This window comes from Nymphaea colorata, chromosome 3 (genome assembly GCF_008831285.2).
Source record: "Nymphaea colorata isolate Beijing-Zhang1983 chromosome 3, ASM883128v2, whole genome shotgun sequence".
NCBI lineage: Eukaryota > Viridiplantae > Streptophyta > Magnoliopsida > Nymphaeales > Nymphaeaceae > Nymphaea > Nymphaea colorata.
This window is the reverse complement of record NC_045140.1, coordinates 3,421,787-3,493,102: the sequence shown is the minus strand read 5'-3', so window position 1 is coordinate 3,493,102 and position 71,316 is coordinate 3,421,787. Positions and strand designations below refer to the sequence as shown.

The 71,316-nt window shown below is 38.4% G+C and overlaps 6 protein-coding genes across 13 annotated transcripts in view; 3 read left to right on the top strand and 3 right to left on the bottom strand.

Annotated features, from left to right (window-relative positions):
- Positions 1 to 8,438, bottom strand: part of LOC116251305 (CRM-domain containing factor CFM9, mitochondrial) — an 11,150-nt gene extending 2,712 nt beyond the window's left edge. Inside the window, exons 1-3 of one of the 4 annotated variants that reach the window (XM_031625489.2) lie at positions 7,947 to 8,438; positions 6,882 to 7,094; positions 6,460 to 6,775 (exon numbers count right to left, since the gene is read on the bottom strand). In XM_031625489.2, coding sequence (XP_031481349.1) covers positions 6,460 to 6,775; positions 6,882 to 6,949 — 384 coding nt within the window. In that variant the 5' untranslated portion in view covers positions 6,950 to 7,094; positions 7,947 to 8,438. Of the gene's footprint in view, positions 1 to 6,459; positions 6,776 to 6,881; positions 7,915 to 7,946 lie in introns of those variants that run through there. The other 3 variants (XM_031625488.2, XM_031625490.2, XM_050077085.1) reach the window with 3 other exon arrangements.
- Positions 8,439 to 10,978: 2,540 nt separating this feature from the next.
- On the top strand, positions 10,979 to 17,437 carry LOC116250998 (SUPPRESSOR OF GAMMA RESPONSE 1-like). The gene is made up of 6 exons (XM_031625047.2): positions 10,979 to 11,399; positions 13,869 to 14,007; positions 15,684 to 15,870; positions 15,948 to 16,477; positions 16,774 to 17,034; positions 17,119 to 17,437. Exons 1-6 carry the CDS (start codon positions 11,392 to 11,394, stop codon positions 17,170 to 17,172), a joined length of 1,179 nt encoding a protein of 392 aa, XP_031480907.1. The 5' UTR covers positions 10,979 to 11,391; the 3' UTR covers positions 17,173 to 17,437.
- A 20,436-nt stretch (positions 17,438 to 37,873) lies between these two features.
- On the top strand, positions 37,874 to 43,288 carry LOC116250773 (BTB/POZ domain-containing protein At1g67900). 3 transcript variants are annotated; one of them, XM_031624702.2, is made up of 5 exons: positions 37,874 to 38,340; positions 39,604 to 39,737; positions 39,958 to 40,027; positions 40,268 to 41,500; positions 42,572 to 43,288. In XM_031624702.2, exons 2-5 carry the CDS (start codon positions 39,679 to 39,681, stop codon positions 43,091 to 43,093), a joined length of 1,884 nt encoding a protein of 627 aa, XP_031480562.1. In that variant the 5' UTR covers positions 37,874 to 38,340; positions 39,604 to 39,678; the 3' UTR covers positions 43,094 to 43,288. The 3 variants fall into 3 exon arrangements, with proteins under 3 accessions (XP_031480562.1, XP_031480565.1, XP_031480564.1); XM_031624705.2 differs by lacking the exon at positions 37,874 to 38,340 and adding an exon at positions 38,388 to 38,750; XM_031624704.2 differs by lacking the exon at positions 37,874 to 38,340 and adding an exon at positions 38,874 to 39,438.
- Positions 43,289 to 45,713: 2,425 nt separating this feature from the next.
- On the bottom strand, positions 45,714 to 50,969 carry LOC116250623 (uncharacterized). 3 transcript variants are annotated; one of them, XR_004171453.2, is made up of 3 exons: positions 50,478 to 50,969; positions 47,207 to 50,277; positions 45,714 to 45,875 (listed from the first exon to the last, which is right to left on the bottom strand). XR_004171453.2 is itself a non-coding variant. In XM_050076949.1 (2 exons), exons 1-2 carry the CDS (start codon positions 50,736 to 50,738, stop codon positions 49,970 to 49,972), a joined length of 450 nt encoding a protein of 149 aa, XP_049932906.1. In that variant the 5' UTR covers positions 50,739 to 50,964; the 3' UTR covers positions 49,291 to 49,969. The 3 variants fall into 3 exon arrangements, 1 of the variants encoding a protein (XP_049932906.1); XR_004171455.2 differs by having other exon boundaries at positions 50,655 to 50,969; XM_050076949.1 differs by lacking the exon at positions 45,714 to 45,875 and having other exon boundaries at positions 49,291 to 50,277; positions 50,597 to 50,964.
- A 618-nt stretch (positions 50,970 to 51,587) lies between these two features.
- LOC116250036 (uncharacterized) lies at positions 51,588 to 63,464 on the bottom strand. The gene is made up of 3 exons (XM_031623366.2): positions 61,334 to 63,464; positions 57,928 to 58,019; positions 51,588 to 52,141 (listed from the first exon to the last, which is right to left on the bottom strand). The coding sequence occupies exons 1-3, from the start codon at positions 63,326 to 63,328 to the stop codon at positions 51,922 to 51,924; spliced, it is 2,307 nt and encodes a 768-aa protein (XP_031479226.1). The 5' UTR covers positions 63,329 to 63,464; the 3' UTR covers positions 51,588 to 51,921.
- LOC116250037 (L-type lectin-domain containing receptor kinase S.1) lies at positions 52,915 to 55,823 on the top strand. The gene has a single exon (XM_031623367.2). The coding sequence runs from the start codon at positions 53,088 to 53,090 to the stop codon at positions 54,957 to 54,959; it is 1,872 nt and encodes a 623-aa protein (XP_031479227.1). The 5' UTR covers positions 52,915 to 53,087; the 3' UTR covers positions 54,960 to 55,823.
- Positions 63,465 to 71,316: the final 7,852 nt, after the last annotated feature.

Below are 71,316 nucleotides of genomic sequence, written 5' to 3'. Positions count from 1 at the left end.
ACAAGTGAGAAACATGAAGCGAGACATTACATAGAATAAAGGCAGAAAGGCAAAACCAATGATAACTGTTGAGGACGTCCCATCAACACTAGGACTAGGAAGGTTAAAGGTTAGGATACCATTTTGAAATTTCAATTCGTTCACCCATGCTGAATTTGATTAGTTCTGATTTGCAATGCTCACACACAGAGATATAGATTACCTTTATGGATGCAAAGGTTAGGACACTGTACTGAGATTTCAAATTCTTTGACATACTGAATTTCCCATGTTCACATCTGTGCATAGACACAACTGCACACATCACACACACTCGCACGCACATAAACATGCAGAACTAAAAAAAGCCCAAAAAATGGACATATTACATCAGTAACAAATCATAACAAAATTGCAATGTTTTCACATTTTTACATCCTTAGAAATGCAACTTTTCTTGGCTCCCTATCAATAGAGTATGTCTACAACCATGGAAAGTTCTGGTTAGCCATAAAGTAACATCAGTAAGAAAGCAGTAGAGTGTGTATCATATTGTATCTTAACATATACATCATGATTCTAAGCACAAGTAACCCAATATGCTAATACATCCAGTAGCATCCAAACTTAAACTGACAACCTAATCACATGGACAATGGATGTGGGGTGTGCATGCGGCGCATTTCAAAAAAAAAAACTTGCGTCTGGAAGCATAAATCTGTAACCCTTAACCTAGTTCAGCCGTGCATCACCCCTTCCTGCCACAGGGCAGGTACATCCTCCTCCTCCTCTTCCTCCTCTTCCTCCCAACCTTAAGCTTCCTCTTTCTCCTTTTCTTCTTCCTCCTTCCTCCTCCTCCTCCTTTACTTTTTCTTCTTTTCTGTTCTTCTTCCTCTTCCTTCCCCTCCTCCTCCATTTTCCTCCTTCCTTTTTCTTCTTTTTTATGGTGAAGACTGAGGATGCATCCAATGTGACTGATCTGACAACAATCAGATAACAAGACTGAAACAACTTTCTAAGCAGTACCATCTTTAATGGAACTGGAGGACTGGTTCTTGATTTTTCTTTTTTTGGGGTTTGAACTTCGAAATATGTTCGCAACACCAGTTGGTCCCATAACTTCTTTGTTAAATTGCAGGACAACAAATTATGGAGGCAGCTGTTCTGAAAATGAGAACCCTGTGCAAATCTATCTCTCTCAAAAGAAAAGAAAAAAATATGAAATCACTGTTGTTATTACCTATGGTGAGGACCAACATGAGATATCTTATAAGCATCACTAACAGATAGACAACAGGACTTGAGAGTTGAAAATAGCACCTAGTGAAGAACTTTTGCACGGAAATCTCCTAAACTTGAGCTTTTGACAGCTTCTTTATAACACACTATCCATGTTCTACAAGAATCGTGGACATGCTATACTAGAACAGGCATTGTGAACTTCATTCCAAATGTAGTAATTCCCATACCTCCTCTTTCAGGAGAAATTACATGGCACAAAATTTTAGTTGAGAAGATGACCTAACATGCACTTTCCTTTACCAGTGAAGAATTGAGGTTGCACTTAAAGTCTTAAACTATAGAATAATACACAAGCTAACAATAAGAGCTAAGAAAATTAGGTATAATACCTCACTTAAATGTGTGATTCAACACCTACATCATGTGGGTGCAGGTGGGGGCACGGGTGCAGATGCAAACACAAGAGTGAAAGCAACTTCAAAAAGCTGGGTGCAGGGACACCCCTATAGTCACAGATATCATTAGAGGGTTTTTGTTTGTGAGCTTTTTCCAGTTATTAATCGAAAAAACTGATTTTGTCAATATCAAGAACTCAAAAACTTAAATATATATATATATATATATTAATATATTTTTAAAAAATAATGACATTATAAAAATTTTCATAAAGGAAATCGTTAAAAATTCAAAATAATTAAAATGCTAACATAAACCTGTATTAACAAATGATTATTTGAAAATTTAAAAAAAAAAATTGTGATATTTTTGCAGTACTTACATTGTGCTGATATTTTCAAAGTTCCACAATATTTTATTTTTCCCTTTCTCATTTCCTTTGTTTTGAAGCTTTTATTATGGTATTTTGAAAATATTGCAGATACTTGTGACTATGATACATATTTACACACGCGCAAATGTTTGTGTATAGGGAAATTTTTAGATCTTGAGTAATACATGTTTGATACTAGCCAATTACTCTCAACATATCTCTTTTTCTACAGAATGCTTCCTCTTTAGCATCTAATGAAGAGTATATATACATACATATATCATATATGTAACTTAACAAATATTTGATATGTTGATAAAAACATGCATGTAAACATTCATATTAAGAGCTTTTAAGGGAAAACAAACAACATAATCCACCAAATAAAAAAAATGTCAAAAAAAAAAAAAAAAACAGGATTGGAAGAAGCAAAAGTTAATAGAGCCGAGAATGAAAAAGGTCACAAGGTAAAACGACTGCACTAAACCTGACTTTGACCATGTGACTCTGGTACTGGTGCAGCTATCCTTTAGACATGCCTATGTGTCACAGTAATACATAATTTATGCTCCTAAGTCCTAAGTTAAAGATATTTCCTTTCTTCAAGATAAATCAATTTTTTGCTAAACTTTAAAGTGAATATGTCCAGATCATTAGCAACATGTTCCGTTAATTCAAATTGACATTCCAGTCACAGACTCTGGATCTATAAATAGACCTGCAGATGCTATATGAGGGTGACACATGGCATGGGAAAATTGAAGTAACACGAACTCTTCAAAAAGGTTGCCGCACCTAAGTCGTGTTGGGTGCAGTTTGGTGCGGCTTGGATGCAGCTCGGGTGCGGCAATAAGCAATTTACTTTCTTTTCCATTGAATTATTGATAAAATCATAGTTTGTTAATCATTTTGTTATTTTTATTGGTTGTAAGTTGTAAACAATTTAGTTCTAGCTTTATTGTTTGTAGCCTTTTTAATATATATATATATATATATATATATTATTTTTATTTATTTATTTATTTATTATCTTCACGGCACCCTCACCCACGTTTTTTCAACCGTGCTGCACCTGCACCTGCACTCACACACCCACACCAGCACCCATGTAACATAGGAATTGAATTGCAACAGATAGGAACGCAGAAGACCATCTCCAAATTGATCCATGTCAAAAGTAGCTTTTGATTTGTGCTAGCAGGTGAGTTTTTCTTAGCCTACAGTGTACAACAAGCAAGTTTCAATCAGTGTACAACAAGATGCAGGCATGTGTAGTTCTCAAGTGGAGCTGCGGTTAGATTTTGTCCTCACAAATTTTGCTTTTCCCCTTTTTACAAAATATTAAACTCCTCTTTTCCTTGTTATCAAATATTTATTGATGTTAAAATTGCCAGCAATTCATTGCCTAATCATGATTTCCTAGTGCTTATAGGGAACTTGGCAAGAATTAAACACACCATCATGTTTCAGTTTTGCAGCTATGTCACATAGGTGATAGGTGAAGGTACGGGTGCCAACACCAGTGCACGTGTACACACTGGTGGACAACTTATAATGGTGTTTGTTCCGTGTGAGTGTGTGTGTGTGTTATTATTTCTATTCATAAAAATATAGATTACTCAACAAAAAATACCAAAATATACAAAAAATTACAAAAAAATGAGTCTGCTGTTACGATTTGAGTTTGCCAGCACACACAATGAACACAAGAACACAATAGAGAGAAGGGGAGGAGGAAAGCACATAATGTTTAACGTGGTTCAGTGAAACTTCACCTATGTCCATGATAATCTCATGCACTCTCACTCAACCAGCACCGAGAGTGGTGGTGTGCTTATTATAATCACTTAGGTTATTCTATTTTAGATATCCAAGACATCTATTTACGATTTTGTTCAAGCTAAATTTGTGGACGTTGCCGATTTTCTCAACTTCCTTATCTTCAACTTTCTTAATCTCAATCTTATAGCCAACCATTTTGGATTGACCTTTCTTTTGGCCATCTGCTGCCAAGGTGTTATGACTTCCACCAAGCTCTAATGTCACTTTCATTAATATCTGCCATGTCCCATCCCCACACCCTGCCCAGTTGGGCCAACATGGGTACGATGCCCTTCTATGAGTATCCAAGGGACATAAATTGGCAGTATATCTTGCATGGTTAGAATGCTTAAAATTCTTCTTAAGACCAAAGCTCTCACATCTACATTTTTTCCCTTACTCTGAAATGTGTCATCGCAACAAATAAGCCACATATATTTGTGTATTTGATTTCCAAAACAAAGATGGTTTGCTCTTTATTCAGATAATCAACTATAACTTAATCAATCTCTTAAATAAGTAATTTTACCAAACCCTGGACACAAAGATATACAACTGCAGTATGGAATCAAACCTGAAATGTCAGATTATGGTTCTAAAGTTGGAATGACAATACATGGGACAACTATGCACTCAAATGAAATAGCACCTGGGAAAGTAAAATCACTTCACAGGAGATAACAGGTTCACACAAACATAAAAGTAGTAAAAACTCATAGAGCATAAAACTTGCCCCTCAAATAGCTCACACAAGAAACCCGAAAAGAAATATGAGTGTTCGGATTTAAAAGAATAAAAAAGGCTACAAGAGCCTCTCAACAAGAGACAAGACCTCAATCTAAACAGATGAGAAAGAGCTACCTCACTCAGCCAGTTATTGACAGAGAAAAACAAGAAAAAATAAATAAAGGAAAAGAAAAAGCAGCTGAAAGAAGAACAAATAAATATACATACATATATGTCAATTACGGATACTACATATATATACAACATGTGCACACATATAGATATATATCTTAAAATACACACACTCAAACACGTGTATATACTCTTACAAGAGACTACACCAATTTAACATGCACACCAAAGTGAGAGAAAAAAGTGATGCAGCTTATGTAAAATAAATATCAAATGAACAGATTTTATAAGTATACAATATGCATCAAGCAACGGCCAAAAAACATCTGAAACATTTTGAAAATAGTCGTAGCATTGCCAATCTGAAGCTTATCTATAAATAACTGAGCATTATTGTAATAGTTTCAAATATCATATTCATAAAAGAATATATAACATAATATTTTTACGCAAATATTATGAAATCTACAAGACTATGTCAGACGTTTCTTAAAAAATATTTTTTACACATCATAAGTTCATAACCTTTCGCCGTGATTATCTGTTGTATCATGTATGTTTCAGAAACCTTTTAACCATTGTGTAGTTTTACAACAAAAGTACTATTGGACATATTATAAGCATACATTTTTTGAAAAAGTTTATACATTTATCATTTTTAATATTTTCCCACATTTTCATGAGATTTTAATAAGGAACCATTGTTTGGGGAAAAAAAAAAGCTCCAGATACAAAAACTTTAGAAGACTTCCGAGATTGATATTGATGCCTACTGATCAAACAATGAAAACAATGTGAAGAAGAGTAACTGCTAAATAAAATATTGTTAAATGGAATCTGAAAATGATCATTACCTAAGAACCCAAAAGTAGCACTTTCATGGAAAGCTGTCTTGATATAGAATCATCATTGTGTATATAAAAGCAATCACAACCTTTGGCAAAGGCATCAATTGCTGGAATTTCCTAGTCCCATATAACAGTAGAAGAATGGGGGTTGCTGACAACAAGTTTAATTAAGTTGGCCAATTATGGCAGCTGAAAATCTCAAACAAGAACAAGATGTACTATCTAGGTGCCATAAGTGACTACCACAACATTATTTTATCACTTTCTAAAGTCCCACTAGGCAATTCAGCCCTTCTAATATGTTCCTTAAAGAGTTTTCAGAAATTGACCTTGGATCAGATGTTTCTTTATGTGCAAATGTCATTTATCTAAGTAAAAATCCTCCACGACCACGTTGTGAGACCAAAATCACGATGTAACAAATTATAGATCTTTCTATACCGAATCAAACATAAAGATAGACACTTTACCAGCAGAAACACTCGCAATAATCTCATCACAGAAATAATTGCAGAAACTAAGCTATATGACCAAAACAATCAAAATATGTGGAACTGAAGCTAGACTGATTGACGAAAAAAGAAACCTTGAAGCAAATTCAATGCCAATTTCTAATCCATTCAACCCCAAAACCACATTTTGACAATATACAAAAACAGTGAACCTAAAACTATACAATCTATTTATATTTCAATTCTAATACAAAAAATAAAAAAGGAACTTAGCACTCCACAAATGGTTCATATTTCAATCTGTTTAGCTATGTCAATCTGTCTAGCTATGTCAATAATACATGTATTTGTTTCATTCACGGGGAGCAGAAGAAACTAAAAGGAATGCCTGCAATGCATAAACTACGAAATCCTATTTATAACCAAAGATAACCAGAAAAAAGAAAAGGGTAAAGGGGGATGCAGGCAAACAGAGATGGAAGAGTCTTACTCTCCGGAGGTTATAAATGAGCCTCTCCTCATCGGTCATCAGCTTCTTTCGGAGTTTCTTGGCACGCCTGATCTCCCGAAGAGTTTTTCCCGTCTCCCTCCTCATCCTCTTCTCCACTTTGCTCCTCATGCTCCGTCCCTTCGTCGACATCAGCCGACCCTGAAGAAACCATGGATGAAGCCTCAAATGCCCAGTTGAAGCAGAACCAGCAGGATGTGGAGGTGGAGGACACCCATCATCACCACCCACCATTCGTATCGAGCGGCCGCCGCAACCATTCACTTGTGCAGCAACAACACTGTTCGCTACCCAACTCCTAAATGACAACCAGCAATACAGAAAACAGGAAGATCAGAATAAACGGAGAAGGAACAAAACAATTCCCTATTTTTTCTTCAAAGAGCTCACGGATGAAACGTCACCTGCTACTGTTGAGAGAAGAGATGCTTATAATACGGCGGAGAGCGTGGATGCTCCTGAGCACACACATGCTCTTTCTTCTTCTTCTTCTCAACTTTGGTCTTAAAACGCCTTCTACGCTTTCGACAGAAAGAGGGCACGCATTGCGCGGTGGAATGCGTCAACAACGAAGATTAGAGAACGCTCTTTCGTATCCCATGCGATCTCCTCTGTCACTGAGAGCAAGCACCTCAAACGTTAAATATCGACACCCCAAAATAACGTGATACATTGGAGAAACAATCTTTTTTAGTTAATTTCTTTTTCTTGCAATATCATTAGAAAGCATAAAAGCTTAATTAGCACTTTCATATTTTAAAAAAATAAATAAATGACCTCATAGATGTGCCAAAGTCAAACCCAGTTCTCACAAAAATCCCCCCAGGGCTCTCTGCTCCTGATGTGCCAACAACGTTTGTGTTACCCTCCAAGTTATGTTAAACAAAAAGACAATTCGGTTCAAAACGTTTCTATAACTGAATTATGAATTAATGTCTGATTCCGGGGCCTGACTTGATTAGCGAAAGTGAAAATCAAGTTTTCATTTGGCATTCAGACATTATAAATCAAATTTTGAGCTACGCACCTAGATATAAAACTTGATTTCGAAAGAATTCAGCTTCATCATCCAAACGAGAATGTGTCATTACCTTAGCATGCCAAACATATATATATATATATATATATATATATATATACCTCTTCAAAGGTGACTAGTAGAGGCATTTGCAATTTGGACAACAAGTAAAAAGATACACATGAATTTGGTAAACAATATTAAATAAATTTTAGAAATAACAATAATAATAAAACGAAACAAACGACACTTAAAAATGTAAAAGCTTCAATATCAAGGAAAATACACGCAAGTTTTTTCTAAAAGCATATTACTTACCGTGCTGTAAGCCAGATGTAAGTTAGTAAGCCCAAAAAACTAAAATATGTCTTCAAGTAAGGTTTCATCCATTGCATTGGCTATACTAACCTCTGGTCCTTTTCCAAGTCCTGTAATAGTTCAACAAAATTACCTTTGAAATGGAAACTAAGAGGACAAGGCACTGACCCTTCCTTTTTTGTCGCTCGTAAGAATTTTCCCAACTTTGTAAGCTGAGGGTTATGGATACACCGTGGAGTCGATAGAGAGAAATGAGCATGATGAGAGGCGAAACATAAGCGAGAACCTTAGCTGGAGAAGAAATAGATTCTCTGGCGGCGGAGGAGAGCATAAGGAAGAACCATCACGATTCGCAGCCCATGTTGAGGGAAAGCAGATTTTCTAGTGGTGGAGAAGAGCTCACGATTCCCAACCGTGAAGAGAGAAAACTGATTTCTCATCAAAGGAAGAGCAAATAGCATACCGGCAATGAGTCATCCGACGCCAATTGACGAGCAGCGGCTGATGACAGTGGGGATGGAAGGACAGAGGCGGCTGCCGTTGCTCCGCCGCTGCGAACGAAGGGGGCGACCCGAGTTACCTTCGAAACTGAAAGGCGAGTATCTGACCGGAAGCGCGATGGAAGGGCATCGCGTCATTTTTCAATTTTCATGGGGCAAAATCGGGCGATTTTCGACCCGAGTCTAAACCCAGTGGGATTCTGCTCGATGGATCAAATCTCCCACAATGCAGATCTGGATCTACAAAAGGGCCAAAAATAGAAAAAATGCATTGACTGTATCAATATATATATATATATATATATATATATATATATATATATATATATATTTAAAGAGGTGGTTTGACAGAAAAAAACACTTTGCATTTATCTTATTATTAAGTAAGATTCATGAAATAGTGTTTTATAAATATGTCTTATATGAAATAATACAATATGTTCTTGTTGTCAAAGGACCCCAAAGATGGTTTGATGGCCACAAGTCGTTGGACAAAGTTTTTTTCATGTGTGTGACTGCAACTTTGCCAAAGTGGAACATGTAGACAGCTTAATAATATGAAAAAATCGCATGATCTAACCTCTTTAATGGTTACATAGGAGGGATTTGAAAAGGCTATTATCTATAGTTTAAATCTCACATCAAAACAAAGAATCTCTTTATTTATAAGTTACAAATGTTACATAGGCTGCAAGAGGTAATGATTTTGAGTTCAAAGAAAATTTGAACCTATTCAGGCAAATGAAAACGAGCTTGGAAAATACACTCCAAAACTGAGAGTCTGGGCATCGTTTATATTATCCAAGTTGATAAAAAATTTCACTTCAGAATGAAAATAGACACCCAATTACACAAAGGTGTTGATGGTATCGTCTTTACATAAAATTTATAGTTCACTTATTCAAAGATTGACTTTTCAATATCAGACTAAACTTTTTAGGTGTTATATTCCAACTCACCTCCCCTGTTAAGGCACACATGTCTCCACATATTAGACCCCAGGTCCAAATGTTGAATCGTGCTCTGATACTATTGTAACAACCCAACTTACTCTCAAACTCAAAAATGTGCCCCTACTAGTTCCAGTTCAAGCCCAAAAAGAGCTAGGATATGAATCAAGACAATTAACTACTTTAACAACTCTCTTTATAAACCCTTCATGATATTTTACAATCTTGAGTGTAAGCTTAAACTTTTAGGGTATTGCGATTCACCTTCTTAGGGCACGAGTCCGTGCATGTGAGACTTATGTCTAAGTGTTAAACCGTGCTCTCTGAAACCATTGTAATGATCCAACCTACTCTTGAACTCAGACTCTTGATCCGACAAATCCCAATCAATCCATAATTTTGGTTCCAGCCAGGAAAAAAAAACTATGAACAAATACAACTAACTACTTTAACAACCCCCTTAATAAGCACTTGAAGAAGATTTCTCACGGTCTTCAATACAAAACTAAACTTTTAAAATATTATAGTTAATTACCGATCTACCGCTATAGATAGGGTGTTTTTTGCACAATCTACCAAGGCGAAAATTTCAAGTTTTGCAAACTCAAGCTGGGTTTGTTTGGAATGAACTGTGATAGAGCCAGTGTTTTGTTTCTTAATAAGTATTAGATTAAAAACCTTGTATGGTTTTGAGTATAAAACTTAAAGCTTCGTTAATCAGACATAAGTATCCATCGTCCACATTCAATTTAACAAAAAGAGTGTATTGCCGTTTTTTCGCATTCTAATCTTCCATCCATCAAAAGCAACATGTTCGAGAATACACTGTGAACCAACCAACAATGCTATCAAATGAAAACCATATTAAATCAAACTGAAGCAACGAACTACAAACACCATCCATTCCAGAAGACCAAACAACCATCACATTCAAGAGAGAGAAATGCAATAGGGCTTCCCCTTTATGGTGAAACGAAAACCACAAACACCCAACTACATTGGAAATAATGTTCGTAGATTCAAAATCGCCTGGGTTGAGGAAGACGAGGGCGGTGACCTTTTGTTTGGAACAAAAGAAAGGGGACCTGAGTGGGTAGGAAAGAGAGAAAGAGAGAATTTGAAGTGCATATATATAGAAGGAGAGCTGAGGTGCAAGTAGAGGAGGCAAAAGGTGGAACTACACAATGTTAGCAGTAGTGAGGAAACCACTATGGCGACATTCCTTGATAACAGTTCACATTCAAATTGAGTAGACCCTTAAACATATCTAGTTTTTGGAATATTCAGATATTCAGATTCGATTTCGTATTTGAATATGAATAAAGAAAAGTAATATCTGAATATGAATTTGAAATCTGACTTCACAAACTGAGTCCAATCTGAATCTAATTTTTACATTCATGTCTGAATTCATATCCAAAATTCATTGATGAATGAACTTAAGACGCCACTCAACCTGATCAGTTGCATTACCCATCACTTGGAGAGAGAAAAAGAAAGCTTCAACAAAATGAAAATTTGTTGATGAAAAACAAGTTCTGGCGAGAGGATGTCACCAAAGAAAACAAAGGGAGAGAGAGGATAAAGCATCCATTCAAATATGATCAGATTGGGGGGAAACTTGTGTCCGAAGAGAGAGTGAGAGAAAAGGTTTCATGATTGAGAAAAAGGTCAGAAACCCGAACCAAGCGGTCGGGGGAAGAAGCTTGTTTTGGAAGAAAGGGACGGCGCGGGGGAGGGAGAGAGAGTGTGGGAGAAGTTGTTTCCCTCCATTTTTCTCAGAAGCAGTGGGGCATGAGGCTGCCCCAGCTGACCCCACAGTGGTTTGGAGTAAGAGGTTCGGCCAGAGGGGTCTGAACACGTCACCCCCGACGTCCCGCCGAGCCTCTCCCCCCCAACGGCTACCCCTTACTGCCACAGACCACGAAGCCGTGCCGGCACCTCTCCCATCGCCCCTCCTGGCTTCGACTCAGACACTTTGATTGGCGAGTACAACCCCCTACGCGCACTATAAAAGGAAGCAACACATCTGGGCATTCGTTCATTCATTTCATTTCATTTATTCCCGGGTAGCTCGCTGTCTATTTTTACCGCATTGGACTCGTGAAGTTTTCTTCCAGATGAAGAAATGGCAAGGTATCTATCTATGTATTTCTCAGTGGGAAGTTCCTCTTCCTCTTCTTCATGCTGTTACTGTTCTTGTTATTTTTTCCTTTTCGGATGTTCTGGTAACTCCTGAGGTTGCTTTCCTTCGTGTTTTGGTGCTTTTCTCTGCCCGATTTGTCGGTGGAGGAAAACGTTTACCTGGTAGTGGGGTTTGCGTTTTTCTGGGTGGTCTCCGAAATGTGAAATAATGAAGTACCATGGTCCGTAGACCTGCGAAATCGTTAAGCTGGCGCTACTTTTTATTGGTAGGTTGTTTGAATGATAATGAGGTGTTCTGTTGTTCACAAGGTGTTTTTGGCGGTTGCTTTGGATAGGGAAACATGTGTTGGGCCGTGGTTGCGTTTTAGCTGTATTCTCATTTCACTCGGATGTAGCCACTGGGACAGAAGGGTGGGGTTGCTTGGTTTGTTTGCGCGTCGGGTCGTAGTGCCCATCTCGTCGCGTTCATCCTGGGATGTGGGTGTTAATGAGTTAATCGTGATAAAAAATGTGGAATGGTGAAACGACAAGAATTCCTTGTGAAATAGGCATGGTTTCCTCGATGTCTTTGGTTTTTATTGGCTGGTATTTTGTTGTATTTTGCCGGGAGCAAGAACTTTTGATCGGCTCTGTGTCGTGGCCGAGTCATGATTCGTTGGTTGATTCTGGATGGTTGCAGAGGAAATCACAGTGGGAAGATTTTTGGATGCTTCCGTCTACCTATGGTAGTTTTTCCACCAGATTACGTGTTTTTTTCTTTTCTCAGTCTACCTATTTCCTGCACACTTTGTTTTTATAGGCATTACAATCTCTGTGGCTTATCCATTTTTATGGAGGAATTTGTAGCTGGGATGAACGTAATTTTGAGCTGATGAACTCAGTTGGCAGCTGCAGTCGATGGTTCAGCACATGTTGATGATACTAGTTTTCATGCTTCGTATTTCGCAAAGCCACGCCTATATGAATATGCTTGTGTTGAGACGGCTCAATGGATGAATATTTTCTCGATGTTGGCATTAGGCCACTTCTCTCGATGTTGGCTTTAGAGCACACTTCCCGGTGGGGATAGAAGACCAATGATTGAATGCATGTTTTATGATTTACGTTTATCCTCAGTCCTCACTGTATTTATATTTCCTTGACGAACAGATGAAGTACTAATGATTAAATGTACCTCTTATCCTTAGGCCTTGCTCTATTTATATTTTCATGATTCATCATCTTTATGAAATTATGTGTCGAAGTCCATATAGATGCACTTGTTAAACATGTAAGATAATAACCTGTAGCTGCTTCCTCTTATGAGTTTCCATTGAAGGAAGCATCCAAACATGCATCCGACAAAAGCAGAACAAATTACTATTAGCTGTCTGAAAGTTCACCTAGTGAAACTATTATCCTTTTTTTTTACACCCTATATCATTGGAGTTGTTTCCATGGGGAGGCATTTGAGTGCTGGTTTATTTGAGGTGTACACTCATTCAAACACTGAGAGACAACCGCCATTATTTAACATGTACAATGTATGGATTTCTGACAAAATCTTTCACACCTCCATGGGTGTGCCAGAAGCAGATGATGGAAAGGTTTTGAGGCCTGGTGTGACAGCTTTTCCACAATGATTTAGACATGCCTTAAGTTACATTTTCCATGCAAACTTTCTGCAAGAGATTGTTTTTTCCTTTTAGTTGCCATCTGTTCTATCTGTATTGATTGCCATTTCCAGATTTTGGCCTTTCTTACAACTGGCGGTCATTTGAGATATTACCACCTGGTCATGATTCATGGCTATTAGCTGCCCTTGTTTTTTGCATTCCGCTGCTTCCTTCAAAGTCATATGGTCATGACAATTAAGGACATGCGTTATGCCTATCCTTGCACCCTATTGTTATGAACCAGTTAGCACTAGGAATCTGGAATCTCATTCAGAAACCATCATTGCAAATGATGAATATCACATTCTTCCTATTAGAAATGAAATATCATGTATGAGCTAAAAATTAATAACTTAATACCTTGAGACTCTGGGCATTCTGCAAATGCAGTGTTTCGTTATTGATATTGAAACTAGTTATGGGTCGTTGATATTGAAACTATTTATGGGTTGCTGCGATAACTTACAGATAATTCCTCTTCTTTTTTGAGGGACTTGATTAAAAATATTTCTATATTTCTAACTTATACCTATTCTGGAAGTAAAGCTTACAAGCCACACACATTTTGTCCATACTTATCTAATTGCTAGGTGGTAATGTGCTGCCTTTGTTGTGCATTCGTTTTATTCTCAAATCAAATTACTGGTCTTTTGATTTTTCAGCTATATTTTCATCTCTAGCATGATTGGGATGCATAAAAAATGGCCCAAGTCTGGTTTTCTGTGTTTGCTACTTATTATGCTTATTCTCATATTCTCTCTTCCACTAAAAGTCTTCATTTTCTAAGCAAAGATTTCAATGCTAGGACATGGCTGATTGATAGTAGAGGGATCGCAAGAAAAGTTAAGAATGCTACTCAACTTTCTAGCTGTCAAATAGCTGAATGGAGTACTGAAGCAAAGAGGCAATGCCCCAATTGCAATTATGAAATTGATAACAGTGATGTATGATAAACTGTAACTTGCTTCTTTTTTTTTTTTGAACTTTTTATTCTGAGGACTTCCATATTTGCTAGTGCATTTTTCATTTCATGGCTTACTTATCTTCTTGAAAATGATAAAAGTGCTCCAAATTCTTTCTATAGTTTTTGGTTCTTAATTTTGTTTGATGCATTCATCTATATATTTTTGATGATCAGCTCATTACTGGATATATGATGAATTTCCTTGAGCTTGTATAACCTTTGGAAGATTATGGTAATTAGTTATGGTGTTTACATGATTGTTTTGAAAGACTACCTTTAGCATGTTTGTCATGGTCAATATTAAGTCTGTGGCTAATTTCTTAGGCCCTAACCAATTCATATCTCCCTATTATTGTAACGTCCCAAAAATGCATATGGAAGTGTCAGTTGATTTGGATTATCAGCTGCTTACTTTGTGGAACTTTTACTTGATTCAATATTTCCACATTTGGATGTTTTATTCAAAGGACCAAGACGCTAAGGTTCATGTCATGCCTCAACCTTTGTGATGAAAAGATCAAGTTTTTGGTTGACACAATTTTTCTGTACAAACCACACAACCGTACAAAATCATGACAGTTATGGTGATATTTTAAAAGTCAATCTTCTTATATAGATGTCACACCCAAATGCGGACCCTTTAGTAAGCATTAGTTGTCTTTGTCATCGACACCAATAGCAGATAGTGCATGAGGTAACAATCTGAAGGTTATCCATCAGCTGCCACAGACCTGATTTGGCATGCTGTCCTAATCAGTCACAATGTACTGCACTCCTGTTATGGATTTGAGGATGCATTCAAGGTCATTTTAAAGAAAAGCCTGTTAATTATTTTATCCATAGTCTTCTGCAACCAACTGTACTAGAGTGTTGCCTCAGAAAGATGCATTTCAATGGTGAGTAATTAGCAGTGGTGAATCTTGCTGGACACCCAAAAAGTGAGAAATATGTCCTTAAAGGCTGAAGAAGTTTTTTCATAGTTTTGTGAGAGTGATGTTTCTTGGTGAGATAAGTAAATGATGTGATCAATGTGTAATTAAGTGTCAGTATGATGTAATTCATAAATATTCTAAAAAGTCACTGAGCAACTGAAGTAGACAATATGCAGTCAATTGCATCGAGAGATCAGGACATGTCAAACCTCTTGGGTAGCTGTTGCATATTTTTGTGATTCTGAGATTTGGACCAAGTAAATTGATTCTTTCACATCGTAATCTGGTGCCACTCTACGAGATTTTATGTTCTTCTATATTGGTCTTGGTAGAAACTCAAACATAAATTCATTGAGAAGATTTTCTCTTTTCAGTTTCAAAAGATCAATAATTTATGGACTGGTAAATCAAGTAGGAAGTTGTCATTGGTTGAACAAAAACATGATCCTACTAAACCATATGCTCTGCACCAGCTTATTTGCTCACTTTTGTTTTCCGTTATCCCTCCATTTTTTTGAGAGAGGTATTTAGTCTCAGGTATGCTATTCTGGAATTTCAATATGTTTTTAGATATTTATATGTTTGTTGGGGCTTGAGCTTCCTTTTTATGTTCTGCAGTAATTCCAAGCATGTTGATTCATCCTCAACAGTAGCAGGAATTCTATACTTGCATTATATATATGACAAAATGAGATTTGGTTAATGAGACTGGATGTATTTTCAGGTCTCAACTGAATGGCCGGGCCTGCCTGCGGGTGTCAAGTTTGATCCATCTGATGTAGAGCTTTTAAAACATTTAGCTGGCAAAGTTGGATATGGGAATGCCAAGCCTCATTTGTTTATTGATGAATTCATTCCAACACTTGATGGAAAAGATGGAATCTGTTTTACTCATCCTGAGAATTTGCCAGGTAATGGATATTAATTTGCATATCCTCTTCTGTCATCAAGATCATAAACTAACAAGCGAAAGCTCTTTGTGGTGCAGGCATTAAGAAGGATGGAAGTAGTGTTCACTTCTTTCATCGCACTACCAATGCATATAATACAGGCCATCGTAAACGTCGAAAGATTCACATGGGATGTGACTTAACTGCCCAGGTACGATGGCATAAGACAGGAAAAACAAAACCTGTCATTGAAAATGGGGTGCAAAAAGGTTGTAAGAAGATAATGGTTCTTTATTCAAGTTCATCAAAGGGCAACAAAGCTGATAAAGCAAATTGGGTGATGCACCAATACCATCTTGGGACAGAAGATGATGAAAAGGATGGAGAATTTGTAGTGTCAAAAGTATTTTACCAACATGGTGAGAAAAATTCCAGCAGATCAAAGGGCAGATATGATGTTGGTAAGGAGGCCACCAATCAATCAAGGGAAAACATGGATGATAAGACACTTGAAGCCAGTCCAAGGACTCCTAAGACAAGTACTCCAAATCCACCTAGGCTTGGAAAACATAGTTTATTTGAAGATGGTGATGAAAGAGAAACACATTGTTGTTTATTGCCCGTGCAGGTAAGGATTTTGAAGCAATTAGCCTTATATTTTACTTAACCATGCATCTCATAAGTTTATATCTTTCTTATTGCCTATATAATACCAAGGCAGGTTATGAAGCCTCCAAAATAACTATTTCAGGGTCAGTGGTGTTAAATTTACTACTGTCGTTGCATAATATAGTTTTTTGCAGGTAGTCCTGATGTAATAATATGTGACTTTGATTTTGGTCAAGTGTTGTTAAACTCATATTGTGGTTTATATGTGGGAGAGACTTTTTTGTCACAATTCCATATGTTCATAACATTGGGCAGGAGGATGTTGGGTCAGACGCAATGTGGTGGTTTGGTGAATCTCAGGCAGTAGATGAGCCTGATGATGCTCTCTTGGACAAATCTCTTTTCTGCGATGAAATACTTGAGGCTTACTCCACTGTTCAGGAGCTAGGGCTGGAGCAACCGCTTCCTCTTACAGAGTTGAATGACGTCAAAATTGATTTTGAGAAAGAAATTGGTGTCGGATCCAGCATTGTTGATCTTGATGACATGCATCTTGGAACATTGCCGGATCTTGCTGTAAGATTGTTATACCTTCTCAATCTGGTTATTTTGGTCGGTGATACTAGTACTTACGGATATGTTGACTCCACAAATTTGCAGGATTTGCAGTTTGGCTCCCAGGAAAGTATCATGAGTTGGTTAGACAGGCTGTAACTGGATGCGCAATTGAATCCATAATGCATCTGGCTGCTGGCAAATTTTGTTGTATTTATTTATCATATACGTTAGCTTCTCTAAGTTCATTTTCTTTTCATGTATATATTTCTGGTGCTTGCTTTTCCCGAAAGTAAAGGCACCAGCAAGATGCTATCAATCTCCTTACTGGACATTGCATAGCTATTATACTACTGTTGTTTTTGGACAGCACTTGTGTAGTAACCGTTTGAAGTACCATATGACGACCAAAGCTTTCTCAAATTCATAAAATTTGCTGTGCATGGGAAAAATATGGATGCAATGCTAATTTTTTTAATATGAAAAAGTCTCTACATAAATAACCTAGATACTTCAATAGGCCTTTCATTTTTTTATAATTATTATGTTTCTACTACGTGGATTGCTCCCGCAAGTCTTGCTAACCCCTCGCGTTTTCTCTCACAGCGCATTGACATGTTAATGAAATTTCAACTTTTCGCTACGTAGTTAAAAAAAAAAAAGGGAATTACTGCAGGCTTTAGCCTAGCTTAATACTCTCTCATTAGGATGGTTTTCAATGAGATGCCTAGTGCTCAAAGTCGATGTTCCATTGTTTGTATATAGATCTGAAGAAATAGTTGTGTTTTTCATTTATGGGGATTTTGGATGTTGCCTGATGACTAAATATTAAAAGTCAGTCACTAAAAATAGTTGTTATAGAAGCATCATTAGCAGCAGTGTGTAGTGCAGATTGGCTTATGGTGCTTTCAGCAACAAATTTTAAATTTTTTTAGTTATCTGGTAGAATCTGAAATGGGAGGGTTCTCACTTTTTTTTCTGTCTTCCCAGTCTTAGCTTAGGTATATTTATTAGGATTTAGTTAGAATGTCACCTCTGAAATGGCCAGGTCTCGGCATTGCAAAAAAACTAATCATCTTCTTTGGTAGCAGATTTTAATAAGCTAGACCGTGGAAAGTTTTTTTTGATGGATCAGTTGCTCATTCCAAACTGTGTTTTTCTTATGAATGGTCACGAGAACATTATTGGCATTTTGCAAGGTTTAGGGCGTAGCAAAAATACATTGCTGTAATTAATTCTCCGCTTCCACTATTGGCGGTTTTTTAGTACTTGTTTCCATTGTGTTTGTTTCCCAGATTCTTAGCTTCTTACTTCATGCTTGAGGCATTGCTTCTCACTAACTCCCTTCTTTACTCTCATAACTATGATCTAAATGCCATTTAGAGACCACGTAGAATAAGTTCAAATGCTTCCACTCTTTACGTATTAATCCGTGAACTTATTCCTTCCGAAGTTATTCTTGGCTTGCTCCCTTCCTTGTTTATAAAAAGAAGTCGTATGTCGTTTGGGGTTTATGATGAAAGACGCACACTTCGGGCATTGAATTCTAAATCTCCTCCAATTTTTAGACAGAATGCACTTGGCTAGGTGTACAAAGCACTTTCTGCATGATAGTTCTTCTACGGGATGCAATATCTTGACCGATGTTGCCAAAATGACTCCCACTCGGCCATTTTGAATCGTATATGTTGCAAATGGATTTGATTCACTAACCCATCCAAGTCCGCCATATGTCATAAACTTTATTTTTTAAAAATTTTAAAGGTTTCGTGATTTTTAATGTGTTTTTGAAAAATTTCCTTTTGTTTTTTTAAAGCAATATAATAATATTCTTTGTTGCTCAGTGATTTAATTCAACTGCTGATATTGATAACACTGAGCTTGTTAATCCATATTTTCTGAAATTTTCAGATTTGCTGAAAGTACCCCTAAAAAGTATTGCCATTTTAGAACCCGTTAATGATATTTTTGACTATGCTTTAAACTAATCACTATTCATGTGAAGGAAGGCCATGACAATCGGTCAAGATCCACTGATCTACGTTTGCACAGCTCATTTTAACAATGGGTAAATTAGTTAAAATATGCTACCTGTATAAGTATTGGATGTGAACCTTTCTACAAAGGAGTTTGTGCAATGGACGGAGCAGAGAGATGGTAGGCAGTCAGTTTCTGTTTCAAGCTACTTCAACATCAACTCTCTATGCTACAAAAGGGGACACATCAATGCACAAGTTGAAGCATAGTTGAGATATCACTATGGGACACCGAAAGCAGACTTGATATCTTAGGAGGATGAAGACTTAAGTTCTCAATCAAACAATAGGATGAAATAAACATAGAATGATTCAGGAAAATGCATCTGCTGAGGTTGGCCTCCACCCCCTTGATTAGTGACATAAACAAAGCCAAACAAGGAAAAATAATAAAAATTAAAGGCACACTAGCCTCTAAACAAAGCCAATTCCATAGCTGGAAGGTCTGAACTAATCTTGATTTGGCTTGCATGTCTTTGGATCCAGACTAATTCAGCACATAACCAGCTCTTTCCTTCAAGTGCATCCAAGAGAGATCTCTTCCAGGGACGGCGGCAAGTGTGGGCAATTGCCCATACAGGCCCATACAAAGCAGAGCTCCAATGTATCAAGCATTTGATTTGGATGGAAAAATGGATGCCGGCGTTGATGGTGCTTGATCAGTTTACCAGTCCTGGCGATCTTGGTCCTCATTATACATTAAGAAGAGCTCCTCAGAGATGCACAATGAGAAGTACACAATGAACGCCCATGCTTACAGCAGTGCTTACTACAGGATTGGAGTTGATTAAACCATACATTGTATGTCTTTTAGATAGTAACAGAAAGAGATAAATGATCACCTAAACGTATGGTTGCGCTTGTGAGTAGTGCATGGGGTCGGGTGGAGTGACGTTTAACAATCATGTTCTCGGTTCGATTCTTGGAGGGCGCTATCTTGGTAGCATTGAGGAGTGTTTGCTTTAGGCTGAAGGTTGCTGTTGGAAGCTAATGTTGATGGGTCTTGTCTCTCTCTCTCTCTCTCAATTATGGTTTCTAAATCAACCTTATGATCTGAACGGCAAAGCTTCATGTGTTTGCTTACTCTTAACATAAAAATTTTCTTCTGTAGCTTACTTTAAGTTAGCAACTTTCTTAAGCAGGAACGACGATGATGATCTAGATCTTTTGTCTCAACATGATAGCACAAAAGATCTTGTGATCGATGCATCTGCGTGTTCACGATCACAACTAAGGCCATTATTTGCAGGACCAGAAGAAGATGACAAGCGCAGGGATGGCGGTGGGGTATGGCAATGAATCACATCCAAATGGTTGTCAATCAAAGACAAAATCTCCATAAATTGCATTGTCGGCGTTCTGCAAGATTGATCTCGATCCCTCCCCACGCATCGTGACCACATTGGAGGGTACTCGACCTGTCAAAATCCACGAACTTGGCCTTTGGACTGAACCAAAGTAAGGCCACAGTTAACTCTTAAATCAGAGTCCGACATTTGATTTGCAATGCTCTCTACCGACCAAGAAAAGAAATGTGATTGTCTTGAAACCTGACAGTCCCAGCCCTCTGCCCCTCAGTAATGCCATCCACATTATTCTCCACCTAATGTGATCTCAAAGTCAAGGTGCAGAACAATGCCCATTTCACCAATTCTGAAAAATGTCATTCAAACAAGTATAGACCAAGGACCAACAATCTCACATTTAGGTTCCTGTCACAGTCACAAGCACCGCGACTCTCTCTCTCTCTCTCTCTCTCTCTATATATATATATATATATATATATATATATATATATATATATATATAAACTAGACACTTAGGTCAGGAACAAAAACCATACCTTTTAATTTTTTGCAAAAAAGTTATTTTAAGTAAAATATGAACATCCTAATATATTTATAAAAACTATTTTGATATAAAACATGCTTTGAATCAAATTGTTTTTATGAAAAATGTTGCTTCTATATTATCAAAATGTTGTTGTCATGGGAGCCAATCATTTTTACTTATTATAAAAATATTATTAAAACCCAAACCAATGATAAACTTAATATACATTTTGCATCAACCTATCCTTAAGATCATATTGGTAAGATTAGATTTCAAAAAAATTAACTTTGTCACATACTCGAAGTAAAAAATTTCCAATGCATGGGAGCCTTTCTCCTGTGATAAAACGGCAGCAGTAATGAAACATTAGATCTGTCAAGTTGTCAACTATATTCTGACTAAATCTCAACAACTCGATGTGGCCCCTAGCATTCAATGAGATGCTACGCAAACCGAACCATTTGAAATGTGAAATGCTGGACCAACTCACTCTCTTATTCCGGCACCCGAGTCTTCTCATCTTTACCGGCCCTCAGACAAAGTCGTAGAAATTTCAACACCTCAACAGTGCTGCCTGGCCCAAACGAAGTGTCTTTCCCTCCCGAAACGACTTCAAAGCAATGTTCTTAGAGACGACAGGAAGCCCTGTCGAGGTTAGGTCGATTCATGGGACCTTTTCCTTTGTAAAGTAAACCTGGAGGTCTGGACATATATTGTAGCAGCTCTTCCTGATCAAGTGAAGCCGTGCATGTCCCCGGTCTGCTGTTGAATTGATGCATGTATAAGCAACTGGCAATTAATAAATGATACGAATGTCACATAAAGCTCTGACCAAACAGCAAAATAACATATTATTGTTCTGTATAAGTTGATAACAACAGACATAGATCTGTTGAAATCCTGGCATTTCTTCTCTCTGAGTTAGAAACTAATGAACCCTCCTAATAGGTACTTCTTGTTGTTGCAATTGAGACCATATACAGCAGAGGCACATGCGGCCTGCCCACAAAAAGTTAATTACTTACTCTTATATTAATACCCCATGACCATTTAATTATCTACTTACAAATTGGTTTGCCTCTCAAAAGTTAGGATTTGATGTATCAGTGGTACTCAGTTAAAAAATATTTCTGGCTCTCCCACTAATTAACACTTAAGTAAATTCTAGTAGCTTCCATGAAAACAAAAGACGACCTACACTGCTTGGAACACACACACACATATATATATTGGGGTCAAGGAAACACGTCTCTTTTTTTTTGATGAGCATGAGGATTATTTAATCTTACTGCTCAACTGAAAAGTAAAACCCTTACCCTTTCCAAAATATTGGGCCCGTTTTGATGTCTTGGGTTGGTGTTTTTATTATTCTTCAACTTGCATATCAGTAATTTTTAAGTTGACTTCATAAGATCGAGATTTTCTATCAAGAAAAAAAATTGGTTACCTACCAACCCCTACACCGTTCATCACGCCAACTCTCTTGGGTATTGCACAGTCTTTCCTTAATTTTGAAAAGTTTAAGCGCTTTCCTTATTTTCAAAAACCTAAATTGCATTACTTTTTTACTCCCCCTTTAAAATTTGTAAAAAAAAAAAAACACATTTATAAAACTTGTTAAAAAAAAGGAATAAGAATATGCCCCTCTGTTACAAGTGATAATAAGCAGACCAATGTGTACCTCTATTCAGACCGAGATTTTATGTGCATAACAAATTGCCAAGAACTGAGAGGTGACTCAAAGATGTCAGAAACTACTGAGCTGTACATGAAAAGAAACATATCGGAACGTACACCAAATCATCTCATCATATTGCCTAATAGTCCAAGGACATGACATGGTGGGGCAGGTAACGGATAGAAAGCCATAAATGAAGCCAAGGGGACAAACATTATATGCTTGATTGCAAGTGTGCATACGTGCTATTGCCAAAGCCCCACAATACAAATTACAAAACACAACTTTCCTCTTGCTCTTGGACGTATTCATGCCCAAAACCAAAGAGTTTGGTCCTGTAAAATGGTGCATACAGGTCACTAACAAGTATGAACAACTCATATTATAAATAGTATAATATAACTGCCTACCTTATATAGCGCATATTTTTCTAGATTATATATATGTATCTCGTATTACACTCTATATGTTTAGACATCTACAAAAAATTTTCTGTCATGCATATATTTTATTATATGATGCAGTTTAGTTTCAAGAGGAGCTCAGTCTTGTAGCTTACTGTATATTGGTACATAAACTGTCAGTGAACATGTTTCATCCTTAAAGAACTAGCCTTGAGCACAAAGAACTAATAATTTTTTTAGGACACTTTAGACATATTTTCAAATTCAATGACATAATAAATATTTAAAAATATTAATTTAAAAATAAAAATCAGTTGATATGTGACAGGGCCTCTGATGGTCATACTTCCATTTATTTTAGAGGAACCCAGTCTGCCAATGCACAGGTGACAGTGAAGCGTGCTTCGTTGGGCCATTGTGCATGTAGGAGAGACGGTCAGTCGTATGCATTAAAACTGCCAGGTCGCATGGTGAATAGTGACAGGAGTGATGAAGGGGGAACATCGACGGTGACAACACCGGAACGATGTCTCCTATCTCCAAAGTCCAAAGTGTCACGACCTTCATAGTGTATCTAGGGGCTACACAATAATTTTTAAAGTTTTTGCAAGAACCAAATTAAAAATTTTCAAAATAAGTGTTAATTTTTTTTTCCAAAATTTGAGGGTGGCAATGGCCCTCCCGGCCTGTCCTTAACACACACATATATATATATATATATAATCTTTCAACCATCCATCCATTTCTATTTCTATGTCTCAATATGGAAGATTGGAAGATTTCAGCTTCTCATATATATATATATATACATATATATATATATATATATATATATATATATAACATTCTAGCGGTTCGGGTGTCAGGCAAATGGGATATAAGACAAACCAAGATTTGATACAAGAAAAAATGGTCAGAATCCTCACACTATTTCCAACCTATCTGCAACTATGTTCCCCCAAGGCCATAAAAGAAGCTGTCACATTAGATGCATTTGTCTTTAGGGCTGTTTGTTTAACTCGAATCTAAAATCTGAGGTGATTTGAGATTATTGAGGAATATTTCAAGAACTAAACACTTGGATAAGCTTAATTCTTGCAACTGGTATTAGAGTCAAATCTAGACACTTAGACCTACAGTTTCATATAAAGCACATACATGTATGATGATGTGAGTGTCCCCCAGGAAAAAAAAGAGTAAATTCTAGCATCCGTGGAACAGACAATTGCTAGTTTTAAACTTACATTAATCATCTTTAAAAAAGGTTAGAGAGATTCATAAACCTTAGTATCCCTTGTCAATGGTATTACCTCATAGCCTTTCTAGGTGCACACAAAAAGTAGTAGTTACTGATTGAGGTTCTGATCTTTTCAACACTCGAATCGATGCGACAAAAAGTTGTCTCTCAGTAATCTTAGCAGTAAATTGAGGTCCTGATCTTTCCAACACTCGAATCGATGCCACAAAAATCTGTCTCTCAGTGAATCTTAGCAGTAAAGCCATTTATTTACCGAACACTGGGACCATGTTAGGTGATGTAAATTAAATTTTGTATGTAGCAACTGACTTTGTATGCATGCCATGAAAATGTGGCCCATCGCGGGACCATCCTTGATGATCCTTCTAACATATCATCATGATAATATGATTGAAAGTGATCTGTTTTAATCGAACCATAATTGTAGCTTACAATCTTAGGAACTTCCTATCAATTGAGTAGACAGTGAGGGGGCAGGACACATGGTCGTAGCTATCATGGGCAGAGTCAGGATTTAATTTTAAGGTAGCTTAAATGTTTTAGGGTCTGACCATCGCAGTGGCCGATATATTTTTGAAAATTTTATACAGGCCAAATTAAAACTTTAACAAAATTTTGTTTTTCAAAGTTTGAAGAGAGAGATACCTCAAAGGCGCCGAAGCTCCTCGCTCTTTCCTTCTAAATCTAGGTCTAACTTTGGGATATGGGTAGGAAGCTATACGCCAATTAACTAGAGTATGGTTACACATATACCATTTATAGTACACAAGACTAATACCTACGAGAATCAAACTAAGGACGGGACTTTCGCTTGCCTACTAATCCAACCACTATGCTACGCCACTCGTAAGAGCTAAACTAATCTCCTTACTAGAAAAATAATGTTAACTCAAAAGAAAATTGACACTCAAAAGTGGTACTTGTTAGTGAATTAACTTTTTAAAATTTTTTATATGTGTCCATTGTTAAGCCTATTGTTTGTGCAGATCCTAAAACAAATCAATTTAGACTTGTAGTTTAGTTTAAGCATATACTGCTAGTGTAGTTTATTTATTCGGACTTAAAACTTATTTTTGAGTTGGTGTTGTCGGTCTCTATGTGTAAGAGGCAGTTTGACACCATTAACAAATTGTTACTGTCCAGTTGTGAAACTATCCTCAAAATTGTTACTCGTTAGTACATAATCACTGACAATGACAATCTGTTGTGAGTGCCAAACAGCGCTTAAGCATAGATGCATTGCATGTGCATGCTCATGTACTGTAAGTTCATGCAAGCTTAAGTCCATCAATTTGATAATACAGAAGGATTTGAGCACAGCTTTAACAATGATGACATTTTTATATATTGGCTGGAAGGCCGCCATACCCGCATCGACATGCCGACATGCTGACGTACCAACACGGGCACGTTGACATGCTTGGACGATTTTTGCACTTTTTGTGGAATTTTGCATGTAAGTATGCACGTATTATATTCATTGGCATACCCTTTGTCTATAAAAAATAATTGAGGTACCTCTACCTATATCTCATTGCCCATACCTATATCAGTATCCGTGTGACTCAGACAACATGTAACTCGATCTACAATACTGTACAATATCTGGGCAGAAGATCACTGAGAGCGTGAACACACATGTGCCTGCCATAAAAAATGGAAGAAGAAAACAATATATTGGATAGGAAATAATTCCCTATGCAAGGGAGGGGATTCTCCTACAAGTCATTGTAAGATCTGCAGAAGGGACACCAAAACTTCAGATCTTGTCAAACTGATATATATATATATATATATATACATATATTGCTCCATCCAGGATTTAGTTGGTTTGAAAATGACTTGAATGTCTGGCTTGCACATGCAACTGGTCCATGGATGTGCATGTGGCAGGAAGAAGGTGCATCACCAGCCAAGTCTGAACCAAGCTGGTGCAGCAGAAGTTAAAGCATGCTGGCATGAGTATGAGTGAACTATAAAAATATTAATACTCTTTTGCCGCTAAAGACATAACATAGCTGGTCGGGCTGGTGTTGTCAGTTCAATTTCTGCATGTACTATTTCCATATATTTTATGGAGGTAGAGTGCAGTACCAAATCATCCATAAGCACTGATGCAACATTAGACCCTTAAAGCAAGGGGGAAAGAGAGAGCCTATTTTCTCGGCATGTGGTGGAGTAAACCCCCTCCTTGTTCGAAAAGGAGAACAATGAATTTTCAAATGATTTGCAAAACCTTTCATTTGAAAAGCCAAAGGATGCTCATCACACCAAAAGCATCTAATTAGCTTGAATGCATACATCTAGTTAGACTTGCCTAATTTGGCGAGTTTAACTCCTTAATTGACTGAATTCATTTAATAAATATGTCAAGCTTGAGCTAATTGCTCACAGCGTTGGAGCTGGAGCTGAACAGAATCCCAAGTGCAGAGCTTTTTTCTTAATCCTTAGGGCAGATACATAGAATAGCAACATCACATTACTGATACTAAATAGCTTCTTGGAAACGTTTGATAGGTTGAACACTTTGTGAATATTTCAAATTCATGGAACACTTTAAAAGCATGTTATTAATCTAGCCAACTTTTAGGGCAGATACATAAAAAGGTAACATTTTGTTACTATTGCCTAACAACTCATAAGGTTGAATTGCAGTATTAATCGGAAAAATCCCACACTCCATCGACATCCACCAATTTAAGAGAAAGATTGTGAAGTTGTGAAATTCTACCTTAAAACATTAGTTATTAATTTTATGGGCTTGTGTAAAGCAAATTGTACACAGTAGGCTTACAAACTGTTCAAGTATGTTGATGAGCTTTAGTTTAGTTTTGTTTTTTTTTTTTAATACCATATCTGAATCTAATATGTCTCTCAATATATTGAGCTGATCTGTGTCCAAACCATTTTGCACTCCTATTGATAAGGAGATGACTCATTTGGTCCAGGTGTACCTAGAGCCCTAAGTGGAGGGACAAAATTGAGCTGTGCCTATGAGTAGGGGACCTATATATGTTGATATGGGAAAACTGAAATGGTTCAATTTATAATGATATCAAGAGACATCAAATCTGAGCCGTTCGATTTGATCGGATGCGGGTCAGATTGATCCCCATTTTCCCTTCGTCTCTCTCCTCCTTCTCCCCTCTCTAACAGCTGGCAGCCCTCCCCCTACTGTCGTAAGCAGGTCGCCAGCAATGGCAGCAGGAGGGCTGTCCACACTGTTACGAGGGAGGCCTAATTAAAGTTTTTAAATTTTGACAGGGGCTGAAATATCAATTTTTGAAAGTTTTATATATGACAACTGAATTTTTTTAAAATTTACATATAAATTTATCATCATTTTTTTTTTGGCAGACTGCTAGCGGGTGGTCGTAGGGCTGCTGCCGGTAGCTTTTATTGGGTGTTAAAAAAAGAAAGAAAGAAAGTTAATCAGGGCCAGCCGTCTCTAAGCAGATAGATCAGATGGATGGTTTTAATTTAACGTATGATTTTGAATGACTAATCTAAAGTTACCATCCAGTCACTATATATATATATATATATATATGAACAAACCCAAGTGATGTACCTAGACCACTATATGCCATGCAAGGGCAAATTATAGAAAATCCAAGGTGGAGATTGGCTTGATTGAGACTTGAAATCTTCATTTAAGCGCTTTCTACCTATCATTTTTAATTTTTTAGCCCTACACTTGTCTCTTACAAGCGCTGCTTTCTTTGCTACAAATGATAATCAAACTGTCTCCATTGAACGACTAATAGGCCAAAGCGCCTGTACCATGTTTAGCTGGCAAAGAGAAAAAGAATGTCTTCTTGTCAATGTACCTAATAACTCTGCTTTAGTCATGCACAATTAAATTATACTGAGCCTGCTTAATAAAAACGAAGCATGCTGACATCTATATATCTGTATGCACTTGACACGAAAGCCAATTTAGAATTCTTTGGCCTTATATACGCTAGTCATATAATGTTTGTTGGGTCGATAAATGGATCTTCTTAGTGTCGCATCATTAATCATTTTTCTTGACCTAAAGAGCAAAATCTTCGACAAAATTATACCTTTTTGAGCGAATTATGTGTTCTTATCTCACTAGCCACCTGAATTACGTGCAAAAGGTTGCTAAAATGAAAAAAGGGTTAATCTTAAGTGCGTTCTCGTTGTACCCTTAAAGCGGTAACAAAGCTACTTGTTGGCTAGGGTGGGCCACTGCCCACATGAGCCCATTAAAAATCACATTATAATATCTCAACCTTACATTGTTATGACTTTAAATTATATGCAATGCCCACACCAAATTTGTGTCACTAATACAAGTACCCCATAACTAAAAAATCCTGGCTGCCATTGCCTCAAAGCCTAAGAGCCTCCTTCTTTTGTAAAATATTCACTCATTTTGCTGGCTTCAGAACTATGTGAATCGGATTTGCATAGTTTTAATTAAGCAAAACTATGCTGCAGTAGCGGAGCCACAAATATTTGAATGAGGAGCACTAGCACTTTAAGTTGCAACCTTTAAGGGGTAGTTAGTATGTAAATAAATAAAAATTAAGAGATATTAATGTGAAAATATACAGGTTATGTGGAACTAGTTACAATTCTCAACACTAGGACGTGCCTCCGCCACTGAATTATGACATTATGTTGAAGATACAGTGTAGCTGGTCAGGCTAAGGACCTGCATAAAGACAAGTCTCTAGTTCGATTTCCAAGGGTGCTATGCTCATGTGTTTTAAGGTGGTAGGGCGTGACAGTTAAGCTGAAGGGTACACCGTTCTATCGCTGACACCAACATAGCTTAGGACTCCGAAGGCAGGGGGAATGGAGGGGCTTTCGGGTCTCGCTTCGGACACTGGGATGATCATCTCGCTCAACTGAAATGCACCCAAGGCCAATGAAAACAGACAAAACTTTATCAAAATTAATGCCAGAAATATATAAAGAACGAATTTGGGAACACAATAAAATTTTAGCACCGAAACAAGAAGTTGGCCGGCTAAAACACATGATCCAAGTTCTGGTAAAGTTGCATGTTAGTGGAAAACCTCATCACTCCGTCCCGGTTATCCGACAAACACAGTTGGACACAAAATTTTTCCCGTTCAGATCGAGAAGAAAAAAAACAAGGCTGGGAGTTGCAGCTTTGCATGTTGAGGAATTGGGGTGCCCGTAACTTTATATACTTCCCTTTTTCCCTTTTGAAACATCTTGTCCTATGTGTTCCTTTGAAATTGAACTTTTTGTTTGTGGAACACCTTGTCTTTCTTCAATAATGTTCATTTTATCTTTCCAGGTGTCGTCCTTTTCTCCATATATTATATATATTATATATTTGGCCCTCAAGGAAATGGATGCCCTCATGCCTTGTAGAAAACTTATATAATATCAATGATTCAATATATATATATAAAACTCTTTTCCTACTTGTATAGTTCAAAAACACTATTAGGAATTCGAGTAAGTAAACAGATAATCATGGAATTATTAATTGTTCGCTCGTTGGAGCCATTAGAGAAAAAAATAAAGAGATAGAAGTGCTTTCATATGAGAGAGAGAAAAATAGCATTGTGTACGGAATTGTTGCCTTTCCCCTTCGCTTCGTTGTATGGAGTTGAGGATTCAGAGTTAGGTGGAAGGGTACAGCTTGGTGCATGATATATGCTGGTAGGAAATTAATATGATTAGTAGGTATTATAAGCAGACAGAAGAAACGTATCGTCAACATCAGCTAGCACAATGGAAGAAGAGATCTAGAGAGAGGTTGTTCACATATATATATATATATATATATATATATAACTTTCTTCATGTGGATCACCAATATTAATTGCATGTGATGGGTGGTTGACACTGTCTCGTACGACTACCGCATCCATCTATCACCAAGCAAAATCAAATCATGCTCTCTCAGCCAGATCCAAGACATAGTGACGATTTCCTATTAAAAAACTTTAGAAGAAAAAGTGATTAGTATCTTGAAATGTTGTTTTCTTTCGGTCTGTTTTTGTCAAATTTTAGTCGATCGGCAAAATATATGGAAAAGCGAACCAGAAAGTGCTCTCTCTCTCTTTCTCTCTCTCTCTCTCTATATATATATATATATATATATATATATATATTGTTATTGTTATGTTATTAATACAATAAAAATAATGTTATTATTTCTACCGCTCAAAAAGGAAGAGAAAAAAAATTAATGCTCTCTTTTTTGTGTTGACAATATCATTGATATTGACGAGTGTACATAGCTTTTGTCTTTAATTTGCATGTAAATAAAGTAAAAAGGCCTCTACCTCTTACAAAAGTCGGCAATAATGAAGCGGGTGAACAGTTAGCATCAAATAATCAACCAACCAGGCTAAATAATGTCATTTGAACACCTGGAAAGTGGGTATGGGCAATTGAGTTATTATCTACATAATATATATAAACAAAATAATGTCATATGCACACGGTGCTCATAGCCACTTTCCAGGTGTTCATATGACATTATTATATATATATATATAGATATATGAAAGCAGTAGCTACCAAATTTTTGTATAACAGAATTTGGTGAGAATTATTTGGGCTTTTGATTCAAAGAGATCATACGGTGGAGATTAAACAAAAAATATAGAAGCCAAATTGTTTTCCATGAGTCCAATGTTCACTCTTTTGATAACCAATAAAAACACAAATGGCTTGGGCAACATTTAGGCTTTGGGTTTCTGTTGATCGTAACAAATTCAATTTAAATTTGTTGGCAGAAGCTTGTGCTTTAGTAAAATTAATGACATCAGTTCTACGACTGCAAGGGACATAATATAAGCTAGTAAATTTCAAGTCATGAAAATTAAAATCTAAATATTTTAAACTGTAGGCTTCCTGCTGAATATATAAACCCGCTTCTTCTTCCATTTCCTAATGAGAAAAAGGAGAATACATGTGTGTGTGTGTGTAAAGGTCAGTGGCAGTTGTTGGGCAGTCATAGATAAGCTCAGGAAATATAAAACAAAGACAGGAAGCCGACATGGTGGGTGCCCTTGTTTTGTGTCTTATGTTGCTATGGACAGCGACGTATGCTTTCCAGATTTTCATAGTGTGACAGAGAGATTAGGACGTGAAAATGGACCTTAGGGATGCGAATAGATCAAAGATCTTTGATTATCACTTAACTGGTTCATTAACTTCAGATTGGGAAAGCAGTTGTAAATTTCATTGTAGAAAACGATATCTGAATAAAATTAAATTGAATTTAATAAAAAGTTATATCTGACTCGAACCAAACCTACCTTTTAGGTGAGTAGGAGAAATATTTCATTCTAACGTTAAGAAAAGAACCAAAGCTCCCATTCAACCCATCTTTCCCATAAGGTACAAGGTTCACTTTTAGGGCTTCGGGGTGCCGCTCCCACTGTTTTTCAGCTTGCACGTCAGTGGTTTCCTTTTACAAACTTCGAAACGAAAACTAGCGGCCTATCAACTCCTATCCCAACCATTGCGCCCAACCCCCTCTCGACAAGAAAACAAGAAATTCAAACACCTAAAGCTGAGCTTAATTAGAATATTGCCCACAAGTTTTCTTGAAATCTTTCACGTGACCATGACTAACACAAGTTACTTAGTTGCTTATGTTTGTAAAGTGTGCGCACGCGTTCCTTTTTCCCGCTGATTTTCTTTCCTTAATTCTCTTTAGAAATGCCTTTCCTAAGAAACTCACGTTCTTTGATACTTTAATCTGTAACTTAATCGTGACCAGTCAATTGGAACATGAGACTTGCATTTGGTAGTTTTGAAAAAACTTTGAGGCAAATGTGAAAAAATTCAGGAACATGAGACTTACATTTGGTATTAGAGGCGAGCTTTTGGCCTTCAATTGGAAATTCCTGGCCGCTAATCAAAGGGAAGACAAAGTGCACAACTTTTAGTTAAAATAATTCCAAGGTTTATGCCCATAAAGTGTATATATATCTTCTAACCTATCATGCTAACCAAAAGAAAGCCTTTCAATTTAGGCCCACCCACTTACGTTTCTCAAGTGAAAATTTATTTTTTTAAAGCCATATTTTTTATATTTGTTAGCTTTTTTTTTTTTCTTTTGGAAAATAAGCATGCGTAGTGGGAGGAACATTTTATTTTATGGAAAACTTTAAAACACACTTAACGTTTGTTCATGATCACCGGATAGTCATGGCTAGCTAAGGTTTCCATATTGTCAAACAGACAGCTAAAAAATTTTCGTGGGTAGTAAAAAAGTCTAAAAAAATTGTCCTACATCAACTTCATTGTTAAGTAGATATTGGCAAAACTGCGCTTTTACTTATAAAACACAAGTAAACAACAAATTCATTGGTTAAGGTTCCTCATTAGAGGGTAAACTAAAGACAGTTGGTGTCACGGGCCAAGTTTCTCCAGCCCGCGCGGCACCGAAGGCGTTCCCCAAACCCCTTTTACTGGCTTGGCCGGGCCAGACACAGTCGACCGGCAACAGTTGGAATGCCTTCTAAAAAGTGGATACATTCATATAACACTATGTTCCAAAAGTATATACCCTCTTTTATATATATATATATATATATATATATATATATATATTCATACATTTCTTATTATCCAATCATCGGACTGGAGTCATCTGATTCAACATGATAGACAATTAAGTAGATATATATATATATATATATATATATATATATATATATATATATATATATATATATTTGTACATTTCTTATATATATATATATTATGTTTACTTTCAACTAAGGAATCAATTACTAAAACGTTCTAAGATTTAATACTGCTTGTCTTTCTTTTGTGAGCATGAGTGGACCTTACTACCTTTTACAGCTTATCCTTAAATAATAAGGCTTAAGACTATCTGGGGGTCTTGCCAAGAAGATATTGGATTAGGAGAAGACCTAAGCATGCTTAAAGGCTAGGGGACAATAATTGGGTTGCCTGCACATATGAATACCTACTGCATTGTCTCCATGATTCTCTGTAAAGGGGAACTTTAATTTTGGCTTACAAATCCATCAATAAACTGCACAAGTGCTTGAAAACAAAGCTTAGGACCAACCGCTCGGCCCGAAATACATACATCGGGAAAATAATGAAGTTCTTAAAGAGCAACTACCTGATTATAATATCTTACAATATCCTTTTCGTTTTTTCTGTAAATGTTGAAGTCAATTCAGGGCATTATACTACAAATATTTTAATCCTACCACTCAGATAAGAAAGATTATGAACATCACGTCCACTTTATTGTTGAAGATAAAGTTATACTATGTGGCGATAAGGCTAGGCTTTTTATTGCTTTAGGTCTTAGATTCATGGTTTAATGTGAGAAATGATCCACAGGAGAAACTATGGTTTGGATTTTAGGTATGATCTATGATCTATATGTAAGTTCCTTTATATAATTTTTGTTTGGCATAAATCTTTTTGAGTATAGAGACCCACTAAACAATATTTTTGAAAGTTATTCACATGGACCAAATCCATAAACTTAACATTAATAACATTTTTTTTAACAGTTTTAATATGTGAAATTTTAATTTTCAAGGTCTTGTGGGTCCATGGCCCTTGCCAGTCCCCCTTGCTCCATTCCTGCTATCAATATCGACTGTACATCTTGGTTGTAATGTCAGTAAGGCAAAAGGATGCAAATACTTAAAAATATGGGCCAGTAGAGGGCCATCTCAATCAAAATGACTTGTACCTATCTACTATCAGAGTAGATAGCTCCCATACCAGTAGACAAAGGTTTGTCGATGGATCAGATTTGAATCCGATGTAGGTTTAACCATATCTAGTTTTTCGGATGTTCATATATACCGCTTCAAATGCAAATGAGCAAGAGTCTATACTATATTTTGGAATCTAATTTCACAATCTCAATCCAGTTTTTAAATTCACATCCAAATCTGGTGAATTTCGAAACTTACCGATGCTACCGGAAGCGCGAATGGTGTACAAATATAAAAAGTTTGTAAGGAAAATAGAATGAAAAAGGTTGGGAACATGGGTGATCAGCAAATTTAATTAATTTTCAAAGCAAATTAAGCGCTTGGATCGGGACGAGTTGTTGGTTTGTACTAAGGATGGTGGTCCATACTTATTTGAGGGATTTGGATAGTTGACAGCACAAAAAGTCCGAAAGGAGGTTGTCCGGGGTCCAGGCCACGGCCAGGCCGAGGCCAAAATGGCGGGGCCCCGAAAGAAAGGGGGGCAGTGCCGGTGGGGGTAGCTGCCGGTTGGCTCCCTTTTTGGGCGACAAAAGGAAGGGAGGAGTTGGATGGCTGGAAGCATCGCTGATAGAGCCCACTGCCCACATCATGCACGTCAGCGCTGCCGCGAGCAATTCCCATCCAGTCCAGCCTAGGCCGATAGTGGGTGAAGTGCACAAGGTTGCATCCAATGCACTTACAAAATTAACAACTCTTTTCGGATGAGCGAAAGGTCAATAAGCCACCACCATCGGCAAAAGAGACCCGAAGACCCTCCCCTTCTCCATCTCTTTAAGGTCCGGGGTCGACATCAATGGCGAAGTCAGTGGCTCTTTGCCATTTAGTTTTATGAACATAAGTCTAATGGATTCAGAGTCTTTCTTCCTACCCTCAATGTGGTAAAACCTTCATTCATTCAGTTGAGTTGCGGAGCCAGAAAAATTATATTATATTTTGAGGGTGCATTATTTCTTTTTGGGCCTCTTCACATATCTTTTACGCATTAAAAAGAAATAATTCAAGAAATTAAATGCTTATTTAAGCTTTTTAAAAGATACAGGGGAAGCTGCCCGTGCATCCGTGGCTACCATGTGGTTCTGTCCCCCGCGCTTTCAATAGCCTCGAATGAAACCCTTGCTCAATCTCATCAAAATATATATATATATATATAAACATTATTACTTAAAAAGTCTGAGCACAAACAAAAATAACAAAAAAAATTGACATAAAGCGAAGAACATTAACATTATGAAAGTAGACCACCTTTCTCTTTGAATAGGACCTTCTGTGGAATCAAAAGGTGTTTGATTTGGTTTGAGGTCGGCTTTCACCGACCTTAGTGTTCACAAGTATTAGGAGTTGTTTAGTAACAGTAATAATATAAAAATTAAAGCAGATTTATGAAACATTTTTTATTCATGAATCTATTTTAACTTTTAAACAAATATATAAAACAGTAACTTACGATTACTACTGCCAAATGTTGGACAAAGACATCCATTAGAGCAGCGATGGCCGGCTAAGACAATAATATAGTCTCTTTAACCCTCTTTTTTGAAAACACTTAAAATATCTTTTCATTAATGTAGTTTTTTTTAATATCATATTTTTAACTAAAAATTGTTCGTCACTCATCACCACCCACATTGTCCGTTTCGTAGCATGTATGTTTGTTGGCGAAAGCTTCATTCATCATTTCTGGCTAATCACCTTCATAAGCTCGGGGCGTTTTAATCTGTAGATAATTATAGCTTAGCTTAACTTTTTGTTTAAACCTTTTTAGGGTGGATAGAGCTTATAACCACAAGAGAAGGTTTGACAGTAAAAACACTATGAATGTCTCATGAATCTACCGAAAAAATTGACATGGATTCATAGAACACTAGAATTAATGTTCTATGAATCTAATCGTATGCTTGGAGCATATTTGTGAGACATCACAAAACATCCGTGCTACCAAACGACCCCCAAGAGGACATTTGGTAACAGGAACACCTCATTCTGAAAGTGGCGATTGTGAGAATATATATACTTTGGTCATTTCTTGCAAGTTGAAGTGAAGATGCAGGTTGAGAATATTGAAAGTTTTCAAGCAAAATTAAGCTAAGAGTGGAAAAATTTACAATAAATAATACACACACACACACACATAGAGAGAGAGAGAGAGAGAGAGAGAGAGAGAGAGAGAGAGAGAGATTGATTTCTAGTTAACATGTCCAGCAACGTCATGTGCACGCTATATGCCAAGTTATGAGCTGTCCTTTTTGGGCGAGTTTGTCTCTTCATGATCTATTGAAAAAAAAATGTAACACCAATTACCAATTGAATGAGATTAGCAGCTATGCTTCTAAACACCTCAGAAATATCACAAGTCAATGCTGGAGTTAATTTTTTGTTGGTTAAGGGGCACCATAAGTCTAAATTTCATACTTTAAGAAGCACTCATATGTAAAAAACTAAAAATTAATGAAACTTATATATGTAAATAAAGTAAAATTTTGTGGGCTGATGTAGACAAATTGCAGAATAATTGATATGATCTGTTTTTATTGAGACCATTAATATTTAAGTCTACAAAATTTAAAGGATTTAAAGTTAGGGATCAGTTGGTGCTGGGGTCTATAAAAATGCTGGTTTTAGGGACCCAGAGGTGCAGCAATCTGTATGCAATCGAGGATGACAAAACCAGCAGGCTCTTCTACGAATCAGTGAGAAGACAGTTATTAATATGATTATATCATCGCTTGTTTGTTAAGATGGAATAAATTGAAGTAGGAGCTATAATTTTATAATCATCCTTCTCCTTTTAATATTTGGAAACCAATTGTTTGAATCCTAGAATCATAAATTTTTAGTTTATTAAGTTGCTAACCAATAATCGCAATCCTTTAATGCACCTAGTTGTTAGTTCTTCACCTTCCAATGACATATTCCATGAACATATTATATTAAAAGAAAAATTTATTTCTCCTTGAGACCGGTGACGTTTAAATCACAAAATTATCTACCAAAGTCCATCTCCATGACTGAAGACAGAAACATTAATTTATGATTTGTGTTCCTTTTTTTTTAAAGCAAGGTTAATTAATATCGGGAAAGCACAAGCATTAAGTAAATGTTCCAGCTAGTCAAGAGTAGCCGAATTTTTTTCTTACTATGCACAGGTTCAATTTAGACCGATGTCGTCGACGCCTACAACTGTGTTTTCTCTTGCCATTTGGAAGATTTTAAAACTGCCTTTTACAAAATCATTCATGTAAAATATACTTACAATAAGTTAACAATATACCGTTTGAAAAAGAGATCCGAAGACCTCCCATTTCCCCTACCTTCAGAGTCTTTAAGTTGTACGATATTAGTGGTGGCAGCAGGAAACTTTTCAACTTAGGCACCACATTCCACCACAAACATGAACATAACATCTATGAGAATTGATTTAGATATATGCTTTTTAACATGTTCAATCAGTTATGCTATGCTGTTAAAGATTTTTCTATTATACTTTGGATTCCAACTGAGGAACTGGTGAAAGGTAACGAAAGAACCCAACTTTGTTCGTCTGGAATTTTGTCAAGCTGTTGTACCGGCCGGTCTTCATTAAAACAAACGATGGTGTCGGATAAAAAATGTGATAAAGAAAGAGAACATGTGTACAACCCAAACTTCTCTAGCACGGTATGAGAAGGATAAGTTGGTGCAAAGCAAGGGCAATGTGGAAGATCACCCAATGCGTAGAAGAAAAAAAAGGAGGCCCCCCGTGATGAGTGGAAGAAACAGCATGATGGAGACACCCACCTGTCAGAAGGCTACCCACTGAACTCCCCACCTTTTTCTTCTTCCCCTTCTGCTTTAATGGCACCAGGGTCCACTTGCACTGCCCATTGCCTTTCAATTCCCACTATTTAAATGCGTTTCTAACGGCGGAGCTTCGTTTCTAACTTGGCATTATAATAGAGTTTGACTTAAAAGAGTGATCTCCAAGAACAAGAGGTTGAGGTTTGGAGAAGTGATGATGGTAGTGATGGCCTGAGAGAGAAAGAGAGATAGAGTTGTGGATGTTCAAGGCACGGGCAAACCAGGAATGGCATATGGACGTTAGGATTTGAAGCTACATCTCTACGTCATTCTCTTGGCAGCAACTTCTTTTCAGGTGGAACAGAGAGCTCCTAATTTAATGGCATATGGTCACGTTAGGATTTGAAGCTACATCTCGACGTCATTCTCTTGGAAGCAACTTCTTTTCAGGTGGAACAGAGAGCTTCTCTTTTGTTCCTTCTGTTCAGAGTTTCCAGAAGTTCAGAGTCTGAACAGAATTCCCCATGGTTATGTGTGACTGGTGCTAGTGGTCGTACAGCAAGATTTCATGCAGTGGATTGGAGATAATTATTTGTTTCTGGTAAAATTTATACTTATTTTCTCACTTGCTTTCTAACACAGATAGATATCGACCACACAGGGTTCATGAATGATCTTCATTCAGTGCTTCAGTTTCTTTCTGTACTGAAAGCTTGTTTCTGTTCTTTGCCTAGTGAAATTCGAGGGCTACTCATGTTTGAGCGGTCACCTTCAATCACACTCTTGACCGTCAGTGTGTTGAAACCAATAATTTTTTTGCAAAGGCCATTCTGGAAGAGTGAAATCACGCGTTTCTTCCATGGCTTAGCAACTTTGTCCAAACTCCAAAGCCTGTTACGGTCGATGTAAAAAGCGTATACCAATCATGGCGGAGCAGGCGAGCTGCCTTCTTTTTTTATGTCGAACAGAATTTTTGCAGGAAAATTTGTTTCACAGTAAAAATCACACATGGTAGGTGTCTTCCACAAAAAAAATCACCTGCTAATTGTGGAACTCGTTATGGTTAATTCGTTGGTATCATTCTTTGGTATCATTGGGTACGTGTGCTTGATGAATTCCATGTGGATACTCAATTCGGTCCAGGCGGAGGAACTCTGATCCTTCTTTTTGTTGGGGGTGAGAGCTGACCTGAATGAGATGCGGCTCACGTGTGTGTGGTTCTACCACGCTTGTTCAGACTGTGTTGCCGAAAACCTTCGTTTGAGATCCCAATCAGTTCATCGTTAACACTCCAGTTACTATAATGTTAGGAGCTGAGGACAAAGTAGAAACCCATCAATGTAATCATGGGGAAAAGAAGATAATTTTGTCCTGCGTTTTCTTTTTCTCCATTCCTCCTTTTTCTCCTTTTCTGGATAAAGCGGAAGACATCTTTCCTGCTTTCATGGTGGGTCCAGCAATGGTGGAGGGGCCTTCAGCTACTGCTTCTCACGTGCGAGGTGCACGCGTGGGACGTGCTCTTGCCGTCGAAGGCGTTAAAGGCCTTCTTTTTTCCCTTCCTCGCCCTCGAGTGGTGGGGTGTCGACGAAAGAAGCGATGATTTCTTACTGTTTGTTATGATGCCCACCACTGATTCTCTACTTTTTCTATTTCATTCTTCCCTTCTTTTCTTTTTATTTAGGTTTCTTTGTTATTAAAGGTCAGTGGTTTCTTATTCCTAACTAGCAACAAAATTGAATTGCTCCAGTAGCTTTAGTTGAGCACCCTGTTTTGTCCTCTCTCTCTCTCTTTCTCTCGATCTCTCCCTATATTTCTCAACCCGATGTTGCTGTCTAACTGTTGATCCTGATACTTCAAAATGCAGAATTTTGGTCTGTATCAAGTAAACTAAGCACGCTGATGAGATTTTGCTTTCGGTTTTAAGAGAAAGAAGTTGGAAATGAAGTTTATGAAGTTGGGTACCAGACCGGATACTTTCTATTCGGCCGAGGCTGTCAGGTTTGTCTATTGTCTGTGTTTGAGCCATGCTTTTTTCTGCTGATTTTTTTTACTTTCTTTTGTTTATGTTTTTCTTGTGACCTCTTCCATTCAAATGGATAAAGATTATCACCTGCAGGAGCTAGATTTGGTTTTACGCCTTCATCTTTGTTCTTCTCTCGATTTGATTTCGGTTTGTAGTGATGTTTTTAATGTTTCAAAGGGTTTTCTTCTGATTTAGGTCTGTGTCCTCAGAAGTTCCTAGTGACCTCATCATCCAAATCAACAACACGGCATACCTGTTGCATAAGGTACCTTTTTTTTTTTTAAATTTTCTTCAGTTTAGTGTATAATCAGTTTGGCATTGAGCTATTGTTGCAAATGAAGGGAAAGATTTGCCGTATCATGATGATCCTTTTTTTCTTTGAATTTACTTTTCTTGTATTTCTTTAGCTTATTGGTTTTCTTCTTTCCAATTCTGTTTGATTAATGCCTAGATGCTAACAGAACAAACATAATCACCATCTTTTCCTGTGCACTCTTTTATGCAGTTCCCCCTTCTATCTAGGTGTGGTCACTTACAGTTACTCATTTCTGAAGCCAATGGTACAGATGAACCCATCAAGATACTTGATTTCCCTGGAGGCATCGACGCCTTTGAATTATGTGCTAAATTTTGCTATGGTATTACAATCACACTCAGCGCACATAACATTGTCGCAGTCCGATGTGCAGCAGAGTATCTAAAGATGACAGAGGAGATAGAAAATGGGAATCTGATATATAAGCTGGAGGTTTTCTTCAGTTCTTGCATTCTCAAAGGGTGGAAGGACTCCATTATTGCTCTGCAGAGCACCAAAGCGCTGCCTCAATTGTCAGAAGAACTCAAGATCACAAGTCGATGTGTCGATTCAATAGCTTATCGGGTGCTCTTGCACCCTTCCAAACTGAGTTGGTCACGGAGTTGCTCTGTTAGAGGAAGCAGAGATGAGTGCCAAAGTAATGGGAACCGAACCAATTCAAGGTGGTGGTGGGGTGAAGACATATCGGAGCTTTGTGTGGACCATTATCTGAGAGTCATGCTTGCAATTAAGTCAGGGAACAGGGTCCCAGCAAATCTGATAGGTGAGGCACTGCATCGTTATGCTCTCCGTTGGCTGCCGATCTTGTCAAAGAAAAAGAATGTGAAAGATTCCGCCAACACTGAGAATGTGGTATCAGGGCACAAGATGATATTGGAGTCCATTGTGACCTTGTTGCCGACGGAAAGGAACTCTGTTTCTTGCAGTTTTCTACTGAAGCTTCTGAAAGCTAGCAGCATCATTGGCGCATCCTGTTCCACCAAACTTGAATTGGCAAGGAGGGTGGGGATGCAGTTAGAAGAAGCGCGTGCCGAGGATCTCTTAATCCCTTCACTTTGTTACTCAGTGGAGACGTTGTATGACGTGGAGATTGTGCAGAGGATACTAGAAGAATTCATGATGCAGTGGAACAGCCCACCAACGAGCCCACAGAGGGAGAAGAACTTCCGTTTTGCCTGTGAGAGGAGGAGATCAAGATCTACTGAAGATGTCGAGCTTCAGTTGGAGACTAGCAGGAGATCTTCGTCCGCATCGCATTGTTCAAAGCTGAAGGTGGCCAAGATTATAGATTGTTATCTGCAGGAAATTTCCAGAGATCCTAATCTATCTGTAGCCAAGGTGATTGAATTGGCTGAGAAGATCCCTGATTTTGCACGGCCAGACCATGATGATCTCTACTGGATGATTGATATCTTTCTGAAGGTGAGTCTGTAGGTCTGTTTTTTTCCTTATCCCTCTAGTTAGTGTAAGCAAGGCAAGCTGCTTCGAGGCAGCAAAATTATGCTTTGATTGTAAACCTCTTGATAACTTGCTTCCATCTTTTGAGGTGGATACAAAGAATTGAGGGAAGCAACCGTTTGAAAAGGAACTAAATGAAACCTAGCTAGAGCTGAGCTGCATAAAGGAGACAATTAAGCTGGCAATACCTCAAGGTGTAATTGTCAATATCAAAGTAGATTCCTATGGGGTTACCTATACACTGCCATGGTTATGCACGAACAGCTTGGGTCATTTATCAAGGGCTGGTGGACATGATTCAGTATACTTTTGTTGCAGATGCAACAAGCGTAACTTTTCTTGGAAAAGAAAGATCCTTGTTTTACAGATAAATTCTTCACTTTGTAAACAGGTAATCGGTCTAAAATCACTTGATCAGTATTATGGCCCCTTGAACATTCCTAGAAGTGCGTGCAGACCATGCAGAAGATGTGAAATTAACCTTTTCAATTACTGTCATTCCAAAAGTTTCAAGATATAGATATTTTTGCAGGTGTTATCGTTACTCTGAGTCCGTAGATGTGTTTATCCTTGCTTTCATATGATCCGAAAACGCCCTGCTGGAAGTTATGCCTCCTTCTTGTATTAAATCCTTGCTTTCATATGATCAAACATGCGCTGGAATAAGCTGTTCAGAAACATACATATCTCATAAAGTTGAGAGAATAAAGTGCTCTCCCTGTTCTGTAGTCAAAAGGGAGTCTGTCTGACTTAATGAATTGACGTACATGCATGCATAGAACAAACAAAAAAAGACACTTTGCCATAATTCTTTTTTTTGACATATGAACTATTACTATTACATCTCTTCAGAAACCTGCCTATACTAAAAAGATGCTTCCTAGATCCTTTATGGAAAATTGGAGGCCCTCTCTGAGGTTAAATTCAATGATGTAGAACAGTTAGAGATTTTTTCAGTTATATATTTGAAGGTTGTATCACTACATAAACTATTTTGCTTAAAATGATGACAAATCCTTTGCCAAATTTTTTCAGGCGCATCCAGGGCTCAGTAAGAGTGAGAGAAAGCAACTCTGCAGGTTGCTGGACTGTAAAAAGCTGTCAATGGAAGCCTGTGTGCATGCAGCTCAAAATGAGAAGCTACCGCTTAGAGTCGTTGTCCAGGTCCTCTTCTTTGAGCAAGTCAAAGCAGGAATTTCTGGAAATAAAGTTCATGATCTTCCTTCTGACATCAAGGCATTGCTTTCATCTGCCACTTCCACTCAAAGAACAGAAGATCAAAACTCTAAATTATCGAACTTAGGTGGGCCTGCTGATGACGCATGGAGTATCAGCCTACAGTTACCAAAATCAGATAAAACCACTGCATCAGCTGCAACAACACTTAGAATGAGGCTTGCAGAAGCTGAAAATGACTGCGAGGAAATTAGACAGTACAGCAACGGTGTTAAAAACTCTAAGCTGAGGGCAATGTGGTCTGTACCTTCTGGACCCAAGAAGATGTTCAGCAAGCTATGGTCTAGCAACACGAGTGTTAGTGAGAAAGAAAGATTATGATCTAATAGTTCATGCTCCTGTATTGTACTTTTGTGCATGTGGTAACATATTATATTACACCTTTTAAGCACCCAATCTCTTGATTTTTTTTTTTGGTGCCTGATTTTTGCGGGCTGTATATTGATGGCAACTTGTATTCAAATAAATCTTTGTGTCAAGATTAACCAGGTAATTTGGAGAGAGATTCTACTATTATGATCTCGTCCTCTCTCTCTCTCTCTCTTTCTTAACCAGGTATTCATGAAGTTAACCTTGCAATGAAGTTCATGCTTTTTTTTTTTTTTTCTAATTTTAGACTTCTATATATCGACGCACATCGCAAAAGCTTTATGGTTCTCTTACGGGAAAAAACCCTTAATCATACAAAGCTCAAGAGAGAAAAGGACAGATGGAGGAATTAGGACTATTGGCGTGAGTAAAAAAAGATAATGCATCCCTTTTATATTTGCGCCATAGTAAGTTGTTATCATGTCCAAGGCATTCGTGAAATGACCCTGCAAATGCTTTCTTTTTCTTTGTGTAAATATTTTGGACTTCCATGAGTTCCTTTTAAATCAAGAACACTATTTTATATGAATTCTTTTAGACGGACAATGTTTTACTGAATCAAAAGCACAAGAAGCATCCCATTTCACGTGTTTATTAAATAGATGGACATGTTTGAGATTACAAGAGAACAACAACTATAGAAAACTACCATTATGTGGTTCATTCAGGGTCAACCTATGCCTATGGTGAAATCCTTACACCCTCAATGACAACGAGCAAGATGAGGCATTATTTATAATGATGTCTCCAAAAATGAATCACAACTGCATTTGCAGTATCTATAGTTGGCAAGAACGTATTTGACTCATTGTGTGAAAGGCTCACATCATGGAGGATACATTTGCAATGAGTTTGTTGGCATAATTTTGGGGTTCTCTATGTTTCAATAGGTTTTTAAAGATTCTCATGAGGCAAGGAAAAGAAAATGATTCTCATTGAACACCATATTGTTGTCTTCTAGTTTAGACAACAATAACCACCACAATTTTTCGCAAAGTGCACACAGGGATATGCACTTTTTCATATTTAAAATACCAAGTTTATTTTCCAGCATTCTCTTAAGCAAGCAAAACACAACCAAAAACTTTGAGCAACTTGTATTTTGTTTCCTCATTGAACAATACTTTAAGTGGACACCTAAAATAAAGAACTTTTGTTGGAGTTTTATTTATAGTGAAGGCATATGACCAAGGCCACTTTCATACACACACACACACACATATATGATCTCCTGATCGTCAAATTGCATCTGCAACCCCATGATCAATTCAAGTTCGTTTTGTTATATAAATCAAGCAATACATGGGCCAAGCTTGAGAAAACTACTTTGCTATATTTCAAGCCACTCGGGCTAGCCTCATGATGAAGATGAATAGAGTTTGTTCTTTTTCAATAAATTAATGGAACTGAGCTTGAACATGCTTGTTTCGGTTTGTTGCTCTCATTTCCCAGCCCCAAATAAGAGTGACCCTTCTTGTCCATTGGCAGCTCTTTTAAGAAAGAACATTTTCTCTCCTCTCTTTGCTTAATAAAGAAGACGGATTCGAAAAACTGTCGGACCTTTGCCCCCAACACTGTTCTATGTATTGTGCCCCTCCTAGAAAGGACCTTGACGGTGGGTCGCACTCACCGTAGGACGCGCACGTCTCATAAAAGGGGAACAAATAGCACCTTACATGTGTCCTTTGTTCCAAACATTTCATCTGCTTGGATCTGGTAGAGCGGAGCCACTCAAGCAAATAAACTGCAAATGGTGGCATGCTTGATACTCGAGTTGAAGAGTATAGTGCAAGACTAAGACTACTCTAGTCATCAAGCAGATTTGGACCTAAGGTAAGGAGAAAGTGGCGGCTTCAAACTCTCTCAGTCTCACTGGGAGTAGTTCAGTGGAATCAAATGGAACATCCAAGAGAAAAAGAAAAGGTGAAGGATATGGCACCACAACATCGCAACCGAGCTAAAAATAAAATAAAATAAAATAATTACATGTAAATTTTAAAAAAAAATTACTTGTTTTATATATATATATATATATAAAAAAATATTTTGGCTCCTATGAAAATTTTAAAACTTTAATTCTGCTTTTTTGTGAAAGATTTCTAGCTCGCCTCTGATTCACATGGTGAGGAAGGGCAATGGGCATATTTGAGGCCAGCAGACGATCGAACCCGCTGCAGGATAGGCTCGTTCTTGTTCTAGAAGAATCTTGTTCAGGTTCGTAACTTACGAAATACACTTTACATGCTTTCCAGAACAAAGTCTATCGGCAAGGAGCTATCAATGTGAGCGAGAGAGCGAGACAGAGAGAACACAGAGAGATCACAGAGAGAGCACAGAGTCTGTTCTTTTGAGTACGTGGTGCTCGATTATTTTCAAGGACCTGGATCAAGGAGCATTGGAACCCTCACCAGAGTTGAAGCTCTTGGTCCGCTGCAGCAGGGGGCCTCTGTGGAGTCTGCACCTAAAGGACCCAGCATGTGTGGTTGGGGAGCAGAGGCAGTTCAACTTGCCGCTGGCCTGCCTTGTCAGCGACGGCGGTGGCGCTGCAACCTGGCTCTCTGGTGCCTCCGGCACTTGCACCTCCAGCCCTACTGGAGTATTCATGATCTTCTGCTGCCTAGTCATGTGCTCAACGTCCTTCTTGTCCTCCACCACTGGAACTTTAGCAATGGATTCTTCCGCTTCAGTTCGTGCTCTGGTCGTCTGATCCATTTCTATGATCATCACGATCAAACTGCAGAAACAGAAACACCAAGTTCTCCAATATTGTTAATATTCTACCAAGGCTTCCGCTTAGAAGTACTGCTGATCAGATAAAATAATTTTTAAACATAACGCCTGAACCAGACCCTCTCCTCTAATTTGGAACCTCGAACCAGGTAAGTAGCATCTTTGGCCGGCTGTTTTCCACGGTGGTATCTGCTTAGCTATACTCCGTTGGTGGCGGAGCAGAAAAACAACTCTTTCATGTATAATGCTGTGATGTAAATGCTGCAATTGATTCAGATGGGGACAGGAAGCAGGCTAATTGTGACTGATGGTGCAAGAAATTGCACGAAAAAAGTTCATGGGCACGGATGAAATATGAGCAAATTTGACATTTCACTTGAGAAATCACTAGCTTTGCATGAAATACAAGACTGAGTTGAATAACAGGGTGCCTGTACTCCTCTTGAGATAATTAGTTTCCGTTGCTTCCCTTCTTTTTCTTTTTCTTTTTTTCCCCTCCGTTTTCCTTTTTATTTAGGACACACCAACTGTCCTTGTATTTCCATTCTCTTCCTTGGCTTTCTGAGTTTTCTTCCCCCTGTTTTCTTTCCTCCTTCAGCCTATAGTAGAGAACTTGGCAGATCTGCGCCAGAAGCTTGAACCAATTTCCTTGTTTACGGCGACCAAAGTGTCATTTCCTGGCTATACAGTGGTTCTTGGCAGGAATTGATATCAAAATGGAAACCTTGATGATACTTAATAGTTTTAGTTTTCCGGAAATTCAAAACTCTTACAGTAGAAGAACTAAGAATCATATATATTTTGGCCACACGTATCAACTATCAATAAATATGAAAAATTGTCGAGCTATGTGATACTTTTGAAGCTATTAGACTGATTGGCATTATGCCATAAATTTGATCGAAATATCACGATAAATTAACTTTGCACCTGAAAGTTGGTACCGTCTCGAAAATATTTATCTGCCATTAGAAGTATGTTAGGGAAAGTCTGTGAAACAAAAATAAATGAAACATATAGCTAGAGCTACATAGATTGTAAGATTTAAAAATACCAATATAAACTTAACACCTGATTGAAGACACTCTGAGTGCACCTCCCAGAAGTATGTCAGTATCAGATGATATCACAAAATTGGCCTAGACTTCTGATGCAGCTGCCAGCCTTTCTTTCTATATATATGGAGCATAAATAGCACAAAACTTCCGCTTGCACACATATATGCTTCTAGAGATCACTTGATCGAAGTAATCAGATAGGAACAACAGGAAAATCAGAAAGAAAAATCCTATGCAAAAATCAGCTAGACTTTTCATGCACCGATCAGCTGATTACCTTCAATTGCATGACACCCTTCCTTCAGATCTGGTCTCCACTCCCAAAATGCTGAGCTTTTGGACTTAGTCCTACCCTTTTAAAGAGCTACGCTCTGAAAAATCTTTGAAATAAGGGAAAGATTGAAAGAAGAACAAAGGTTTGCGATCTACCAGGTGAAGATGAATTTCACGTGATTATCGACTAGGGTCACGGTTTTCACTTTCAACTTTACAAATCAAAAGCATGTGGAAGAGGGAAAAGAAAGAAAAGGAGATGAAGCTTTTGTTAGTGCCCCACTCATGACTCCTCTCACGCATTGACAAGAAATGGCGACAATGATCTAACCAGGCCCTGCTACTAACATCCATGTCTTTTTCCCTTGAGGCCCGTGAGAAAGCCATCACTTGCTTACTCACTCTGGGCCCTGCCGGCCACCGCTTTCCTTTCATTTATTTTTGTTTTCCGTTTTTCGATTCTCTTTCTATCTGTCTGGTGGTTGTCACTTTCTTTCGTACATCATCCACACAATCAATACATGAAATTTAGCCATGGTCAATCTGCAGAGTGCAGATTTGCAGATAGAAAAGCAGTCACAAAAGAGTTCGTGCATTGATCGTTGTATACGAGCTGCTCAAACTGAACAATGGTTTGAGGTCATCTACAAACATCAACGATTTGGTGCAAGGATGAGAGGTGCTGGATCTGAAGTTTATTTTGGCAACATGGTCTTACACAAAATGAAAGTGCTGCTCTACAAGTTTTGCTTCTGTAGACATACAAGTTGCATTAATATTGGCACACCATAGGATAGGAATGGAGGGTACTGGCACAGCCAACTAGATCCAAATAAACTCAGTAAATCGTGCTTGCACAGACACATAGTCGGTTCGGAACTTTACTCGGCAATAGTATGCTGCTTTGTGGAGCTCAGCGATTGAAGGTTTAGTCTAAGGAAAACTGTATAGCTACCTCTAGATTTGTGATCATCAAGATATCTCAGCCAGTCATCATCATAGAAAGCCTTTCGAGAGATGTTTGATCGAAAGCAAAATAAGAAGATCATGGTCTTGAAATCTCGGAAAATGTGTGGATTCATGCATAAATTATTACACCCTCTTAACTGAAAAGACTAAATCCGGCAAAGATAGTGCGAGTATATTGAAGAAAAGCCACCATCCCTCGATATTCTGTCAGATCATTAGAGTCGCTTGTCCTAAAATTTTGGGTTCAGTCATGAGGGTAGGAGTGGATTTAGCTTGTTTTCTTTACGAAGAAGATCCAAAACATATTTTTGTTGCAGTAGAACCAAACAACAGTTTGAGGTTCAATGCCAAGAAAGTATCTAAGATTGCCTATGTCTTTGGGAAAGAAAGTTTTCCCAAGCAAAGAAGTTAAAGATTGAACAAAGCCATAATGAAAGTATTATCCGCATATACTTAGCACAAAGTACATAACTCCATAACTTGTTAGAACAAATCGATATCTATCCACCTTGGAGGTGATAAAGCCAAAGTTAAATTCAATTTTTTGATATCACACTTGTGGTGCCCAATGTTGTAAGCACATTGAGGCAAAGCGATGCTCTAACCCTGTAAAGTGATGTGACCCTCAACTTTAAGAAGTTTGATTTCATATTGAAGATCTTATAAAATGCATTGTTAACATAGTTGGTGGTCTTATTTCTTGATCTTTTTAGGTCGGTAGTGAAGCTGCTAGGAGTATGTTGGAATCTGATAGACTTGATAGACTAGCCTGAGAGTGAGTAGGATGTTTATAACGGTATCAAAACCAGTTCAACACTTCAACCTGAGGTCCCATTTGTGAGGTGAGGTACTGTGTTTTAAGAGGGGTGGATTGTAATACCCTAATTTAAAGAATTTAGTTTTACATTAAAGATTTTGTGAAGTATTTTTAAGGGCTTATAAAAGGAATTACTAAAATGATTGGTTGTCTTGGTTCCTAATAAAAATGTGGCTGTTAAATGATTGGTTATTTTGGTTCTCAGATTCTTTTAGGCTAAAAGCATAGGCTCGATGTAATAGTGGGCTAAGTCGTCACAAGCAGAGCATAACCAAGTGAAATGTAAGTTTAAAGACAAAAAAAAAAGAAAAAGAAACCTAGTAATATCTATAAAAATAATGTTAGAAATAAATGACAACAAGCCAAATAACGTATAAATGAAGAACCAATTTGGGTAATCCCCAAACTGATCGGTCCTAAGATGGATTGTGATGCAATCTCAAGATCTTCCAATTTTCATATCCGTAGATTTAATCCAAGTCAAAAAAGTAAAGTGGAGAGTGGTTTTACTTCGCCTATCTTATCTGACCGGATTCGAGATCATGCCATCTGATTCAGGTCCGGCCTTACCTCACCCTACCTGCGCATGGTGGAACAGAGAAAGCAACTGGATTAGGATCTCATGGTGATGGATCTATTGGTATTATCAGGAGCTTCCATGATCATCGCTCTCTCTCTCTCTTCCTGTGTATGGAGAGGAAGAAGACGCCGACCCTTTTTACTTGTCTAAGGCATTTGGACGAAAGCAGTAGTTAAGAATAGGGTTCCAAACCCCTTGGGCCAGAAACCTCCTCCTCGCTCTGTTCTTGTTGTAACTCCGGTCTTGTCGACAGGCAACTGCCCAGTGTAAGAGCCGCCACCCCCTGTGCCGTAGATCTCTCGGTACAAATCAGCAATTCCCGTGGGGAAGGAAGGGTTCTGTCCAGCATACCAAGTGTCCACCAAGGGAGAGCTCGGCAATCTATTGGGCGATGACATTGGTCATCCGGTCGACGCCGGCGTCGTTGTTGGGGGAATCCAATGACTTGAGGCCGAGGATGTAGGAGGGCACGACCAGAGTTCAGGCGCAGATGCCCGGGCACTGGGCTGTCGAGTTGCCCGCTCACACGTAAGGGAGAGTGGTGACGATTCATCGCCGTCGTCGTCATCGTCATCCTTGTCACCTCCTCTCTGAGCGCCCCCGCCTCTCCTCACCGATGGGGATTTCGAAGGGGAAGGAGTACTTCGGGCGGTCTGCTGGCATACATATTCGTTGGCATTGCTTCTTGCTGTTGGCTGTTGCTCCTGTGCTGCGGAGGAGGAGAAAATTTCGTTTAAAAACATTAGAAAAGTAATCTGAAATCCTTGAAGAAGAGGTCTTTGGAAACCTCGACCGAGGGTTTCAGGCTTTCAGCCTGAGGAAACAGTGAAAAATGAAATATGTATTCGATTGAGGATTTTTGAAACCCTCGATCGAGGGTTTCAGAATGACAGTCTTGAAGCCCTCAACTGAGAATTATCGATCGAGGGTTTCACGAAAATCTGAAAACTCAGCAGGTCGAAACCATCGTTGAGGGTTTTCGACCGTAATTGAGGCGCGTGAAGGATCTTGATTGCTCGGTTGGAGACCTGAAGCCTTCTTCTTTTTCCTTGTGCATCCGCCGTTATAGTACCTATGAGAACCAACCTGACAACCATCTTCGCCAATCCGATCAACTATGCCCTCTAAAGACAAATACCAAACAAAGAACTCGTCCATATGAACCTCCATCCATTCCTTCCCTGTCTACTGGATCAAACAGTGTATTTCTGCAGTGCACTCGTTCCGTCCGTTTCAGGAATGCGCGGGAATGGTGGTGGTGAACGGTGTCGTTCCCGGAAAGTGTTGAGGTTGCCCACAGCTTGAGCTTGGACTGTGGGGCACTGTGGAAGAACGTTCCTATCAAGTGGTTTGCACCTTGAGGATACCGATTGTGAAAAACAACGACGATAGAATACTTTATTTCAATCCAACGTCCAACCAGCTAGGAAATTAATCTTTTATGATATGTCTTTCTCTAATCGTACGATATTGCGCAGTCAAACTTTTCTTTCTCCCTCTCTCTCCCTAAAATAATTGCAGGATCTAAATTCTTCGATGCAAGAAGAAAACTTAGCTTTGCTTCTGACTGTCAAAACAGGCGCCCACCTTTACTGTTTCATTCCTATCTAAATTGCAGTCTTTCAAGACATTTAGTATAGTTGATCAGGTTGATGGAACCGTTAAACATTGATGCTTAGTTGATGGGTGTCTCACTCTCCATCTACAACCCAAAGCACTAAAAGAAACCCTGTCCATAATCCAAATTGCCATAAGATGTTTTTTTTCTTCTCATGAGTGTGAACATGTTATTTTTTTATCATTAAAAGACAGGCGCACAACAGTGTAAGATTCATATGTTGCAGAAAAAAAAAAAGAAAGCATGCTTAACTTTTGAAGGGTCATAAAAACACAGATAAGTTTGAACATGTCACGTTTTAGCACCGGAAATCACACATTGATGTCCTTCGCACCATTTTAAAAATCTCACAGCTTGACTTGTCGCGCCACTTGGCAAGTGCAAACAAAAGTTTCCCTCCATTGGGAAATTAAAGGAACGCAAGGTTCAACTTAGAGTTACATCCATATGCGGAGCCTGAATGAAAATCACTGAAATACCCATAATTTTAAGAACCCAAATGATCATGAACCTTGTGAATGATTGATCTTAAGTAGAGAAACTTTTATCATAACAGTTAATAAATCAATTAATTAGAACACGATCATATAACATAGGCCCTAAGTGCAATTGCATCTATACATATACTGTTATACAAGAACATGTAAAAGGCTATGCACTTCCTCACGTTTAAGGAACATGGAGTTACTTGATCATCTGTAAAACTGAACATGTTCATCAACAATTTCCTGCCTTTCAAAAGCTTTTGACTCTAGAAGGCGTGGAGCTGGTAGCTAACAGCAGACCATCTCCCAATCCACGGCCTGATGTTCGAAATTTCCGCATGGTAAGCAGGATGTTGAGGGCTAAGCTCTTCCTGAGTGGTTTAATGTCTACACTGTTCTCTCTGATCTCTTTCTCCTCGTCCCCATCAGGCATGCCTGGTTTTCTTCTTCTCTCTTTCGCATTGGAAGGCCTATATCACACAGAAAACATGGAAAAGAAATCCCATGATCAGAAAAGAGCATTCAATATTCTGTTCTAATCAAAAGGCTATGTGGTGGTGCGCTCATCTTCGACCTGCATAGATTGTGCCATCAAATATAAATAAACCAGTTAACATACTCAAGAACACTTAATTAAACTGCAGCAACAAAAGAAACGTGATCAGATTCTAAAGTTAAATGGCAAGGACTCAACGATTAAGGAAAGAAATTAGCCTCTCTGAGGCATAATTTCAGTGTCAACTCTTTCACACATGCTAATAGTAGTATATAGAATGTAAGACGATCCAAAACATTAGGTTAAACTTAATACAACAATAAGTGAGAGCATTTTAACTAGGTAAATATGCTCTGATATTCCCCTCCCTCTGATGAAAAATCATCGTTGACTAACCAAAATAATATATCAATAAATAAATTAAATATGTAATGAAATAATAATATTTTAAGCAGTTCCGCGGAGGCACACAGTTTGATCGGATAGGCCATCAAGTGCACATGGCCCTCATGCCCTGCACCGACGAGCAATTTTCTCGGATGGCAAGAAGCTGCCACGTAAAATGCTGAATTCACCCACCAACCAGATTTTGCCGGCCGCCGTCCGACGATGGCCCGCAAGTTGACCACTACCACCTTCCAAATTATCACCCTCTACAGTCAACGCCTTCACACACCAAACAGGAACCTTCCTCTCGTCTCGAAGATGTCACCGTAGATCTGTGATCTGTGGTTGCTTTTGGTTCGTTCTCCTCCACCTTCTTCTCCCTCTTTCTCTCTCTCTCTCTCCCACATACACACACACACGGGCACACACAACATTCTTTCCGCGTCAACCATATCACAGTAACCCGGAGTTTCGTTAGGCTTAATTGGTTGCCGTCTCTCTTTTTTCTTTCCTCTCCCTCAGTTGCAGAGGATATGCCTCTTCTGGTTTTCTATTTTCTGCTCAACTTTGCACAGTTTCTCCAACCATCATCATCACTGGATTTCAGGTTCAATTCATTCAACACCACCGATCTTTTCCTTGTCGGAGACGCCCGGGTCGAATCTAATGGCGTTGTTCGGCTCACTAACGCCACCAACCAGTTCTCCATCGGCCGCGCCTTCTTCCCCTCCCCTCTCCCCATGATCACAGCCACCAACAGCAGTGGCAACAACACTATGAATGGTAGAGCGCGCGTTACTTCCTTCTCCACCACCTTCATCTTCTCCATTCTGCCGATCATTCCCAGCAGCCCCGGCTTCGGCCTGGCGTTTGTTATCTCTGCTTCAACCGCGCCGCCTGGGGCTCTCCCCGGCCAGTACTTTGGTCTCTTCAACAATACGGCCGAGAGGATGGTCGGGCCACTTGTGGCGATCGAATTCGACACCGGCCGCAATCCTGAATTCGGCGAAACGGACGGCAATCACGTCGGTGTGAATCTGAATAATATAGTTCCTGTTTTGTCCGAACCCGCCGGCTACTGGGACGCGAATGCATCTGTAACACGGCAAATTGATATGAGGAGCGGCAAGAATATTCAGGCATGGGTGGAATTCGACGGCATCAATAGTGTGATAAATGTCACCATAGCACCTGCCGGACAACAGAAGCCTCAAAGGCCATTGCTTTCTTACAAGAACGCAAATCTATCTGCTTTCTTTGTTGAGAAGATGTTTGTCGGGTTCTCGGCGTCGATCGTTACTTGGGTGGAGGCCCAAAGGATTTTGGCTTGGAGCTTCAGCAGCAATGGCACAGCACGGCCATTGGATACGTCAAACCTGCCTGTTTTCTTGCCGGAATCAGTATCCCGCAACTCATCAACACCGCTTATAGCAGGTGTCGTTTGTGCTTCTCTTGTTGTCTTGCTGGTCTCTGTATCAGTTGGGTACTGGATCTGGTTGAAGAGGAGAAACAAAGAGGAAGAGATTGAAGATTGGGAGCTGGAGTACTGGCCTCACAGGATCAGCTATGAGGATCTCGATACGGCCACCGACGGTTTTGCGAACAAAAACCTCCTTGGTTCTGGTGGGTTTGGGAGTGTATACAGGGGAACTCTTCCGAACAATAACATAGAGGTTGCTGTAAAGTGCATCTCAAACAACTCTAAGCAGGGACTTCGTGAATTCATCGCCGAGATATCGAGCATGGGCCGGCTGCAGCACAGGAATCTGGTTCAGATGCGCGGATGGTGCAGGAGAGGCAATGAGCTCATGTTGGTGTATGACTATATGCCGAATGGTAGCCTGGATAAACGGATATTCGACAATCCCAGCCAGTTGCTCGGCTGGGCAGGCCGGCGTAGAGTTCTGAATGATGTAGCAGAAGGATTGCTGTATCTGCATGATGGATGGGAGGAATGTGTTCTACACAGAGACATTAAGTCCAGCAACATATTGCTGGATGCGGACATGCGTGGAAGGTTGGGAGACTTCGGCCTGGCTCGTCTTTACGAGCATGGGCAGGCGCCAAGGACAACGCGCGTCGTTGGCACACTTGGGTATCTTGCGCCTGAGCTTGCGCGCATTACTGCACCAACTAAAAGCTGCGATGTTTTTAGCTTCGGCATTGTCATGCTGGAAGTGGCTTGTGGGCGTAGGCCCATCGAAGAGGAGCCCATACTCATCGATTGGGTGCGCGAGCTTTACACTGCTGGCCGGGTACTTGAGGCAGCGGACAAGCGCATCGCAGGAGAATACGATCCCGATGATGTGGAGACGGTGCTGAAACTTGGACTTGCTTGCTGCCATCCCGAGCCTGACCAAAGGCCATCCATTAAACAAGTCGTGAGTGTCCTCCTGGGTTCTTGAGTTCTAGACTCAGTTTTCAATTCAAAGTCGACCATCATCTGACTGTATAGGAGATGCTGTGTGAGGGGCTCTGGTTCAGCTGGTAAGTCTCCCACAAATCTGGTGCACGGCATTGTACAAGCCACCACCATTTCTTGCTCCGAAACGTGAACTCCTCTTCAGAGTCTTCATCAAGCTTTGAGTGGTACAAGATAGAAGCACTCAAAATGGTCAGGCCCTCTGTAGCAGACATGTTTTTCTGCCATTGGTTTTGGAGGTGTCAAATAAGCAGTATCCAGCTTACCTCACCTTGCCTTGCCAGGATGGGTTCAGGAAAATTTTCTCATGTCTTAAACATGAGAGGCCGACTCGTTACAACGAACTGCTCACACCAACTTGGAATGGATCTCATGTATCCCAGTGAATGCCTTTCATTTTTTATGCACAGCTGTTGCAAAGTGTTCCTTTGAAAATAGAGAATTCAGGTTCCACATATCCAAAAACACATTCAAGCAAAAGGCTGCAGCGGATCAGATGCTGCTGATGAGCAGTTCTAGTCAAGAAGTGCCTTTGACATAACCAAAGACTGCTGACGAGGGACTAGATCCAACTAGACAATGGAAAGTTCCTTCAAAGCTCATATGAGCACCAATTGGATGGCTCCATTTAGGACGAGACTTTTTTGGCAGAACTGGACCATTATGTGCAAGAATAAAGTACTTGCTCGGTCATTTCTTCTAATGCAGTTTCTGTTGTAGTCCCTGTGATGTGATTTGTGCTTGTTTTATTTTTTATTCCTTCTGTTTTTGTTTGGCTTCAATCTATCTTCATAACTGTGGGTTTTTTTTTTCTTTTCACTTTAATACATAAAGATTGCATCCATTATAGTAGCTTTATATTGCATTTTAATAAGACATTGTACATGAACTCAAAACGTTAACATGCATATATAGATCTATAATGATGCAGTTTCTGAAACTTCAGAATATGTAACTGACAAAACCACAGAAATGTCAGGCCTAATGGCAGCAAGTCTGCTTACATGTCAGCAACTGATGTTCCACTTTCATGACCTTAGGCTCAACTCCTTTAACTCAATTTTTCTGCTAACTTCATTTTAAGTCGATATATAGTGGTGATTGTGCTACACCAGAATCCATAGAGAAACAACATATTGTCACATTGAGATCACTCTGTTCGGTTTGGTCATTTCTCACTGTCAGACTGCCTTCTTTTCTTACGGTTAAGGCTCTGTTTTCCCATCAACTTAAACAGAAAATCCTAGCTTAACATAAATTCCTCTGTTATGTTAACAGAGGCAAGGGAATTTGACATTCCTTTCAACATAAGAAGCATTTAGCTAATCCTAGATGTACCATCAGAGACCTTAGTCACATTTTCCTAAGTTGATCCCACCCAAACTAGACAAAGGAAGCACTATAGCTTTCCTATTGCATGAATGGTGGGATGAAGTGTTATAACACAGGCTTAGACTCTCGGGTTGGAATTCCAAATCCAAACAGGTATAGAAGATGCATCGATCAATTCATGGGGGGCCAACTGCCTTGTAGCAGAAACTAAATAGGAAGACTTTTGTATAAATATTCACTTACTGCAACTGAGTATGACAATCTCTCTATTGTCATCCATTAGTGAAATTCTGGAACAGAAATAAGCCTGCTAGAACCATCAGCTTCATCTTTCACCAACCTTGACCACTGAATTATGACCTCTTACGATGTATAATATAAACGAAAATATAAACCACAAGATGCTTCAATAGTTTGCTAGAAGAGCGTTGCAGACCAATGAAAATCATACTCATCTTTCTTTCCATCTAAAAAATCTTCAAATGAGTTCAGTGACAAGGAAATGATTTATAGGCAATGAACTCGCTAGTGACTCATAACAATCATAGATTCATAAGCATTCACAACTGCTATAAGAGATGGTAGGTCAATGCTACAGATTTTTTCTATTATTGAAATTTAGATACACACACACACACACACACACACACACACACACACATATATATATGTATATATATATTATATATATATATATATATATATATATATAGAGAGAGAGAGAGAGAGAGAGAGTCATGATTGGTATCGTGCCTACTGCAGCAATCAAACAACAATGAACAGGAAAAAGAAAGGAAAAATGTATGTCCAAATTGTTGTTGATCAACCGAAGGCCAAAAGTACAGGTGTCACACCCAACTGCTCTCTCTCTCTCTCTCTCTCTCTCACACACACACACACACAAAGGACCATACTTTGATATTTGGTCTCTATAGATGATGAAAATCACTAGATGACAAAAGAATTGCCAGAAACATATATCTGAAACATCAACCAATCTAGGTGTCAACGATGAAATACAGAAGTTCATTATGAAGCTCATTTTATATTTTTACTGGGGCCGCAGCGCTTCGATATTCCAGTGTGTCTGATATCAGATCCCACGTATCTCAAATACAACTGATCTGAGAACTGATGGGGACAGAGCGACGGTCCATTCTCAGATGCAAACACCATTATGTACTGTGTGCAGAAATAGGCTGGAATCCTCACTTCCGAGGAGCTTAGTTTCAGGCATGTATCTACTTGCCATCTCAGCCCCTCCATGGCACATTTAAGTCTAGAGATTGGACATCCCTCGCTTTCAAATGCACTCTATTTTTTACAGACAATATTGGACGACTTCAAGTACTTTGGTGAAGAAAGAAGTGGCCAAGAATAAGAACTGGGAAACAATAATCGATGACAAGCTAGAGTATATTAGAGATGGTCTTACATATATACCACCGGTATCAATAAATTTACAAAGTTCTTCACGTATAACTTCATTAACATGAACATAGAATATGTGCCTGTGAACTGAAGAATGGAAAAAGCAAAAATGAAAAAAAGGGTACCTCAACATTACACAGAGAACAAGTGAAAAGATTACTGTGGCATGGGTTATTAAGCATCATTACCTTTTTCTCTTTGACGGTGTAAGCACAAACTCTCCATACAAGTTCTTCAAGGCAACAATGATTGTCAAAAGTAATGGACCCATAATTGCTCCCTACAGACCAGTACAAATAATTAGATAACCTGAACAGGAAAAGGAATTTGTAGGCAACCTTTGCTAACTCTCGAAACAATCTAATTGTGTATCACAATGGGACCATCAAAGTCAAGTGCAAGATACAGATAACTTGCATGTGACTCCACATAAGACAACTATTAGTTTAAACTTTAAAGCAATGAAATATAACATATCAGCAAGTATGCAGGTGAGTTTCTGCAGTCCATTATATTGTTTTAATTTTCAAAAAATGAAAAACAATTTGCAGCCCAAATTAAGCCAATGTATAAGACAAAAGACACGAGTTGAGAGTGCTTAAAGATAATATAGACACGTCCTTGCATGAATGAGTCTGTAGTTCGCATGCAGATATTGCATTATACCAAAAATGGTTGGTAACTTTTATCTAGGAGCTTGCACAATCCTGTCAAAGTTTATATGCATTAGCATTTTCAGCATCAAGCACATCGAAGAATGGAGCAACTATGAAGCATGAGAACATGTGGCTCTCAAACCACCAGCTTCTCATCTTATTCCTCAACCTGGTACTGTTCTGTTAAGAATAGAGCTTCAGCAGTCCTGTTAAAGGTCCAGATACGTTGAACTATAATAGACATCCTTCAGAAACTTTCATGTCTAGACCTCTAAATAATGGTTGATAATCTCTCCATCATAGGCCTGAGAACCACCATCTTCTAACAGTATAGTGGTGCAGGAAGTATCATTGAGAAACAGAAAGAACCAAGTAATTCTTTCCAAGTTAAATTTTCAAACTTCAGCCATAAACAAATTTCTCTTGAAGATGATTTTTCTTGGTAAAGCTTTCTGAGAAGATATACCATGATAAGAAAACCAAGCATGATTAATCACATAGACAGTCCAACAGGACAGTGAAAGACATTTGTATGAAACCTTGTTATGTATGGGAAAACAAATTTCCACATCATATAATGGCATCATTGATGTCAAGTGTAAGAACTAACTTGCACTTGTCTCCATTTAACAGAGCTAGTAATTTGAAACATGAAACAGAACATATCAGCAAGTGCGCAGATGAATATAATTTTTTTTTTCATTTCTCAAGAAAAGATAAAAAATTTGTAGCCCCCTTATAAAAGGCAATGTATTGAGATGAAAATGGACAAAGCTATATGACGCATCATTGCATGAACCGTTTTTAGTTCACATGCACATACTACATCATACCACACTTGGTAGGTGACTTTTACATCATAATTTCAAAACTGTCAAAGATCCTATGCATTGTTATTGAAGAATAGAGCCTATGCAGTCCTCTCAACAGTTTAACTTGATGAAACTAACAATGGAAATGAATCAGAAAATTATTATGATTGAGAATCCTCGATAGGCATGAAGGCCACCACCTTCTGCCAGCATAATGGTGCAAGATGTGTCCTTTTGAATCAGACACGAAAAAGCATTTTTTTTTCCATCTAAAATTTTCAAACTGCAGTTGCAAATAGTTTGAGTGTGAAACTGATTTTGTTAAACAAAGCTTTCCCAAAAAAGTGACATGGTAAGGGAATATGTTGCACAAAATTTGGTCTTTACTTGTAGAGCTTTCTCATCAGCAAGTCAGAGGCCACAAACAACACTCATCAAATTTCATGGTACAGTCAAAATAAGTTACATTCGTATAAAGAAAAGTCGTAGACTATGCAAATCAAAGATGCAGTTTAGCTAGAAATGGCATTTGAGTGAACACATGAAAGCTAGAACAAAGTAGAAGCATCAGAGGTACATGACAGTATCTCCATCCGAAGAAATCATGGATGCAAAAGTTCTTCTGGCCAGAGAAAGGGATCAACCAGACATCCAAAGACTAACATAAGCTAGAATTTTCAAGCCAACTCTATCTTCTTCACACATTCAATTATGTTTTTTTATCTTGCTTCAAAATGAAAATACAAAACATGACGCATGTGAAACTTTACTAATAAATTAACAGACTGCTCTCAAGAAGCATCCCCAAAAATTTGATCTGAGGTTCAGGTGATGCAGACAACAGAGATAAACATCTGGATTTGTGACCAATTTATCAATATAATTTGATTGGGAATCCAATTTTTGACAACCATAGGGACTTGACGCAGATGTTGCTTCTAACCTTGCCTCTGTAGGTTCAAACACCATGTGAGCACCTATGTCACATAGGTACGGGTACGGGTGCGGGTACGGGTGCCGGTGCGGGTATGGGTACGGACCATTTTTAAAAAACTTGGGTGCGGGGGTACGGCCGTACACACACATGCACATACATATATGGAAGTTAAAATGAAGAAAAAAGAGGGAAGTGGGACATTAAAATGAGGGTTTCAAAAATTTTAACGTTAAAATAGTTTAAAAAGTTAAAATGTAAAAATCGTTAACATTAAAATTGGACAAATTTGGACCCAGTCAACATTGACCGAGTCTGAAAAAGGTCAAAAATGACCTTGGGTGCGTTGACCGCACCCGGTACGGTCAACACAGTACCCTGCCGTACTCGTACTCGTACCCGTACCCGTGTCGTACCCATACCATGCGGGTACTCCTCCTTAGGAGAAGTACCCATGTGACAGAGGTGGGCACCCTTTCTTACTCTGACCTACTTCAAATAAGTCCCTCACAGACTCTGATTGTGTGTAACAAGCCGTTAGTCACATGAAAACCTTATACAGTATTGTTCATAAAATTGGTACATCTAAAGATCCTCAAAAGTCAAAACACAATCAATCTGAAAAATACAGAAGTTACAACTTTGTGAGATCAGTAGAAAACAGAATTTATAAAATTTCCAAGTTGTGATAACAGGTGTAAAACAGACAGGTCTTAAAACCAAAATCGATTGTGAAATAAATTTCGCATGGAATACTAATTTCATATTTATTAAAGGATATATTTGTCAATTTGCATGTAATTGTCTACAACAAGGAAGTCACAACAAACAGCCACAGGGAAATGGATGTTCAATAATGTGATTAGCAGTCTTTTAGAAGGTTTTCATGTTAATAACTAATAGCACATTAGAATAAGATGGAAATCTAAGTGTTCAGGCATGCCCTTAAGTATTTGACAAAGTCCACCAGTATTGAAATGTTTAAATCCAACCACAAAATAATTTATGCATCTGTAAGAAGTGTAAGAAATAGTCCAATAAAGTGACTTTTCCAAAGGCGTCCTTGCAAATTCCTGTCATTCAGCGATTTGATCAACCACCAAATGTTAACAACAGGCAAACTACAATCAATTGAATGCTCATTGCATTAAGAAAGAGATAATGAAGATAGAACCACGACCAGAAGACATACCTCCAAAGCTGACGGTAGTAAGGCCATGCCACCAAGCATGCTTATGCCCGTTAAATATGCACTTTGTGCAGGAACATCAACTTGTATGGCATTAACCCCAAAATTTATGAGTACATGATGGACTGCCGTCAAGAACAAGGCTTCAATAAATCTCCCTTCCACGGCCAACTGAGCAGCGGCGGGAATTGATGAAAGCCAAGGCGGGGTTATAGGCAAGAAAGCACTTGTGAACGCAAGGAAAGTCGACATGTAAAGGAAATGAATCCGATAGAACCGAAATAGCAAATATGTGAGACACCCTTGAAAGAAAGCAATCTTTGCAGTGGCTAGCAACACCGTGCTGACTGCATGCCCGAGCACATCGGCGCATCGGTGACGTGTTGCACGGGACAAAGGAAGCACCCCCAGCATCTGGTCCAATACACCACCAGACTCAGATGTGATAAGGTAATACAGAAGCCAGAAGAAAACCATCAGTTGTGAGATGAAATTAAATAGCCCAGCAGCTCCCAAGACGATTGAAACTACAGAATTGAAGACGAAATTTGCGCTTCCAGCCAGAAGCAGGGTGCTGCTAGCAAAGATTCGCTTGGAGACATCAACACTCTGCAGAACCAAGTCCCTGACCTTCTCAATAAGGTCCTCTCTGGATATCAAAGCAAGGAACTCCCTGAGAATAACATCCATCTCAGAAAAGATCACCTTCCACTCCTTGTTCTGCACCCTCATACGAAGGTTATGGAGTTTCTCAGTGAAGGGCTGATGAGAGACAGTCGGTGCAGTGGAAGTAAACGACGACTCCAATGGTTCGATGAGGTAACGCTTGATCCCATCAACAATCTCAGTGGCATTATGTTGTAAAGCCAAATTATCAATTTGCTTAGAAATGCTTTCATAGAATTTAGCAGTATAAGCATCAATAAGTTCAGGAACGTCATTCTCATCCAGCCACTGCGTGAGACCAATCCTCTCAGCATAATTGCTTTCCTGCAAGTGGGATTTCAATGACAGAACAGCATCTTTCCCCTCGATTCCGATCTTATAAGAAAAGAAAACGATCATGAAGAAAGAACCGAAGAACATAAAGCTAATCAATCCAATCCCCACTATAGTTTTCAACCTGTGAAGCAGCCCAGAGGTGAGGTACCTGCTGGTTCTATTTACGAATGTGCTCCTTGGACCAGCTCGGCTCCGGCGAGCAAAAGAAATTGCCGAAAGCGTCGAGGCTACATTCCTCCGTGACCGGCGGTGGCCAACATAACCTAAGCTGCATCCGGCAGCATATGCCATGAAACCTACAAAAGCGAACATGGGTATCGCTCCAATTCCGAACCTCTCGTTGGCAAAAACAAACAAACCGAAGGAGACCAGCCATTGATTGAGTTTCGAGAACCCAATTCTGTCGCCGGGCTCGTCATCTAACAGATGGATGAAACGATGGCGCTGCGGAAGAAGGCGAAGGAGGGCGATCTGCGAATCTATGATTGTGGCGGTCGCGGATCGGAAGACGGCCACGGGAATGGCCAGCACGGTCTCGAAGAGGCCGAGCTGAAGAGGGTGAGTCCAGAAACGAACCAGAGCTGTCTGTATCTCCCTGAGAGGCATGGAACAGAGGACCGCCCATTGAATGGGGCGCCAGTACTCCTCAAGGAGCTTGGCAGAGGCATAGAGAAGAACCAACAAAAGAGCCAGGCCAGCGTGAGCCAAAGCTATGTAAAGAGCGAGGCGTACCAGCGGGTTATTCCTGATGCTGCTGTTCATAATCTCATCGGACCCGTCTTCGTCATCTTCTTGTTGCACTTCCTCTCCTACTTCTCCTCCTCCTGCTTCTTCTTGAGCCTGATTTCCACCATCATCACCACCCTCTTTCCGTTTCTTGGTCTCTTTCAAAAATGAAGAAGGGGGACCAGAAGGGGAAGAACACGGTGGCTGCAGATTGCTAATTTCCTTCCTAGAGAGAAGAGGAGCATCCAGAGTCGTCGCCAACACGACCATGATCGTTTCTGTCTATTTTCTCTGCATGCATGGAAAAGACAACAAGGAAGGATTTACTACACGGTTTTTTCGGATGACAGGCATGGCATGTATATATATATATACAGAGAGAGCGAGTCGAGAAGACGACGCCTTGACGACAGAGTTCAAACAAGGCATGCAATTGTACTTTTTGGGTTGCACATCGAACTAGATACTGCTTCGGAGGTTTGTTCAGAAACTGGCGTCACACGTGGTTACCGACTCTTGCCGCTCAAAGGATGCGTAAGAGCCAGTTGAGGTCCAGTGCAGGTAGTAAAGGGGACATGGTAAAACCTGTTCTTTAGGTGAAAAGCCGAAGCAGATTCCAACTCTAGCACTCACTTTTTCTACAATCAATATTTCCATCTTCTCCTGTTTCCGTGCCCTCGAGTAATATCATCCACTCGAAACACACGTAGAAGACTGTCCATATATATCATTTTTCAGTAGTTTGAATCACGATTCTATCGAACAAAAAAAATACAGGAATCCCATGGTCCAAATGGTTTGACGTGATATAAAGTTGGGTTTTAGATTAAGTTGGTGTTTACCTACTTCTTAGTAAAGTAAGGTTGAGGTTTAACTGGGGCTTATCTACCGACGTGTAGTACCATTAAATGAAATGCCATTTGAAGGGTTTTATGTCATTAATTAAAAGAAAATGAGAACCAGAATAACCTTTACGCAACCCTTCTTTCTTTAGGGTATGAGTTTATTTTTGGTGCTTCAAGATCCTGTTGTGCTTCCCTTCAACTTCATGTTGATGACTCATTTTTTGTTGTATAAAAAATTAACGTTTTAGAGATTTGAAATACAGACTGGCTGCTTATTAACCGCTCTTGGTCCCCCTCTCATCCCCTTCCCTATTCATTCTCTCTCTCTCTCTCTCTCTCTCTCTCTCTCTGTGTGTGTGTGTGTGTGTGTGTGTGTGTTAAGTAAAAAGGATATAGTTTTCAAGGTTTTAACTGCTGTGGAGCAAGAGGTGGCTTTTGCAACTTTCCCTTTTGATCTAGGTACAACTCTTTGAGACTCCAACATGTTCTGATTATAAATAGAACAACGAGGCTGGTCAACCAACTTCAGGTATCCAATAGATCTACGTCGCCAAACAGTCGCGAAATTGAACTAATGCATAAAAAGAACGATCGTAAGCAGACAGATTGCTTTTGAGATGAACATGATCTGAGGATAATCCACAGGTTTTGCAGTTCACATACATGTCTCCATCGTCCGAATCTATCAGCTCTAAGCTACTTTAGATCTGAACTCTTTCTGTGAAACAGAACGCTAGCTTTTACTTGAACATTTAAAATTTTTGAATCATCATGGGCGGGTTAATACTGATAGTTACAGAAGGTATTGGTTACGTGGGTAGTATCTGGTGGAGTGGTTTCACATGTTCGAAAAATAGTCTCGATTGACGTCCCTTGGACTCATGTTTGGACAGATGTTCACAAAAAAGACACAAGAAATGAATATTTAGCTGGGCACACCGGATCAGTAATTAATTAAACAATCGGTGGTTGTCAACTTCCCTTTGTGCAGCAGACGTGTACCACCTTCCAAAACGCAACTAACAGCAATTTTTTTATCCGTTCATATTTGTTTAAGTTCATCAGGCCATACTTTTTATTCAGTGTGAATTTAAATCCAAATTTTTGTTTAAAACCAAATAATAATCCAATCCAATTTCTTAAATCCGAAGCTGATTTAGATTCTTAACAGGATCCCACTTTTTTTTCTATATCCAACGTTTTGATTCGTTGACATCCTTATATTTGGTATTGTCTTAATTAACTGATCCCAACAGTAACTCACGATGGGAGTGCAACTTACTTTAGTTGGTGGGTAAACTAGAGATGGGCATGCATGCATGAATCATCAAGAGAAAGGCAAAATTAGTAAAGCAGACAAAAAAAAGTGGGGTTACGTTCGAGCTATGACGTAGATGACGAAGGGCAAAAATGTCATTTCAAACTTCAAGTAAGTTATATGATACAACATCCCTATGGATGAGATTTGATTGGATATACCCTTATTGTACCTACTTTTACAAAAATTCACATATTTGGATTCCAATTCCAATTTGAATATGAATAAAAACATCTCTGAATCTGATTTCACAATCCAAATCTGATTTTACAATCATATCTAAATCCAAACATAAAATTTGAATGGAATCTGGCTGATTTTGAAAATGTAGTAGCATTAGATATAAGATATTTAAATAAAAAAATTTGAATGAAATCTGGCTGATTTTGAAAATGTAGTAGCATTAGATATAAGATATTTAAATAAAAGTGATTCTGATTCAATGTGAATCCAAATCTGAACAAATATTTATGTATATGCTAAGCCAAATCCGAATCCAAATTCGATCCAATTTCGTAATTAGATATTAATTTTTTTTTTCATCTGATTTTTTTGGAAAGGTTCGATTGAACGACCAATTCAAATAAAATATATTGACATCCCTAATAGGACTCGAATCAACAACCAAATGCCGCACAAGCTTGTGTGAATAAGTAATAAGTCAAGCTGCCGTTTTGGAAATTGTTTTTCATGTGGCTGTTAATTTCCTGATTGCCATGCCGTCACCAACATGAGCAGTGGCGATTTCATCATATTATGGTTCAAACCTTTTTTTATCCCCAATTGCTAGCAAATTATGTTGAGAAGGTCAATATAAACTTACTTTTCTTCGTGTTGCTGACAACACCCAAAAAGAGTCTTTATAATTTCTGGATATTGTTGGCTTGTAGTCACCAAATTTCTCTTTTCTAGACAACCACTTCTTTATTTATTTATTTTTTCTTTTTGTTACTCAATTCTAGAGATGCATTCTTAAGTTTTCATCACAGCTGGATTTTCCGATGATGATATCGATACAATGACGTATGGTTATGTATTGTTTATATGGTTAAAACAATATTAAAAAAATGTTTGCTTTATTTTAGCTGTGAGCATCAAGAAATAGAGAGGCATACAATCATACAAGACGTTCGAGTGATTCTTGAGTAGACGTCAGGCATGTGCATAATGGTAGGCGGCGTTTCAACGTGCTCATTAAGAGCCTTGACAATCAAGGAATTGTCGGTTGCTTATCATTCATTGTGCTCAGTAATTATATATTGAATGTGTCATGCATGTTATGTTACGTGAGAGAGTGACCAAAGTCTTTTGGCATCCCTTGCATACTCCTTTTCGGGCATTTGTGACGGTGGAAATACTTAATTCGTTAGTTGTGTATCTTGTGTCAGATTCTTATCTGTTTTGACACCGAGGCTACAAATTAGACGAGTAGAGGATGTCTGGTTTGAAAAGTGTTTTGTTCTTGAATCACATGCTTTTAGAATATACATTCAAAACAACACCGTGCTTTTATTCTAAGAAATCTGATGTCATTATGTCCATAAAATAGTGTTTTTGCAACGACATAATTGAAATCAGTCAGTTACATCTATGGCCAGATGATTATTTTTCTATTTTATGTCGCTAAAAACCATTTCAAAAGATGTATTTGCAACAACTAGCTGCTTGGTCACAGTTTTTAACGATGAAATAACTTTTACAATAGTTTTCAACAACACAAAATAAAAAAATAACCATCCGGCCAGAGATAGCCAACTGATTTCAATTTTCTGTTGTTGCAGCATTTGTTTTAAGAACACATATTCTAGGGTGCCGATTGGTGTCTGTTTGCCTTCTTGAACTTCATAGATTAACAACAATTAAGCTAATTTACATGGAGTAGCATAAAAAATGGTGCTCAAGATGTCATGAGCCAGACTAACAAATTCTAGCTACTAAGGGCTTCAATCAAAATGTGGAGTTACAGTTCCTCCCTTAAACCATGATGTGTTGCTATTGATTTCTTGCAAAGCAAATCTTGGATCGTACATACACACTGTTTACTTATGACTCACCTGGGCAGCCTTTCATGTGTTCTCAAGTTATTTTTATTATGAATCCCGCCATATATATATATATATATATATATATATATATATATATATATATATATATATAATGTGTGTGTGTGTGTGTGCTTGAAGGTATCAACTTATGTCAAGAAAATCTGACGTGCAAATATGATCATATAAGAGCTTGAAGATTTACAACCGTAATCAACTCATAAAAATCTAATCTATGAGTAATTCCTTTTTCAGTCCAGTACTTGTGGACAACGTGAGCATATTTATGTGGTTGGATTTTTCAACTGTCTAGTTTGTTGTACATAGGGAGCAATATATGCATGAGAGAGGATTTTGGCAGTAGGCCTAGTGCCTTGAGGAGAACAGAGGAAGGGTAGGGTTTCAACACTCAGCTAGGCAGTAGGATGAAATACTCCTCTGACTCACCTGACAGAGAATTCTAGGCTTCATGTCCTACCTGTCATGCCCAAAATTTGCACCTAAGTTAAAACCCATACTACGCATTGCTTGAGATTAGAAAAAAAAAGTACAGAGATGAACCATTGCCACTTTTTTATGTACTTGTTTTAAATTGATGATCAAGTTTCCGAATACAAATTAATTAACTTTTCTTGTTTGAAATAATTGAACGATACAGTCTTTGATTAAGTTTATATATTAAAAATGATGCACAGAATTCAAACTTACAATGATTTAGAGACAGCATGGGAAATTCATTTGTGTTGCTTTGATTGACAAGTAAACGTGAGCTTACATGCACTCCTTGAATTTGGACCCCACAACTTTTAATTAGTTGTCTAAATTGCCACTCTGCTTCTCTTTGGCACGTACCATATGCACAAAGTTAAGAAGAAAAGCATTTAAAGTAAGCCTATTTAAAGTCCTCTTGCTTAAAATTTATTATCGATTCCTTTGTTTTTTTTGTCGGTTTTTATATTTCATGGAACTCTTATAAATGCTTAATTAAGTATTTAATGCACACATCCACAAACAATATATATATATATATTAGAAATGGGTGGATGTCAGACAATTAATCAAGTGCTAGATCTATAAGAAGCGATCTAGACCACCAACTTAATTAGACAACTGGTCAGGACATCTTCCCCTTCCCTAACCTCATGTAATGCTCACTTTTTAAGATGAAATGAGGAGAGGGAGAAATTGGGTTGTGTTACTATCTTATTATTAGGTTGTTGGTACATGTTTGTGTGTGTGCATAATGTGTATGTGTGTGGAGATACACACATGGAGTGAACAATAACTCCCCAAATAATAGGTATTATAGCAAGCACTCACTTTTCCTATGTAAGCGGTAAACTCCACCCATGTCCTTCAATGGAAGAACATTGAATGACACAACATGGAGAGCACTATTGAATGGTAGCAGTTATTTCTTTAATATGCAGTCAAATTGATTTGCAATAACCCAATTCACTCCCTCATCGGGATTGGGTCTATGATTTGCCGAATGTCAACCTGCTCCTTAACAGTTTTTGTTCTAGTCGAAAAAAGGCTAGGAATCAAAACAACCAACTACTTTAACAACCCCTTTTATAAGTCTACCAAACTTTTTAAGTGGGATGTTACAATTCACCCCTCTTAAAGTATGCACGCATGTGAGACCTTAGGTCTGAGTATTGAATCATGCTCTGATACTGCTGCAGTGATCCAACCTACCCTCCTATTAGCCTCGGCTCCCTGGTTCGATAGATCCTAAGATGCCCTCTAAAATTTCAAAAAAGTTAGAAATTAGGTTAACTAACCTCTTTAACAACCTCCTTTATAAATCCTCCAAGATTCTTCACAATCTTAAATACAAGACTAAACTCTTCAAGTGAAGTGTTCAGCAAAATGGCACAGAGAGAATCAATGGTGAAAATAGCAGAACTGACGGTTAAGGGAATGCCAGTTAATGATTTTTCTGGCGCTATATATTTGGCGGCAGTTGATTTGTCGCTAGCACTATATAAGCGTCAGTTATTTCAGGTGCTAGCTACTGGGGAGATATATAACAACAAAAACGGTGTTGAAGATGTCACATGCCAAATTAACAAGGTCTAGCTAACTAAGGGCTGCAATCAAAATGTCGAGTTAAAGGTCCTCCCTCAAACCATTATGTGAGGCTATTGATTTCTTCCAAAGCAAATCTTGGATCCTACATACACACACAGGCGCGTATATATATGATTCATGTTTTCAAGTTATTTTTATGATGAATTCTGTCACATATTTGAGTTTTATATAAGGTCAACATGTGTCAACAAAACCTGATCTCCAAAATATGATCCTATAAGCATTTTAAGATCCAAAACAGTAATCAACTCATAAAAATATAATCTAAGAGTAATTCTTTGTCAGTCCAGTACTCTTGGACACAGTGAGCATATTTATGCAGTTTGGATTTTTGAACTGTAGCTGCTAGTTTGTTGTACATAGCAAGCACATGCATGAGAGAGGATTCAAGCAGCAGGCCTAGTACCCTGGGGATGGGAGGAAGGGTAGGGTTTTCGGCTCTCACCCAAATGGTAAGATAAAAAGTACTCCTCCTACCCACCCGAAGAGAGGATTTAGGGCTTCATCTCCTATCCATCAAGCCCAAAATTTGCGCCAAGTTAAAATTCATACTGTGATTGGTTCAAATTGCAACAAAAAAGTTGTATAGAGACTAACCCTTGCCACTTTTTATGTACTTGTTTTAAATTGATGATCAAGTTTCTGAATTAAAATTAATTAACTTTTCTTGTTTGAAAGAATTGAACGATAGAGTCTTTGATTAAGTTTGAATATTAAAAATGAAGCATAGAATTCAAACTTCAATGATTTAGAGACAGCATGCAAAATTCATTTGTGTTGCTTTGATTGACAAGTAAATGTGAGCTTACAATTACATTCAGAGACAAAGAGTGAGAAGAGGTGCACACAACAAAAGTATGCCAAAAGGAAAAAGGGGACATTGTTGAAATTTTTGAAAATTTTTGTCTTTTTTAGTCTTTTCACTTTTTTTATTTCCTTTTTGTAAAAAAGTTCTTGTTTTCTATCATCCAATAGCATTTTTGTTATTATCCATACCGGCAAATGAAATTTCATATGTAAGTATGACATACACAACTTGGTTCAGCCACTACCTCGTTCTAGGGTTGAACAATGAGTCGAGCTACTCAAACTCGGCTCGTGAACTAGTTTGAGCCGAGTCATTTGCTTGACGAGTCGAGCTCGAATTCATGAGTCAACTAGTTCAAATAATAGAGTTGAGTTTGAACTCAACACATAACTGTCGAGTCGAGCTTGAGCCTTAATCGAGTTAGTCGAGCGTTAATCAAGTCGATATATTCAAATAAGTTTACGAGTTTGTGGAGCCTTAATCGAGTCCAACTTGAGCTCAACATGTGACGATGAATATCAATTTTATTCAAACGAGTTTGTCGAGCTTTAATCGAGTTGAGCTCGAGCTCAACACGTAACTGCCGAGTCGAGCTCAAGGTTCCATTAGTTGCTGAACTCGGGCTCAACTCGGCTCGTGTTCACCCCTAGCTCGTTCCACCATTGAACTTGCTAGTGGCAGTTCGAGCTTTGGCACTGTTATGGGCGGTAGAATAGCACGAGAGTTCATCTTCACTAGCGCTTTTTGAGCGTCACAGCTGAACACAATTCGTGGAGTATGTATTCTAGCATTTAAGCTATTCATGTGGTGTATGAAAGGATGTTAGGCCCCCAACACTTTGAAAACTAAGGCAAGCTGAACTATATGTTGAAGGGTAAACAAAAACTGCAAGAAGATTGAATTTATTTTTCAAGTATATATAAGGAGCCAATAAGAAAGGTAGTTGAGTGAAAGGCATCCAAAGTTGGGTGCATTCTTATTACACCACCAAAAGTTACCTGGTTTGTAAGGTTTTCATAAGTTCTGGATTCAGTTTCATTCCAGTGCGAGATCAGGACTATGAGCAACTCAAAACGAGGGGCACCTCCAACAAGGCGTTAGTGAATCAGGAGTAGGCCAAACCAAACTAAACAAAAAGAACCGACGGC

Excerpts from the sequence above, each read along its gene's own strand:
- LOC116250037 (XM_031623367.2), top strand. The coding sequence starts at position 53,088 with ATGCCTCTTCTGGTTTTCTATTTTCTGCTCAACTTTGCACAGTTTCTC.
- LOC116250036 (XM_031623366.2), bottom strand. The coding sequence starts at position 63,328 with ATGGTCGTGTTGGCGACGACTCTGGATGCTCCTCTTCTCTCTAGGAAG. Across the intron at positions 58,020-61,333 it reads TACTACCGTCAGCTTTGGAG|GGAGCAATTATGGGTCCATT; the intron begins GTATGTCTTCTG and ends ACTGGTCTGTAG. Across the intron at positions 52,142-57,927 it reads ACACCGTCAAAGAGAAAAAG|GCCTTCCAATGCGAAAGAGA; the intron begins GTAATGATGCTT and ends TGTGTGATATAG.
- LOC116250998 (XM_031625047.2), top strand. Across the intron at positions 15,871-15,947 it reads TCATCCTGAGAATTTGCCAG|GCATTAAGAAGGATGGAAGT; the intron begins GTAATGGATATT and ends TTTGTGGTGCAG. Across the intron at positions 17,035-17,118 it reads GAACATTGCCGGATCTTGCT|GATTTGCAGTTTGGCTCCCA; the intron begins GTAAGATTGTTA and ends ACAAATTTGCAG.
- LOC116250623 (XM_050076949.1), bottom strand. The coding sequence starts at position 50,738 with ATGGAGGTTCATATGGACGAGTTCTTTGTTTGGTATTTGTCTTTAGAG. Across the intron at positions 50,278-50,596 it reads GAAAAAGAAGAAGGCTTCAG|CACAGGAGCAACAGCCAACA; the intron begins GTCTCCAACCGA and ends CCTCCTCCGCAG.
- LOC116250773 (XM_031624702.2), top strand. The coding sequence starts at position 39,679 with ATGAAGTTTATGAAGTTGGGTACCAGACCGGATACTTTCTATTCGGCC. Across the intron at positions 39,738-39,957 it reads TATTCGGCCGAGGCTGTCAG|GTCTGTGTCCTCAGAAGTTC; the intron begins GTTTGTCTATTG and ends CTTCTGATTTAG. Across the intron at positions 41,501-42,571 it reads TGATTGATATCTTTCTGAAG|GCGCATCCAGGGCTCAGTAA; the intron begins GTGAGTCTGTAG and ends AAATTTTTTCAG.